The 60,948-nt window shown below is 46.1% G+C and overlaps 1 protein-coding gene across 2 annotated transcripts; it reads left to right on the top strand.

Annotated features, from left to right (window-relative positions):
• The first annotated feature begins 8,112 nt into the window (after positions 1-8,112).
• RAPGEFL1 (Rap guanine nucleotide exchange factor like 1) lies at positions 8,113-60,718 on the top strand. 2 transcript variants are annotated; one of them, XM_083582947.1, is made up of 16 exons: positions 8,201-8,236; positions 8,849-9,539; positions 30,537-30,615; positions 32,685-32,838; positions 33,068-33,165; positions 34,361-34,473; positions 35,019-35,186; positions 35,790-35,887; positions 37,129-37,251; positions 38,341-38,519; positions 43,166-43,256; positions 47,154-47,204; positions 48,935-49,022; positions 49,740-49,804; positions 55,318-55,372; positions 57,679-60,718. In XM_083582947.1, the coding sequence occupies exons 2-16, from the start codon at positions 9,122-9,124 to the stop codon at positions 57,801-57,803; spliced, it is 1,905 nt and encodes a 634-aa protein (XP_083439073.1). In that variant the 5' UTR covers positions 8,201-8,236; positions 8,849-9,121; the 3' UTR covers positions 57,804-60,718. The 2 variants fall into 2 exon arrangements, with proteins under 2 accessions (XP_083439072.1, XP_083439073.1); XM_083582946.1 differs by having other exon boundaries at positions 8,113-9,539.
• Positions 60,719-60,948: the final 230 nt, after the last annotated feature.

Genomic DNA, 60,948 nt, shown 5'->3' on the forward strand with positions numbered 1-60,948 from the left:
CTCAATAAATCTGACTCCGAAATACAGTACAAGTAAGATCATATTTGTGTGGGGCGAGCTGTTAGGGCAAACCAGCACATAATCCTCTAGAAAGTAATGACTCTCCAACCCATGTGGCTCTAAATTCCCCTGACAGCGGTTAATTTATGCAGGGAGTTGCAGGGGGTGCGATGTCTCAAGCATACCTCAAACTCCTACCCTGTGAACTGGAAACCTTACCCATAAATTCCCAATGAGGGTGGGGGAATGACCCTTAAAAGCTTATACCACCTGGAATGGGAGGGAAGGTGAATCAGGGTCAGCTGCTGTAAGCTCTTAAGGGCTCCAACCTCTTCAAACATAATAGTTCAGAGGGGAATTAATTTAGGACCAGAGGGAAAGACCCTAATGCCACCCGCCTCCTCCAAGATACTGTAGGTTATTAGAGGTTCAGTCAGGCACACTTGACTTTGCTTTTGTTTGTTTTCCTTTTAAACTGAGGCTCTTAACTTTTTTTTTTTTTTTACTGTCTACCATGAGACAGTGAGCATCCTCAGTCTCCATAAGGATGCTTTAGAGTTTTTATTTTCTTTTATTTAAATTATTCCACACCTGCATGTACTTGGGGAAACTCACAAGTAGGCTGACTAGGTGCAGGACTACCAAGCAGCTAGGGGACCAGCATCACAGGGCACCTGGCAAGGCCTACTATACGTTAAGACAATTTTGGTGTCCTACACGCTAGGGATTTTGCCCATCCAATCTGAAGAACGAGGCACTGCCATCAAGTTCACTATTGAATGTAATGAGAATAATAATGGTGAGATGATGACATCAACCAGGGATGGGGAACACCTAGCCTTCTGGACATTGTTGGATGCCAACTCCCATCAGGCCCAGCTACCCTGGCCAATGGGCGGGGAATGATGGGAGCTGTAGTCCAAATATATCTGGATGGTCACAGATACAGACTAGCAGAATCATCCTTACGTTGAACAGTGTGTGAGTTAAAATCAATGCTTTTTTTCTGGAAGAAGGTGGGGGAACTCAACATGAAGTTTGTTTATTGCAGGCCCAGTTGCAGTGCTTAATAAATCAAGCAGACAATGATCTGGATTCGAAATGGCCACAACTTTATTGATTACAGATATATGTGGATTTTTGGCTCAGGCATTGGGTGAATAGCTGTTCTAGTTGCCGCCTCCTGACAAAAAGAATTTAATTATTTTATTTTTAAAAGGTAAGGGAACTCAGTTCCCCCGCATTCCTGCTGAAAAACCCTGCTTAAGATGACTTGTATGTTTGCAAGTATTCTCGTGGGGAGGTGTGCCTCTCTGTAAGCTGCAGGATAGCAGTTGGAAGCTATCCTGTGGTGTGTAGGTTTTGCACTCCTTGCAGCATTCCTCCCAGGTTAGCCTCTATACGAATGAATGTGAGTGCTAAAATTCTTCCCTATGGCTGTTGACTGTAGCCAGTTTAGCTGCATAAACCCACCATGGGTGCTGTTTCTTGGTCATGCTTGCTGGAGTGTGACAGAACGCTGGAAAAGGGGCCTTGGATGGCAGGATGGATGGACAGGCAGGTGGATGGATAAGTTCTTTGCCCTAGACTATATATGCTCTGAAGCAACCTTCCTCAACTTGGTGGCTTCCAAATGCCAATAGGGGTTGGAGCCAGCATAGCCAATGGTCAGGGGTGATGGATGTTGTGTTGTTGTGAGCTGTGGATGGCATCAGGTTGCAGAAGGGTCTTTTAAAACAGTAGTTTCCACACTGTGGCACTGCTAGGAGATGCTACTGCAGTAAAAGATGTCTTAGTTAGGTGGTGGGGGAGAAGGTATGACACACAGGTGTGCATTGCACCCTGACTCTAGTTGTATCCTGTGGGTAAGACTGAGGAAGGTGCCATTCAAGGTGCTTTTCAGACTACCTAAGGTTTATCATGAATTTCAAAACTGGGCGTGTGCACCTTGTTCTCTTTACAGGTATGGGCAAGTTGTAAAAACATGTCCTTTGTTAACATGTTCAAAAATCAGGAAGGATTTTAGGGGTGGATAAGTACATTTCCCCATCCCCTGTCTGTGTGTGTTTCTGTCTGTCTGTAGTTTTGGTGTGATTCAGATTTTAGGTTTCCTTTTTTTTTAATGGATGCCATTTGGAAAATATTTAGCCTTACAGAAGCAAAAAGGGGAAAGCATCTCATGGTGTTGCTGACATTGCAAACAGTAATGGTCTTTTGTTGTATTAATGAACACTGTGATCATGTTACACTGAGGGCTGGCCACACACACAACCCACCCAGATGTTCTCTTGGGACAGCTACTTTGGAATACATAGGAGCTATGTGTTGCACAACCGTGCAGTAAATAATTTCAGCAAAGGTTGTGCAAGGATAACTTGCAGGAGGATTGCAGCACTGTATATTTTTAGGTGTATATATCTAAAACGTTTTAAGGGAAAGGCTAAAATTGCAACTTGTGAATGTGCTGAACAAGTGTGTGTGAACACATGCATTATACGATTGGAGGTAATTTTCCTGGCTGAGTGTACATTTCATGGCATTTCTGGTGCATTGGCCCAACCAGGGTGTGTTTTTCATCAACATTATTAGTTTTCATCTTATTAATTCTTAATCTTGGTTGATTATCTTGGTTGATTGTTGGATTGCACCACACTGACGGAGGGTGTTGCTTCACAGTTGCGATGCCTGCAACCTAGACAGGGCCACCCCAGTCTTTCCGTGAGTGAAAGTGTCTGGTGTAGGTTCAGTGGTCTGTCCATAATGGAACGCCCGATTCCTTGTGCAGAACAGACCTCCTGGTATCTGCAAGAGGCCCTCTCTCGCAGAGTACCGTGTTTGATTTGATATATAATGAACGAGATGGTATTTTTTAATTATTATTTTTAGGTATCTTTGTCCCAAGCTATATAGGGCTTTATACCCTAGAAGCAGCACCTTGAACAGCTCAGTAGCTAATTTGATGGTGTGTGCTCATGATGGCACTGGGGCAGTTATATGTGATCCTGCTTCCAATAATGTTTGTGCCTGCAGAAGTTCCTGCTTTGTTTCTGGTCAGTGTGTGTGTGTGTCTTGTAACTTCCTGCTGAAATCCTCAAACTTTTTATATACCACAAAAGTGCCCAACCCAAGATTGGTGGAGGTTTTTTTGCTTTTGGTTTTTGCAGGTGTGTTCTGCAACATGGCATTGACACAGCAATAGTACATTAGTGGTGGATTTATACTGGACCGACTCCACATCATACTGCTTTATTAGTTGGTCCATGATGCTACCTGCAATCTTACCACATTATTGCCACGGGGGGGGGGGGGGGGCGGGTGGAACTCTTGCATTACAGCACAACAAGCACTCCAGAACACAATCATGAGTATAAATAATCATGATTGCGTAATAAAAAGGACATGGGGGGCACACATTCCTGTTCATTTTTGGGCCCACTTTTGTTGCTTTCCAGGATGCATTCCAGACATTTGGCTGCCCTCATTCTGCCGTCTTAGAATACTGTAGTTCTTATCACCATTAGGGATGCCCTATCTCTCTTTAAATCACAATGCATTCGTGGTTTTCCCCACATCCTGTTGCAGGCAGTTCCTCAGGTTCATCTGGCTGGTTATTTTGCTGCCACTCCTTTTAATTGAGTGCACTTTTATACTGCAAGCAAGGAAGGACCTACTCCTCAGAGATCACCAGCTTCTAATGTTTGATTTCTCCCCATCCCCACACCTCTTCTTTTCCTTTCTTTTTCTTTGGGAACCTAACCCGTGGGAGCAGCATAATGCAAAGAAATAGCTCTAGGCTTCTCAGACTGGTCCATGGTGATGTCTGTGGCCATTTAAGTATTGCTTCATAGCAAAGGCAAACAGTAGAGAACTCACTGTACCCTTGGCTGTTGTTTGTCTGCTAGTGGCTCATGACCCACAACCAGGTCACGACCTCAGGACCATTTTTCTGAGCTTAGTGCAAAAATTGTACTCTCCTAACCTCTGAGGCCCTGGCTCTGTGTAAGCAACTGCTGTTGCTACGAGCTTTTGGAAGGAAAATGCAGCAAAAAGGAACTCAGAAAGCTGATTTATACAGTTCTGAGTTGGACCTACTGGTTCACCTAGTTCAGTACTTTCCACACTGGCTGGCAGCAATTCCGAAGTAATTGAATTCAATAGTGCTTCCTCCTAGGTAAGAAGGGTTAGGAATGCAGCATTATTCACATATTTGTTAAATGTGTTAAAACCAATTTAACAAATTTGATGTGCAGATTCCTCTGTGGCTCCTGCTGTATGAGGGCACAAACACTTTCCAGAAGGGAACAGGTTCTAATTAAAATGTTTTAATAGAATAATGATAAGCAGGGCTTTATCAAGGCTGCCCTAAGTAGGGCAGATAAAAATGTCAGGTATTATGCCTCCAATTGAAATACTAGTTTGAACATCTTAAGATTGTCAATGCACAGTTCCCCCCCCCCCAATAGCACTTATTCATCTTGCCCCTGAGTAGTCAGGTATGTTGAAAACAAGCACAGAAAATATCCAGTTAAAAATCAAACTATATTGGATAAAACAGATCAGTAACAGTATTAGCAATAAAAACAACAAGGAGTCTTGTGGCACCTTTAATACATTTATTAAGGCATAAACTCTCATAGACACTTTAATACATGTGAAAATACTCTTTGTTGCCTTTAGCTGCCACAGAGTCACAGCAACCCTTCTGGAAGCTGTTGTTCAGCCATGGCAGTGGGGAGCTGGGGACAGGACCGACCCATCCCTAGGAAGCAGCAGGTGAATTGGGTATGGATGCCAAAGGCACAGATCTCTTGCCAGTTTCATTTGTGAAGGTAACCTCACAATCGTTAAGGTGTAAAGGAAAATAAATACTCATACTACACACACACAAAAACATACTTTTTTTGCAATTTAAACTTGAATATATCTTGGTGAAAGCCTTTAGACTTTGATGAGTATCTCCCCTCCAAAAAAGCCCCACTCCACTGTGCCTTTCTGAAATGGTGCCCCTCCTTTGGTGGTGGTCCCACAGTTGTGGACTGTTCTGCCTTTCAAAGCCTTCCGTGCAACACCATCCTGAGCTTTAGAAGACTGCTGAAAACGTAGGCCTTCCATCGGGCTTTGAGGGATAATTACGCAACTTCTGTGCTCTGTGCACTTGGTGTTTGCCCATGTATGTGTATAACCATCGTATTTATGCCATTTAAGAGGAAGCTGCTGGTAGCTGCCATCCAGGGTTTTGGAGCGTAGTGTCATCAGCATGTGGATGACATTCAGCTTTATTAGTCTATTCCCTCTGAATCAGAAAAACCTGCCTGTGTTTCCAGTGATGGATTGAGGCAGACTCCTGATAAGATGATGGTGCTGTGGTGAGGCCTTTCTCATGCCCAGGAATTTAGAGAGACAACCTGTTCTGGATGGGGTTGCACTTCCCCTGAAGGAGCAGGTGTGTAGCTCAGGAGTGATCTAAAGCTCACCTGAGGCCCAGGTGGCTTCGCTGGAGTCCTGTGACGAGCTCTGGCTGGTTCATCAGCTATGGCCATTCGTGGACCGGGATAGCTTGGCTATGGTAGTCCATGCTCTAGTAACTGTAATATATTTTATATGGGGCTTCCCTTGAAGACTGTCCGGAAGCTGCAGCTGGTGCAGAATGGGTCTGTTAAGCAGGGCAGCAGGATGAAGCATGCCAGCAATCCTGAAAACACTGCACTTGTTGCCTGTGAGCTCCGGGCCCAATTCATGGTTCTGGTCCTGTTGTACAAAGGCCTGAGCAGCTCAGGGCCCCAGTACTTAAAGGAACACCTCCATCTAATATCTACTGGCCTGTGTTTTGAGATCTGTGGGATGGTGCTGATGAGTATGGCCCGTGGGGCAGCAACTAATGGCAGGGCTTTTCCCCATGGCTAGGCCTCTTTCATGGCACTCCCTCCCCAGGAGTGCATCCATCCCCAACACTGATGGCCTTCAGGTGCCAACTGAAGAAGACATATCTGTTTGCTTGGGCTTTTGAAGCATGAATATTGATTGGCATTTCAGCAGCTGGTGTTCTTTTTTTTTCTTTTCTTTTTTGCATACGTTTTGGTTTTAGAGGTGCGTTTTTCTATGTTGTAATTATTGTACAGCTTGCATTTCCTCCGTTGTTCACTGCCCTCGGCTCCCACAGGGAGAAGGGCAGTCTAGAACTGAAATAACATACAATAAATAAATAATATCCTACCTTTTGGTCCCGCAGGGTCCTTACATTATTTCAAAAATAATATGCAGTTAAAATTGTAACATTCAAATCGGGGGTGGAGAAAACCTTCCATAAAGCAACCTGCAATTATTACCAATTAAAACCTAAAAAAAAAAAGACACCAGAAACACTTTAACAGATTAGAACAGAATTAAACAGCATTGTTATTATTTTATATGTGGAGCTTATTATTGATGTAGTTTTCTTTATGCTTTGTGACAATATGACTTAACTTGTACTGCATGCTAAGCATTTGAAAGCAAATTACGTACTTTAGATGTATTCTGCCCCAAAAACCCATACAAGATAACATCTATTAACAAACAAACTCAGGAGTCCAGTGTTGACATTTGGTGGGAGCACCAGTCCATGTTAAGCATTTTTTAAAGAAAAGGAGGGCTCCTTGTTGAGTCCACCTGTTTAGATATTATCCAGTGGCTGATCACACATTTTGTGCACACGTTATCTCTGGTTCAGTTCTCAGCATCTTTCACTAAAAGGATTGCTGCTGGCAGCAGGGCTGCACAAGATCTGCACATGGTGCCTGACACCATGGAGAGATGATGTCAGTGCCAGAGAGTAGACAACACTGGGCTAGAATAGACAGACCAATGAGAAAGGGCACGTAGCTCAGTGCTAGAGCATCTGCTTTGCATGCAAAAGGTTCAATCCCCAGCATCTCCAGGGTAGAGCTACTGCCTGAAACCCTGGAGAGCCACTGCCAGCCAGTGTAGACAGCAGAGAGCTAGGTGGACCAGTGATGGGATTGCATGGCACCTTCCCGCGTTCCTTCCTATCAGGCAGCAGAGCTTCATATGTGTATTCATTTGTGTATTGATGAATTCAATTTATATCTTGCCCTGCCTCCCTGAAGGATGCCCTTTCTCTTACATATTCAGAAAGGAGCCCTATAAACATAGACATAAATAAATTGAATAGGGTGTGTGTGTATAGTAATGGGGGATGCCAGCTGTAGTGACATTCAGATGCGTATATACCCAAGTAGGAAAAAGGCAGACATTCAGGGTCACACACACTGTTGAATAAAGGTGATTTAGAACTCAAAAAGAAGAAGAAGAAACCACTGCTGTGAAATTATTTAGTGTAACCAATATTTATCCACCGGGGCAAAGAAAAGAGTCCGAATGTATCAGAAACAACCAAGAGACTTGTGAGCCCTTAAAGCAGGCATAGGCAAACTCCAGCTCTCCAGATGTTTAGGACTACAATTCCCATCATCCATGACCACTGGTCCTGTTAGCTAGGGATGATGGGAATTGTAGTCCCAAACATCTGGAGGACCGGTGTTTGCCTACGCCTGCCTTAAAGACTACAACATTTCTTGTGCCATGAGCCATTATGGTCGGCAAGAAGTGCCTGAAGTTTTCTTGAAGATATAAGATTTCCTTCTCCCACCATTTAAAAAGCATCCCGGAATTCAAAAGTTTATACTTTGTTGGTGTCTGTGCGTGCTGTTTCCACTTGAACCCATTAAACACACACACACAATCACTAAGTAATATGAAATTGAGTGTGCAATATAATAAAAATCTTTAATAATTCAGCCGGCGTCAACGACCCAAAATGAATCATCTGACTTTCACTCCAAGCAAGCTGAGGGCAATGTTTCGCATCAAGATGCAAATAAAGCCCCGATTAATCTTGCAACATTGCCCAACCAGCCTGATTTCTCACCACCATGCTTGTTGTTTTTAGTTGGGTTCCCCCCCCCCCGCCCAGTTATAGTCCAAGATTAAGGCGTGGATTTTTGGCTTCCTTGCCCCCGCGTAACAAGTGCAGGCAAAATTAGCGGGTGGGCGAGGAACCGGTGCAAAGGCGGGGGAGGGGCCGGAGGAGGCGGGGCGGGGCTCGGCTTGCTCCCCTCCGGAGGAGAGGCGGCGAGGGAAAGAGACTGGCTGGCTGCTGCTTTGCGAGAGAAGCCTGCCGACTGGCGACTCCGCCTGCTTCTTTCCAGGCCAGGAGGCACGAAGAAGGAGGAGGGGGGTTCCTGCAGGAGGGGGCGGGGGCGGTCAAGCAGAGAGCCTCCCCCATGCAAACTCCCCGGCAGGCAGGCAGGCATCAGCCCCCGCTCCTGCTGCCAGTAGCTGCCTCCCCCGCTGTCATGAGCATCCATAAAGGAGGATCCCCCTTGCAGCGGCAGCAGCAGCCTGGCGAATAGGGCGCGCGCGCGCGCAGGGCGCACGGAGTGGCAAAGGCGAAGGAGACGAGGCAGAGGCTGCGGGCTGGCGGAGGAACAGGAGAGATTCAGATTGCAAGCAAGCCGGGACGCTTCGTCGGCTTCGGGAAAGCCCTGCGGGGGCCGAGGGCACGCGCCTCGCTTTGCTGGGCGCAGAGGTGGGGAGGGAAGAATCTCCACCTCCCTCTCTCTCCAAAGGGGATTTACGCTCGCCACGTTTCTGGCGCCGCCGAAGAGAAGACTGGACTAGACGGCAATCCACCTGTCTGCCTCTCACCGCCTACCACTTCAGGAGGGCGTCAGGACGCGAAGCCACCGGAGGCGCCTCTGGTCACTCCCCCTGCAGGGAGAGTCAAGCAGGACCCCGCGCACCCCGCCCCCTAAAGCCTTTCCACGCTCGGTAAGGTTGGCCAGAGCAGCGCCCCCGCTCCCCGCCCCCCAGCAACGCCGGACGGGCTTCCCTTTTCCAAAGAGGCAGCTCCCTGCCACCTTCTTGGCCAGATCTTCGCCCGCCTCCAACATCTGGCATAGCCATGACTCTCTGATCGCACGTCTCTCCACCCCCGCCGCAGGCACGCAGAGTGCGCCGCCCCTCATCCCCAATTTTGGCCTAAGCTGAAAAGGGCACATTGGATCACCCCTCGTCCTGGGGCCCAGCTGAGCCCCTGGGTGCCCCCACCGCCGTCGGCGGGATGAAGCCTTTGGAGAAATTTCTGAAGAAGCAGGGGTCTCACTTGGCTGCCCGGGCTGGCCCCGGGGCTGGTGGGCAGCTGCCTCGCAGGCAAAGCGTCTCCAAGATCCTGCTGCCCGGATTTCTCAAGGAGCCCCCCGAGGAGCCCCCCGAAGGAGGCACGGACACTGCTGGCGATGGGCGATGGCTGGAGCTGCGGCCCCCCGATTCCTCTCTGCGCTCCCCAACGTCCTTCTCCTCCGAGGAGCTGTCCCCAGGCGGTGGCGGAGGAGGCGAAACCCAGCTCAGCCCTGAGTCTGTACCCACCTGCTGCTGGGCACCGCTGGCAGAACCCGAGAGCCCCGATCGACTGCTGGGGAGACTTCTGGAGAGGCTGGGAGGCGACCCGACAGCCCCCCATGGTCATGGCTGCGGTGCAGGTAGGGGACGAGTCTGGGACCCTGGAACGAGAGTGGAAGGTGCCAAGCTAAGGAAAGGAAAATTCACAGTTCTAATATCAGGGGCTGATAGTGCCATAGGGAAAGGCAGCAGCAGTAGCTGACATTTTTGCACAGAATACAGGTCGATGTAGGGACTGGCAAGGGTAGGATCAGATGGACATGCCTTTACTTGGGCCCTGGAATTTGGAACCAATTTATCTGGCCTGCATAGCTCAGTTGGTTAGAGTGTGGTGCTGATAACGCCAAGGTTGTAGGTTCGATCCCTGTATTGGGACTGCTGCATATTCCTGCATTGCAGGGGGTTGGACTAGATGATCCTCAGGGTCCCTTCCAACTCTAAAATTCTATGATATTGTGAATCAGTCCCAGAACATGTGGCATAATACTGAAGTGCGTCTCTGAGCATGTGCAAAGTGCCCTTTCCTCAGTAACTGAATCCTGTCTCCCTCCCGCTTCTCCAGAATCCAAACTGAGCACCAAGCTTCCAGGTGCGATTTCCAAGCAAGCATGTTACCCTGTGTTTGAGAGGGTCTGCAGGGCCTCATTTTTAGGGAACAGAATCAGGTAGCAGGATATGGTCTCGGAATGATCAGACTCTCTCACCTTTCCATCATAATCAGCTGGTATCATCTCTGTCTGGGATCTTTGATCTGGAGAAATAGGCCCAGCATGGAGGAAGAATTTTTATGGGGGGTGGGGCAGTGAAGGAGTGGGGAGGGCAGTAACAAAGTTAAGGGGGGGCCTTCCCTCTCCTTCAGCCTGGTGATTGCACCTGTTTAAGGGATGATGGCAAACATAGAAAGAGCAGACTGAGTGCTGAGTGCACTCTCTGCTCGCAGGAATGCTGCAGATGGAGCATTTGTGTTGGGGCAGGGGTGGAGAGCCTGTGGCCCTCAACATGTTGCTGGACCGCAACTCCCATCATCCCTGACCATGGACCGTGCCAGCTGGGGCTGATGGGAGGAGGAGTTCAACATTCCCTAAAGGGCTCCAGACTCCATATCCCTGGTGTAAGGGGTACTCGTGATTGGGGTTGGGTGGAATTATGATATTGAAGGCTTGCCTGCTCCTGGGGTTGCCTAGAGGAGTTCAGTGGAGACTATGTGGCAAGATCAAACTTTGGGGGGCTTAAAGGTGAAAATGGATGCAAAAGAGCTTCTGCCACATGGTGAAGTTTCCAGTGAAAGTTATAACAACAACAACAACAACTTTATTATTTATACGCTGTCCATCTGGCTGGGTTTCCCCAGCCACTTTGGACGGCTCACAGCTAGTTGTATGGTAGGGGTTTTGGGGAAGAAGGTCTGGGGTCAAAGAGAAAAGACATCTAGGAGTGGGTAAAGGAGGTGAGTGGCTTCTCCAGAGCTTAGTACTGGAGCTAGTGGGGTTTTAAGAGGGTGAACTGTCAGCTAGAAAGTGCCAGGTCTGTTCGATCCCGGAATCATTGACTCGCATCAAGCAACTCTTAGCTTCAGCCCCCACTTCTATGGGAATAGGGATAATAATCTCTGGTCTCCTTTGCTGTGTTGTTGTAAGGTTAGTGAATGAGGATACAGTATGTAGGGTTTCGAACACTTTGGCAAAAAGTGCTACATAATTGCTAAATATTTTGTAATGGTTAGCGTATTTTTTGCTCTATAAGACGCAACAGACCACAAGACGCACCTAGTTTTTGGAGGAGGAAAACAAGGGGAAAAAAATTCTGAATCTCAGAAGCCAGAACAGCAAGAGGGATCGCTGCACAGTGAAAGCAGCAATCCTTCTTGCTGTTCTGGCTTCTGGGATAGCTGCGCAGCCTGCATTCGCTCCATAAGACGCACACACATTTCCCCTTACTTTTTAGGAGGGAAAAGTGAGTCTTATAGAGCAAAAAATACGGTAATTTCTCTGTACAGTGGTACCTCGGGTTACATACGCTTCAGGTTACATACGCTTCAGGTTACAGACTCTGCTAACCCAGAAATAGTACCTCGGGTTAAGAACTTTGCTTCAGGATGAGAACAGAAATCGTGCTCTGGCAGCACGGCGGCAGCAGGAGGCCCCATTAGCTAAAGTGGTGCTTCAGGTTAAAAACAGTTTCAGGTTAAGAACGGACCTCCGGAACGAATTAAGTTCTTAACCCGAGGTACCACTGTAATTAGGTTTTTGTTTTTTTTAAGTACAAAATGTATTACAGTACAGCGATTATTCTCACATCTGTCCTGCCTCGTGAGAGAGGTTGACTTTTACTGCACGCTTGTAAATAACTGCTTGACAAGTCACCTGTGGTGAGTAAGAAACACTTCCAAGTGACCAGAAAGGAATGTGTTTGTAGGGATGAGAGAGAGAAGCCTCCCCCTCTTCAGACCACTGAATGACTAATAATAGAACTAATTTGAAATGTGGACTTGTAATCTTTGTGATGTGAGTTGCAAGGCTGTTTTATCCTTGTTTTGCACATGAAGAAACAAGGTTGAGAGAAGGAGTCAATTTCTGAGCATGCATTTGAACTCAGGCTTGTTCACACTTGCATGCACATCACCACTGGCAGCTGAACGTGTGAACTGGCTCCATTGCAAAGCGTTGTATGTGAGGTGATGCAAAGTAATATCCAAGTTCTTTCCATTGCATTAGATCCATGTTGGTTCATCCACACATGGACTGTAGTCATTGCTGGATGCTGCAGCCCTCAGGTGATGAATATTGGAGAGATAGATTTGAAGTGGCATTGGGACATTGGCACAGTTTGCACATAATTCTAAGGCAAACCATGGCCAAGCAAGCATGTGGGTACTCAGAGAAAAATCATGGCTACTTTGCTTCTTCCTCAGCCTTATTTCTGCTGCACTATGCAGAGCTAAGCCGTGGTTTGATTTAGCATTAAGTCTGAACATGGGTTCATGGTTTGTCTTCCCAGACTGGTGGAACGTTGTGCTAAACCATGGCTTAAGTCTAGGTAGCGTGGCAGCAGTCGGATTGAAGGAGAAGTAAAGCTGCCACATTTTTTACTTTGGGCGCCCGTACATTTGTTTGTTCACGTCAAGCCATAGCCAGATACACACCACAAAATTTGATGAGAATGCATTAAAAAAGAAATAGCTATCTGTGTGTGTAGGGCTTATCTTCAGTGTTTGGAAAATCAAACCTAGAATTATATTCACTGATGTGAAACTCTGGTGATGAAAATTAAAGAGAAACAGTTAAAAAAATTTTTTTTTATGTGTTCTGTGCAAAGCTCTTATATATGGTCTGTACATGAGCCATGCATTAAAATGCTACCATCTTCCTTACTTGTCTGTAAGGTAACAGAAAGTTAAGCATTGTCAGTACATGTTTGTTTGTGTGTGTGTGTGTGTGTGTTGTGTAACAATTTTGACATTCAGCTGCAGAGTAGGCATTCTTGGTATCCAGCCATTATTTGTGTTTGCTACTTGTGGTCCCTTTGCCCCAAAGTCTCTGGCACATGCACAGGACTTGGGAGATGGGAGGCCTCAATCTCCCACTTCATGCTTTTAGCATACTTAGCTTAAAGGCCCTTAGAAGTGTCGCCAAGGCAGTAGGCAATAAGGACTGCCTTTGGTAAACAGAAGTAGTTGGACTATAGCACACTACACCAGCTCCCTAATGAAAGTATCCTCCAGGATACTGGGAACAATTCTCCTTTTTTATTGAGGAGAGCTGGACTTTCTACTCACTATTTTAAAAAAATTAGGAGTGTATTAATTTTAGCAGTGAGATAATTTTTCTGGCTGGATTTTTCATGCCTAGTTACTTAAGCTCAGAACAGTTGTTGCAGGCAAGAAAAGAATAAATATACAAATTCTTTCTGGACATGTGCAAAGTGCTTTTGGGTTGTGTGATTGACTATACATCTGAGAATAGAAGGAAGAGCTTCTAGGTCAGAAGGCACAAAATTTCCAAGCAAGGGCGGAAATGTAAAAAGGTAAAAGTATACATTGGTACCTTGGTTCTCAAACTTAATCCGTTCCGGAAGTCCGTTCCAAAACTAAAGCATTCCAAAACCAAGGTGCGCTTTCCCATAGAAAGTAATGCAAAATGAATTGTAATTCGTTCCAGACTTTGAAAAGCAACCCCACTAAAACTGCAATATAACATGAATTTTACTATCTAACAAGACCATTGATCCATAAAATGAAAGCAATAATCAATGTATTGTGCTATAAAATAAATAAGACAGCATTGTAGATGATTAAAAAAAAAATTCTTACCTGCACTGATGATAGTCATTGTTTGGATGGGGGGCTTTTATCCATTTCTGCAGTCACGCAATCAATCAATCAGTAGCTGAACTGGGTTCCACACAGTCACAAAAACAAATTAACCAAAAAAGCCTCAAAAACAAAAATGCAAAATAAATAACAAAAACAAAAGAGCCAAATTTAATCCATTCTGGAAGTCCGTTTGACTTCCAAAATTTTCGAAAACCAAAACGCAGCTTCTGATAGGTGCAGGCGCCCCAGAAACAATAGCCGACAGCCGCATCGGATGTTTGGCTTTCGAAAAACGGAACACTTACTTCCGCGTTTTCGGCTTTTGAGAACCAAGGTGTTTGAGTACCAAGGCGTTTGAGAACCAAGGTACCACTGTATTGGGAAATGATCTATAACGAATTGGAAAAAAATGCTTAAAATCACTCCCAAGAGTCATTTTTATTGGGAATAACCTAGACAGAAATTGCTAGGTGTCAGAAAAGGTGATTTATGTATGCAGCAACTGCGGCCTGTGTTTTGTTAGCCCCAAAATTGAAGGTGAGCCATGTCCCAACTAAAGATGACTGGCAACTTAAGTTGACAGAATCTGCAGAACTTGCAGATTTAACACATAGAATAAGAGAGCAAGAAGAACATATATTTAAAGAAGAGTGGAAAACATTTATTGAATACATGGAAAATTACTGTATACAGCTGAAAACGCTGGCAGCGTTAAGATAAATTCAATGGCTTAAATAATATTCAATTGATGTAAAAGTGGAAAACTGATTTGAATGGTTATAGTAAAATCTGCAGGAATGTATGACATGTAAAATGAAGCATGGAAGGATAAGAAGGGAAGTCATTTGATATTTTAAAGTTTGTAAAATATTTATTTTGAAAGGTACAATTGAAAACTTAATAAAAAATATTATATATAAAAAACAAAATTTCCAGACAAGCTTGAGATCTCCTAGAGATTGGCCTCTGGGTGGTGAATATTTCAAATCTTAAGCAGAAATTTGCAGTCAGCTGCGGTTTAAAGGGACCAACGGGGCAGAGGAAATCAAAGTTGCCTGGAGTGGGTGGCTACATGCATACTTCCTTCAGTTACTATTTGGGCACAATAAAAGATCAGGTGGGCACAAACTGTATCAAGCCAGATGACTTGGAGTAGACTTTGGTTTCAAGTCTTGTGTCGTATGTAACACAGATATCATAGGCCCCAAGTCCCAGAACCTCTCTGTTAATCTTTAACACCACTCCAATGCTAAGGTTAGCTAGTATGAGAAGGAAAAGGCAGAAACGGCCTATGCTCTGTCTGGGAAAGGATGCTCATTAAACAGAGGCCCCTTTCAGGTGTTCATTTTCTACCTGTTGGTGGATTATTATTTTTTCAGGCTGCAGCAGCGCTTGGCTTATGTCCCTTCCCAGTGCTCATTGGAGAGCTTTGGAAGATGTATATTATTTCTTTCTTGAGTTATGTGGTATTTAAAGCAGAGGACTGCAGGAATCTTGATGGTACAAAGGTTAAAACAAGAAGGACACACTCAGGAAGTGAAAGCGAGAGCTGTATTGTGTACTTCAGACTCCTCCCACATATGGAATAATTCCTGCTGCAGACTTTGATTGTATTGCATTATCTTCTGGGTGGAGTTAGGCACATCAGGTGGAGTGGAACGATATGGAAATAGTTTCCTGTTCCCAACTTGTATCAGAGATGTGGGCCATTTCAGGAGAGCTTTTACATGGGGAGTTTCCTTGTGAGGTTACTAGAAAGAAGTTGAATGTGAGAGCAGGGAGCACCACTACATCCTACCCAACCACCTGCAAAAATCCAAGCTGCTGCTTTCTGCTTTGACTATATAGACCAGCTTTCTTTCTAGCTCTGTGCCAAAAAAGAAAAAGAAAAAAAGAAGGAACACTGTTCTCAGCTCATATACTCTTTTTACTTTCTGGTGGCCACCAGTCATCAAAAGTCTGTTAAAGATGCGTTGCTTCATGGCACATTGATGCTAGCTAAGCAAAAGCTACCTCAGTTTAAGGACAGGATTTGTACTGCAAACACACCCAGCCACCACACAGTTCCACAGTACCCAGTGACTCAGCTGAATGTGTGAAATGCATCCCTCGAAAAGTATTTCGTTTCAGTTTGTCTTGAATGCTATGAAAATTCTCTCTCTGGCCGTTAATCCGTGCTGGCTCCTTCACACATGTCTGTCTTGATGCTGCCATTGACAAATTCAAAATGTGTATGTCTGTGCAATATACACAAGAGAAATGCTTAGCAGGTGACAATGACCTTCCCCCTTTCTGGCCTTCTTTTGCTTATTCTCACTCCTTTCTGCCGCTTGCCTCGTTCCTCTTCCACCCAGACCTGGGATTGTCCTGTGAGCTAAAACCTCTACTCTGGCTTCCAACACCAGTAATAGTGCCTTTTATTGCTCAGGTTGATCCAGCAACTGCCCTGAGCTGTAGACGCAGCTCGGCCTTAGATGCTGCTCTCTCCTAGGTCGTTCGCAGCCCCAGCCTGACCTTGACATGGCACATTCACAGCTTGAGAGTGGGCAGGCAGCATTGGTTTTTAAAGCAGTGTCAGTTCCCCTCAAATTCAAACAGCAGCCCCTAAGCTAGCAATAAAAGTGTGTGTGTGTGTTTTGCTGGCTACATTCCACCTCCTGGCTTAGTGGAGACAGGTAGAAATTAAAGAGGACTGAAGCTTGGGGGCTGAGAGGACTCTTTGGTTTACTATGCATATATCCACCTCCTTTCAAAACTAACACATGGCTGCCCCTCGATTGTTCGTGTATGTAAAGCCAGGGATTAGAGTTCCACAAAAAGAGGCAGAATTATTTGAAGATGTTCTCTGAGCATTCAAGGGATAGAGCTTGTTTTTAAAACATTTGCTCAGCCACAATGAGAGCTAGAAACTTGCTTTTAAAAATAGCAATAATTACAACAAAATCTGAGATTCTGCAATACTGTGTGATGGAAAGGAGGGTGGGAAGATAGCTTTTTTTGCCTTGTGGGGAGGCTGTTAATTAACTAGAGCATTGATCTTCAGGACTGAATCCTGTGGAAAACAGCGCAAACCCTCCACCCTAGCCCAGGGCTCTCAAACTGTGGTAATTGTGGGTATAAAAAGCAACTTTATACATTGAATCAGACCAGTGGGTTGTCTAGCCCTGCAGTGGAACTGCTGGTAGCCTATCCAAAACCCAGTTTTGCAAGCCAATGGGCAGAATTTCTTTCCCAGTCCTAACCAGGGCCCTTTAACTAGAACTGCTGGGAGATGAAAATAGACTTCCAGTAAAGCAAACTTGGCTCCCATGAATAGCTGGATGAAAGGAATTGAGGTTTCCATGCTCAGTTTTAAAGACCTGCAAGGCAGAGTACAAAATGCATAAATTCACCCTAAAATAGTAGACTCCTAAGGACAGGAATCTGTACTGTTTGATATTCCTGCAAATCAGCAAGTTCTGACCAAAAACGTTCAGCACATGTTCAGAGAAAAAATGGCGTGGTGAACAAGGGAGAAATGGATACACCCGGCAGCAGTGATCATAATTGCAATGGGGGTGGGGAGCCGAATTTCTCTGAGCCTGTGCAGAGTTCTTTTCCAGTCTTTGCTGGCTAACCCCAGTCTGCTCCTCCTATGCATTTTGGATTAGGAGGAAGTGGGGGCTTCCAGGTCATGGTGGGTGGCTTTCAGAGAGGATTGTGCCCTAGAAGGGCTCCTTTCAAAAGCCTAATTGCATCCTTCCCCACCCCCACCCCGCCACCACAGAGATTCTCCCCTTTCTTCCCTTCCTTCCCCACCCATTGCTGTGGGCACCCCTTCTCCTCCTCTGGCAGAGGGTGTGGAGTGCAACCCAGAACTCTTGGCTCCAAGACCTCTTGTTGTTAATTTATTAGACTCCAGTCGTCCTTGCTCCCAGCTTCCCACTCCAACCACTGGAGACACAACCTCCTTTTATGTTGTTCCCCCTTAGGATATAATTATATGCCCTTTCTCTCTCCCTCTCAAAAAGAAAGGCAAGGCCTGTAGGCTTCTGAGGGCTGGCTGAAATGTTTGCACAGGCCTGCCGCGCCTGGGAAAAGAAAAAAAACAAAACACGAGGCTTGCTTTTTCCTTCCTTTATTGTTGCGCATCCTTGCTAATTGCAGGACCACCCCAGCCGCAGAGCATGGCTCCCCATTGTGCCAAGGATTTCCTTAATCCTCTCCTCACTGCACTGCCTCCGCCGCTGCCGTCACTTGTCCAAGATTCCCCCCCCGCAAAGCAGCCCAGAATCGCTTTGATCTGAGCTTGACATCCAGGCCTGTGCCTCTCTGCTGGAGCCAGGAGGATTTCCCATGCCTCACCACTTCTTTCCCTCCTGGTGGCTCACAACACACATCACCGGTGAAAGAAGAGCGGCAGCTTCACCCATCTGAGCCAGAGAAGGCAAGCGACAATCTTTTTGCTGGATCAGGCCAGGGATGCATCTGGTCCAACTGCACCCTGGTCAGCTAATGTCCTTGGGATGCTCAGAAGCAGGGCATGATGGAGATAGTTGATTCGCTGCCCTCCCCATGGTCTAATAGGAGACAATGGGCCTTGGGGCATCCATTCCTCACCACTTTCCATCTAAGACTGCCGTGGCTTCCTGCCCTCTCTTGCTGTCTCCCTTTCCCTCTGTGGCATAAGCATCCATTTCTCATTTCCCAAACTCTTCCCTCTCTGCCTCTTGCATGCACCTCTTCCTTCATCAGCATCAGAAACCACATAGCCTTGCCTGTTAAGCCTGCCCAAGTGACTTGGCCCTAAAAATCTAGATTAGTTTGCCTGTCCAAACATGCCTGTCTGTCTGTGGACAAAAGCCCAGCTTTGGTGAAGTTTCTGGAGGCAATTCTCAGTTGTTAGGGGCCGCCCGGCAGGATGACTGTTAACATGCCTGCCATATTCCCCTTCCAGCTCTCCTACGAACTCATCATCCACCTCCTCTCTTTGCCCCCTTTCCCCCCAGTCTGTCTGTTCATTATACCCAGGATAGCCTTTCCATTCACTGAGCTGTTTCCTTCTCGTCCTTTGGGGGTCTTTCCTTGAGATCCTTTTCTCCAGCAAAAGCTTTGCTGAACCACTTTATCCGCATCTTACCTACACAGTCACTTGACTCTCCCTGATCTCATGCTTGCTGCTTATTTGACCGTCTGTGACTGCTCCTCTCCCTACCCTGCAATCAGACTCGCATATAGGCTGTGCACACATTAATGGTTTAAACTGCAGTGAGGTTGTTTCTTCCCCCGTTGCTTTTCAAGTCACATTTGCATGTCGCTGTACACACCAGAGAGGGGGCAGGGAATGTCTTCACCCCATGTGCGTTATTTGTTTGGTTTCCCCACGCCTGCAACCTCCACCCCTGCGCTCTTATTCATGAAGGGGTCACCCGGGCATGAACTGTCATCTGCACACAAGCAGTGACTGTCTCAGATGTACACACCTCAGTTTAACAGCAAAGCGAACGTGGCTTGCATTTTCAAATCAGGTGGAAGCTGGTTTGAGGGGGAAATGCACCAAGCGGCAGTATTTCTCAAGAAACTACATGATAGGTATGGATTGTGGCTAATGTCATGTGTACATTCAAGCACCAGCAGTGGGAGCGCAGTGGAGTATAAGAGTAAACTGTAACGTGCACACAGCCATAGATTGCAAGCCCTCTGGCACTCTGTTGGGGCTATGCAACTATTCAGGAGTAACAAAAAAGGGGTGTGTGCATGTGATTGCTCTCTGACTGTTATCCAGTCTATGGATGGGGGAGAAATTAATTCAGTTTGCGTTTTAATGCGAAATTACCCAATTCACAGCTCTCAAACCAATGCACAAACTGAAATTTGCACCTCCCTGAATTTTGTGATGCAGTTCTCCAACCATCGCCAACACACACCCCTCCAGCAAAATGTATTAAAAAAAACAAGGATATATTAGGGGGAAATGTGCACCAAAATGTATCTGTTAATGAAAAAATGTGCAAAATGCAGAAAGGTGTATATTAGTTGAAGTACATACAGAAATGCATACAAATTTTCATGCAGACTTAAAAAAAAATGTTTGCAACCCGAGGCAGAAATGGGCCAAGCTGAATTTAAAACTGGGAAAATGCAGAAATGCAAGAGAAACTGAAACTGACAGGTTCACCTATCCCTAATCCAGCCACTGCTGTCTGTCTTCATCTTTTCCTACTCCTTCTTGGACCCTGCCTAATGCTCAGCATTCGTCTCTAGGCTTCTGTGCCCTGGAGGCAGCTGGCAGCATGCTGTTCCTTGCAGTGAAGGGGGTGACTCTGTGACACTTATTCTTGCCTGCTAATCCCTCCCCTGTAGAGCAGTCTCGAGAGCCTGTTGGCTTGCTCTCCAATCTCTGAGCAGTTTCTCTGCCAGAGTTGGCTGGCCATTTCGGTGTCCTTTTGCTTATTAATCACACGGGGCTGGCATTGCTGAGCTAAGAAAGCCAATATCCAGGGCTGTCGCCCCATTCTGTGATTTGCTGTCAGGCTTGCTGTTGCACTTGGCGAATCACTGTCCCAACCTCACGTCGCTCCTCCTGCTTCATCTGACTGGCCATCCTTCTTGCCTGGGATTTTACGCATAAACCATCCCAGACTGTCAGATTCTGCTGACCTGGAACCCTGAATTCTGTCACGGGGATAAATAATTCCGAAATGCGGTAAAACATGGGGAAACAGCTGGATTGCGCTGCTTTGTACAACCCATGTGACACAGTAGCTAAGAGACTGAACTGTAAGTTAGGTATACAGTGGTACCTCGGATTAAGAACTTAATTCGTTCTGGAGGTCTGTTCCTAACCTGAAACTGTTCTTAACCTGAAGCACCACTTTAGCTAATGGGGCCTCCTACTGCCACTGTGCCACCGACGTGCGTTTTCTGTTCTCATCCTGAAGCAAAGTTCTTAACCCGAGGTAGTATTTCTGGGTTAGCGGAGTGCAACCTCAAGCGTATGTAACCTGAAGCGTATGTAACCCGAGGTACCACTGTACCTTCCTTCTCTTGGCAGATCACTTCCTCAGGCTCATCCCATCCATCTGCTCCCTAAGGATAATAATACTGGCCTGCTCTACAGGGCTGACCACTTTAAAGCACTTTTTAAAATGCTAAGTGTTATTAACAGTACTCCTTTGTCATATTGTGCTCATTTGCACAGACCGTTCCAGCAACAGGGTGTATGGTGGTATCTCTTGTTTTGCTCTGGTGGTTAAAATTTAAAGCTCCCAGCTGTGTCACAGGCTGAAGCCCAAAGGACCTCTGGACTTAGTCGCCAGTGGGGCCCGATCTATAAAACATTTGGGCTGCAGATTGCAGGAGCATTTACACTAACATTCCCATAATTATTTTGGGTGGGTGGTGGGAATTGTGCTTGAATGTATTTAGCTAGAGTCGCCCAGTGAACCCCAAGACTAAATGGGGATTTGAAATTGGTTGTCTCCTCTTCTCATCCAGTATTTAACAACCATACCACATTGGTTCTCGTGTTCAGAGCCCAGATTCCTCTGACGAACATATACTGGAGGCAAACACAGACAATGGCTGTCTCCCACCATGCTGTCATGCTTGTGAAGGTCCTCAGATGATCTGGGTATGCATTGATTGCTAGACTTAGATGGCTCTTTCAGTCTGATTTACGGAATCAGATCAAATCACATGTCCTTGGGCGCAATATGAAAATGAAATGAAGACGCTGGGCGAACCTTTCGGGCGATAATTTCCTCCATCATTTCACAGATGGAAATCAGGACAAGTCTGCTTGCGTCATTCCTGACTCTCACACCGTGGCTCACTGTGTGAGTCTGCAGTCCTCATGCCTCACACTCCCCCTCACCTCACTTGCTTTGTTAATTTACAATAGCCTGTCCTGTGCTGGTTTTAACGCAAAAAGGAAAGGGTTTCTTCTGGTTAAAGATATATTAGCAAAGCAAAAACAATATGCAGGCTATCAAATGTATTTAAATAAATGTGCAGAGTGGGCCTGCAGGAGTGAGAATGTTACACCCCTCCCCCCGTCCTCACCATTTTGGTCTCCCTCCAGTTCATGGAAGGCGAATGTTATGAGTTTGTGGGTGCCAGACTCCCCTAAATTTCTGGGTCCAATAGTTGATAGAATTTAATCAAGACTTGGGGGGTTGAACTGGATGCCAGACTCCTAATACCTGGACCCAGCTTCTTGTGTTCAGGAGATCATCTGGGAGATGGGCCATTAAGACAACCAAGGAAAGGTAATGTGCCATTAAGAAAGCAAAGGCTCTGGGCCAAGTGGGTAGAGCCCCTCCATCATTTCAGAGTGAGTTAGGAAAAGAAAGCCAGGGTTGAGAGTTGGCTGTTATGTCACCTAGGAGACTAAAGGTTGCAGGCTGGAAAAGGCTGCGGGCAGAGCATGGTCATAGAATTAAAAAAGCATAGAATTTGATGTCTGCTTGAATCCAAGGCTGCAACTGTGGGAGAAACAAGACCCATTTGAGGTGCTGATGCTGAAAATCCCTCCATCGTAGGTTCAGGTTGTATACATGTGCAAATAAACTATATATCCTAAATACACCACAGTCTCGGCTGTGCCTCATTTCCAAGTGGAAACACAAACCCTGGGTAAGTGCCTGGAACCTTGCACCTGGAATCTAGCACCACTCGGAGACTGGGGTGGCATTCAACAGCAGCCTTTTGAAGCAGGAAGCCTTCCGTATCCGCCAAGGCTCCTCACACGTTTTGGAACCTTGATTTTTCAGAATTCCTGAATGCATGGGGAGCTTTCAGGAGTGCAGAATGCTCCACACTTCAGAAGGTCACCTTCCACGGCTCCTTCCAGATGGCAATAATGTGGTAACATTGGGGAAGCCTCACAGAACAACCAATTAACCAAAGGATGTGTGGTGGAATACACCCTAAAAACCAACCCCAGTCTGGAGGGCCCTAAAATCTTGTGAGGCCAAAAACAGCACAGGGGGAGGTATCAGTTTTATGGCTGCTCAGACCACCCTTTTGGAAAACCTTGACCTGCTTCCTGGTGCTGCCCTGTTGTTGCATCAGATAAGATTCCCTGTTTAAGATCTCCTCCTGTAGTATAAAACCCTTTCATTCTTTCCATTATTCTGCATGCAGCAAATACCGTATTGGCCTGAATATAAGCCACACTCCCCCCCCCCCCAATTCTGACCGTGAAAAGTTAAAGTGTGGCTTATATTCGCGACCTTACAAAAATTATCCAGTATGCAGCCAGGAGCGTGGGGCAAGGAGTGCCAGGCACGTGACAAAGTGGTGCTTGCCCCGCGCGTAGTCCCCTGTCCTCTCCCCCAAGGCCGAGAAGGGAGAAAGCAAGGAAGGGAGCAGCTTATATTTGGTTATTGTCTTTCCCCCCCCCTCTCCCCTCCCCCCATGACTTTTAAATGTGCAGCTTATATTCGGGTGTGGCTTATATTCGGGCCAATACGGTAGTGGGAAAGTGACAACTGGTAACCGCTAGAAAGATCCCATCTGGGTATGTTCATAAAGGGGAAAGTGCATGTCCATCTGAGAGCACTGGCTGCCTCTTTCCAAAAGCATATTCCTAACGTTAGGTCAATTATTCCCAAACACTGTGCTGCAAGATAACAGTTACTGTATCATGAAAAAAGCAAGAAAAATGAAAGGTTTGGTGTGTGTGTGTGTGTGTGTGTGTGTGTGTGTGTGTGTGTGTCTCACCCTCACCCACACCTGCTGCTGTATCACTGCATGATTTGCTGCTCTGGTCTCAATTACGGTATTTCCAACCAACCTCTGCTGTAAGTTGCTCATATTCTGCCCCATCTCTGCATCATGTATGGGGCCGGCTGTGCTGTTGGCCAGATTGAGACAACTTGTTTTGAGTGTCATGAAAGGACAGCATTGTACTATACCAATAATAATGTCTTATTATTTTATTTTTACTGCCAATGAGAGCAAGAGGTCCTTGTGGACTTTTCTGCCTCAGTTTCCAAAATAACTTGGCTGGCCTTCAGTATTATGTACCCTAACATGGAGGTGGGGACACAAACAGCATTTGCTCCCCCCTCCCCACCCTCAAACAGCAAGATTCTTGGGCCTATCAGGTATGGTCAGATCATTCAACCAACTCACACCGAAGACTTTTCTAAGGGCTGCTTATTCTTACTACTTTTTCACCACCTGAAAGTAAGCTCATGAGGGTACAGTAGAGAAGGGTGCCTCCAATTATAATTCAGAAATGAATTAAGCATTGGTTTTCAGTTTGGGAGATGGTACACTTGGCTATCTGCGAGTCTGACTTCTTCCTTCCCAGCAACTAGTAAGAATGAGCAAATGTGACAATATCGGTTTCTAATTTTTTCAAGTCAAGTTCAGTTCTCCTCATTTCCACATCACTATGCAATATTTTTTTAAGTCCTTGTGAAATTTCATTAGCAGTGTGAATTTCTCCTGACATACTAATTTTTGTATGCAATTTGGCCTTACATGCATGTTTTTGCAAAGCAGTTTTCCCAAATGCAATCTATGCTTATTTTCACTAATGCGTGCATCGTTGTGCGTGCGTTACCTTTCTGGAGAAACGCCCTGCAAAATTTGGAGAAGCAAGATTTTCAAAGAACCGCTGTGTTTTGGTTTGTGTATAGTTTTGGAAAGAGCAAGCCGGGTGGATTCGCCTTTAAACGCAAAAACTGAATCAAATTCCTCTCCCAGCAACAAGTCAGTTTGGCTGCTACATTGGTGCTTAGCTGGAGCTGACTAGGCTGAAGTGGGCATCAGCGATGGGGCATTCCCTTCTCTGTTGCTAATCTGCACCCTGGCCAGTTTGGCCTGGATTCTTGCCTCGCTCAGGCTTTTATCATCCTTTCTGGGATACTGTCTGGTGCAGTGGAGGCAGGGATCTCTTTCCCAGCGTCACTCTCCATGGACTGTTTCTCCCTTTCCAATTAATTAAGGCTTAGCTCAGTAGCAGGCAGTGAGCCAGCTTGGCAAGCCCACTGGATTGCAGAGTTTGTGATCAGCTCTGCTGAATGAATGGTGTTTAGCCGTGGCCAGCGCTTGCCTGAGACCTTCTGCCCTTCTTGGGGAAGATGCTGTACCCCTCTCCGCACTGGTGAGCAAAACTGAAAACACCTTTTAGTGGTGTGATGACTATGTCTCCAGCCAAAAGGCCCTTGTGTGCACTGTAGCAGTGGGGTGCTGGTTCACAATATCTCCTTTTTATTAAACTGCGGTAACTATGCATTGCCCCCCACCCCACCATGTATCTCTATCCTTATGATCACTTACAGAATCAACTCTTTAGAAGATGTCCTCAAGCTCTCTTGGCAGGAGTTAATTAGCGGCAGCATGGGTGACATAATTGCCATAATTCGTTTTTGTAGTGTTTCTCAGCCTACTGAAAGTGTTATTTAATGTATTCTATTTCTTAACGTGTGTGTGTGTGTGTGTGTGTGTGTGTGCGTGCGCATGTAACCTCTGACAACCTCTGCTGCAGAAGGAATATTAATAGCGGAAATCTAAATTATTAAGAACACCTTTTGTTATCTCCTGAGTTGCACACCAGCTGATTGCCACACACACAGTATAAACACATATCAATGGCCAGTTCAGAAAGCAATTATCTTGTGGCCAGGTGGACATAGACTTCTGTGTGTGCTAACAATGTGCATAGCTGCAGTGCTTGCAAAATCTTCCCTGAGCTAACTGGGTGCTGCATTTGATGCGCCCAATATTGTGTGTGTGTGTGTGCACGACATCATGCACATTGCGTGTGCGCATGATGACAGTTGCATCGGCCAACCAGGCCTCCTCCCTATGCAACGTTCACATGCCAGGCTGTGCTGGTTGGCCTGGGACAACATCCCACCAGGCCTCCTCTGTCCTCTTCAAGATTGGGGTAGGTGGGCTAGCCCCATCCCAGTGGACATGCGGGGATTTAGAGGCCTCAGTCCCATAGAGTTGGTATGCCTGCTTCTAAATACCAGTTACTGGAAATCACAGAAGGGCAGAGTACTCTCCTGCTCGATTCCTGCTTGTGGGCATCCCATAGCCATCTGGTTGGCCACTGTGACAACAGGATGCTGAACTAGGTGGACCACTGGCCTGATCCAGCAGGCCCTCACGTTCTCATGACTTTTCCCCACTGGAAATGCACTGGAAATGCACACGCGCTAGAACAGTACAATATTTTTCACTAGTAGAAAATTAAGGAGCTGCTACTCATTGAAGAAGGGACATGGGTGGCGCTGTGGGTTAAACCACAGAGCCTAGGGCTTGCCGATCAGAAGGTCGGCGTTCGAATGGGGTGAGCTCCCGTTGCTCGGTTCCTGCTCCTGCCAACCTAGCAGTTCGAAAGCACAAAGTAGATAAATAGGTACTGCTCTGGCGGGAAGGTAAATGGTGTTTCTGTGCGCTGCTCTGGTTCGCCAGAAGCAGCTTAGTCATGCTGGCCACATGACCCGGAAACTGTATGCTGGCTCTCTCAGCCAATAAAGTGAGATGAGCGCCGCAACCCCAGAGTCGGCCACAACTGGACCTAATGGTCAGGGGTCCTTTTACCTTTACCTTTACTTGTTGAAGAGGAGCTGTCAGTGAAATTCTGGATGTCTGGACATTTTGAAGAGCCCCAAACGGGGCCAAAAGGTGAGTCAACTCTGTAGATAGATAGACCACAGTATGGCGGGGAAGAAGGCTAGCACCCTGTTTTCTGCCTTTGGGTGCATTCAGGCAGAATTTTGTTTCTGAAGTTTCCTTACCTGATGATGTCTGGAAATCTAGCGGAATCTAGTGGAGGTTTAACACTTTATTTCTTTGTTAATCACTTCCAGAAAAAAACAAAAACAAAATCCATGTCAAACCCTGTTAGCCTGGAAAATCCATAGGGATTTTCCGCTATGATTTTCCCACCATTTACATGGATCACAAAATTCGGACGATAAAATTCGGGGCGGTATCCTGGTGTACAGTTCTTTCCTGACATGGGTGAATCCTGGGGGAACAGAAGCACTCATGTGCATGAAGGGTGGTGAAATGCCCAGCGACGCCTGCTGCTATGTCATGCCCGGTTTGAGTGAAATTTAGTGTGACGTGGCAGTAGATAGATATATAAAAAGGCACAGTTCCATAATGCAACTGGTACCGCAGTGTAAATGCAGCGTTAGAAACTGTGACAGATTAGAACCAGGCATGCTAGCACAATAACCTCCTAGTCTGAATACATCCTTACTTAGCACAGTGATTAATCCAGCCCACCCTGAGGCATTCTGCTCCTGATATAGAAGCTTGTGTATGTTTTAACGGTTTATTTAGGGGGTGTCAGCCTCGGATTAGAACCCTGTCGCTAGCAAAGGCACAGCACAAAGGTGGCTAATTAACTTCCTCTTCTTCTTCCTCTCCCTCTCCCTCTCTCCTAGTCAGACAGTTTTGATTGTCTGGGAGCCTAGCTCTGAAGATCCCGCTGTCTTTTGATGTCTGGCTGATGCAAGGGATTAACATGCTGGCCTCCTTTCTCTGTCTCTTCCCTGCCCCCAATATACTGAAGTGAATCCAATAGGATTTTCTTGCTCACGAGGGCTATGCTAAATTTGCCAGGAAGCAATAAGTTCACACTACTCCCTTTCCCGTTTTGTGTGTGTGTGTGTGTGTGGTGCTGTGCAGAGGAGGTAGAGATACGGACAAATTAAAACACATGCTTTAGCCCAAGCAGTAGCCATAATCAGGTGGTGTTGTCGGGAGAAAGATGCACAAGAGCAAACATCCCAGGTGTCTCTGACTGGAACCTCTTATTTCTATTTGCGTAATTTCTTTAACAACCCATAGTTTAATGGTAGGGAATATGTTTTGCATATAACTTGACACCGCATGTACACACACACACACAAAATCTCCAGTAGGAGAGCTGAGAAACAACTTGGAGGACAAAACAGAAGGGATAGAAAGGTTATACACTGTTGTCTATTCCTCTTCTCTTCCCTGGGAATATATAGGGCAGTGGTGGGGAAACATTTTCAACTTGAGGGCCTCATTCCCTCATGGGTAACCCTCCACATGTGGCCTTGGCCAGAGGCAAAAAATGGGTGGAGCAACAGATGTAACTCTTGCCTGTGTATTCCAGCAGCCAGGCACAAGCCAGAGATGTCTGCACACCTACACCAGTCTCTCCATCCAGACAAGCAAGAGATAATATCATAGTGTGAAGTCACATTCCAGCCAGGCAGAAGCACTTAAGGGTGCAAAGCTGTGCCGGTGAGGATGTGTGTCCTGAGGATCGGATAGAGAGGCTTAGAGGCTGCATTTGGTCCCTGGGCCTGAGGTTCTCCACCCCTGGTGTAGAGAAACAAAAGCATACCCTCCAACATTTCTCCAATGAAAACCAGGACGTCTTATTCCATCGTCATCATAATTTTATTACTTATACCCCGCCCATCTGATTGGGTTGCCCCAGCCACTCTGGGCGGCTTCCAACATATATAAAAACATAATAAAACATAAATCATTACAAAAATCTTCCCTATACAGGGCTACCTTCAGATGTCTTCTAAACGTTGTACAGTGGTACCTCAGATTACATACGCTTCAGGTTACATACGCTTCAGATTACAGACTCCACTAACCCTGAAAGAGTGCTTCAGGTTAAGAACTTTGCTTCAGGATGAGAACAGAAATTGTGCTCTGGCGACGTGGCAGCAGCAGGAGGCCCCATTAGCTAAAGTGGTGCTTCAGGTTAAGAACAGTTTCAGGTTAAGAACGGACCTCCAGAATGAATTAAGTACTTAACCCGAGGTACCACTGTATAGTCACTTATCTCCTTGGCTTGTCCATCGCATAACACCATACCCTTCAACATTTCTCTGATGAAAATAGGGACGTCCTAAGGAAAAGAGGGACATTCCGGGATCAAATCAGAAACAAGGATGGCTTCTATAAATCTGGGACTGTCCCTGGAAAATAGGTACACTTTGGGGCGGGGGGTCTGCAAAAGGTGTGATGTGACCTAAACCTCATCTAGGCTTTAGGAACTTTGTTCTCCGAGGTAACATTCTCTCCAGCCCCTGATAAAACTATGTTTTCAGTTTTTAAACCTAAAAAGGACCTCATTTGAATGTCTGTTACCTCCTACACTCCATCTTCAGTCTCTTACTAGATGCAAACATGGATGGTTTGAACACAAGCCAAAAAAACCCTACCTTCTCACTTTCAGCTTCATCATGCATCTAGCTAGATGAAGAATTCTGGAGAGCTCACAAGCTTGCATACGGTTTTCTAACGTTTTGGTTGGCCATTATACGGACAGTGAGAGAAGACTCAGGACGGTTTCTGATAGAGGGGAGAGAAACAGACTGAGGAAAACATGAGGAATCAGACTCTTTTCAGGCTCAACGGCTAGATGCTTTGGTTCTGATTAGCATCTTGCTGATACATTAGCCAAGCTGTAAGATAATAGCTTTCAAAATTAGTGGAGCAAATGTTCTGGGAAGAAGCTGAACAATTGTTAAGAGAACTCTGCTGCTTAATTGTTATCAGATCTTTCCCCCTCAGGCATTTTAAGGAAGAGGCAGCTTAGGAGGCCTTATTACTTTTCTGTTTTACAACAAAAATCAGTTGGTTTTAGGTGGAGGTGAGGGGTAGTTATTATATACCGTATTTTTCGCCCTATAGGACACACTTTTCCCCCTCCAAAAATGAAGGGGAAATGTGTGTGCGTCCTATGAGGCGAATGCAGGCTTTCGCTGAAGCCTGGAGAGCGAGAGGGGTCAGTGCGCACTGACCCCTCTCCCTCTCCAGGCTTCACGCAGCTCTCCGCAAGCTGTGGGAGCCCGCGCCGGGCTCCCACGGCTTGCGGAGAGTTGCCTGCATGCTGAAGCCTGGGCGCACTGAGCCCCGCGCCTGGGGGGGAAATAATTTTTTTCCCCTTTATTTCCCCCCCAAAAAACTAGGTGCGCCTTATGGGACGGTGCGTCCTATAGGGCGAAAAATACGGTAGGTGGAGGAGCTTTGATTTGTAGTCTCCTTGTGGGAGGGATATGTAGACTTAATATTAACAGAAGAATTTTAGGAATGGATGGTTAGGGAGGTCTTCTGGTCTTTGGCGGATTGATTTGCAGACTTGTTCCTTGTCAAAGGTCCCTGGTTCACTTATTCCCTGGCATCTCTGGGTAGGGTTGGGAGAGACCCCTGTCAGAAACCCTGGGAAGCCACTGCAAGGCAGTGTGGACATTACTAATCTTCATCAACACCTGGAGCCAAAAGGTTCCCCACACCTGCCCTAAAAGTTGCGCTCTTTGATACCCTCACGTGAAATACACAGGAGCTGATTCTGGTTCATTCCATGCTGCCTTACATAGACACAATTTTGCCACATGTTCAGAGACAACCTGTTGCAGATGTGAGACGGGACATTAGGAATAGTTTCCGGGTCTGGGTCACACCACAGCGCACCACTTTTCTGACGGCGTGAAGAAAGAGCTAACAGGAAAGCGGGAAGAGATTCCATTTCCCTCCTCCGTATTTGAGATGAAGGTTTTGCAACGCTGCCTTACCCTGAAAGCCTTCTCTGTCCCCAGTGCTGGGATACAGGAGGCGGGTCCTTTATAACCAGTTGGATTGGGCCTTGTTATAAACTCCTTGTGACCATGCTTATCTGCCTACGTGCCCTATCCCGTTACATCACTGAAAAGGAAGGGTGGACGGAATTCTTTGTCAGTGCTGTCGCCTTGCACTCTCAGGGCGGGACAGCAGTATAATCCCTCTCTTTTCTTCCTTCCTTGTCTTTTCTCAGACCTGCTGCTAGACGACATCGTCCTCACCCACTCGCTGTTCCTGCCCACAGAGCAGTTCCTGCACCAGCTGCACCAGCAATATCCTTTCTGCATGATGTTTTGGAACGTCCCATAATGGTCGAAGGGTTGGGGGAAGAAGTGGGGGTGGGGGAGGAATGCATGCCATTCTGACACATTTTCCTGCAGGAGAAACTCTGTTCGGGTCACCTCATATTTCTCGTTCTTGTTGCATAGAACCCTGTGGCTTCTGCAGTTCCACAGGTTTTATTTATTAGTTTTCTTATTTAAGAAAGGTTCATACCTCTCATTTCACTGTCTGTCTCAAAGCAGCTTGCAGAAGAAGAAACAAAACGTGCAAAATGTACAGCACAGATTTTTACATCAAAAAAATAGAAAACAGAGCAATGTTATATAGCGCAAAGGCCTTCTGAAATGAAACCATCTGCAATGTAACAGTGATGGTGCCTGCCAGTTTTCTAATGGGAGGGAGTGGGCAGAATGTGCTAATGCAGAAATTTGGCTTTGGAGAACAAATTTAACCTCTTGAGAGTGTGAATTCTTGTTGTTGTTGTGCAAAATCACCCTTTCGGTTCCAAGCAGCACGTTATAGCAAGACGTGTGGGGGAACCGCTGATCCACGTGTTTTCCAGTGTGTTCTTGGTAATATGTAGTAGAAAGAAAATATATGATGTCACAGCATCTCTTCACTTCCTGCTTCACTTTATTGGCCGCTGCTTGAAGGAAGCAAGGAAATACTAGCATAATGACATCACATGGGGAGATGTGCGTTGATGATGCCCACCAGTCCCCACTCACCTGTGCTTTGGGTCTTGCCCTAAGCAGTCTTAACAGTATTGCTATGAGGATAACATTAGATGATCCAGTCCTAGTTTATTTTCCCATGTATGTGTCCTTGAACTTTTTGGAGTTTTGGTGGTCATGGTGATGGGAACCATACACCTAATAATAACCTTATGAAGAAATCTGTTCAATCCCACATCATTTGCCAGGCAGATTAAATCTCAGCCTCTAGTGTGTTGCATTTTGGGGTCTGCCGATCAATCTTCCGCATGTTTACTCAGAACTAAGTTCCTCTTCCTCAGGGTGTATAGGATTGCAGCCTTAATCTCTCTCCTTTAGCCTCATCTGTCAACTTCTCTTGTCACACAGGGCTCTCGAGAGAATAAGATAACATTACACAGCTCTGAAAAAATAAACAACCTGGGTGGACTTTGTTAATTTCAGCCAACAGGTAGCAATTAAGCTGCTCCTCCCTGTTAACAGCTCCCACCACCATCACAAATTCTGGTATTGATAGACTGAAGGGGGTGTGGATGTGGGTGTGCGGAATGTGACCTTCTCTGGTTCTGTGAGTTTCTGGTGATGACATACACACAAACATATAACAGTGCATTAAAAAATCAGCCCTGGTTTTTTGCATTTCCTTAGGAGCGAATTGTACATAACATTTTGTCTACTCTTATCAGCCATCTCAGTTACCCCTATTTGTTTGTTTCCCATCTCATCTCTGCATCTCATCTCTCGAAACTTGCTTTCTTTTCCCCCCTCGTGGAGACAGTTGAACTTAAATAAACTGGGATTTTCAGGCTACGTAGCTTGCAGGGACAGCCATTGTTGCTTTCATTTGCATTTCTCTCTCTTTCTTCCAAAGAGCTCGGATAGTTTACATGGCGCTAGTTCCCATTTTTGTCTTTCCTCACAACAACCCTCTGAGGTAGGTTAGGCTAATGGAAAGTGACTGGGCCCAGGGTCAGGTGGTGAGCTGGATGTCTTGGGTGGGGATCTGAACGCAGGTCTCCTGGTTCACGTTTGAAATGTGAACCACCACACCACTGACATAAATCGAGATTCTCCATATTCTGAATTCTGCACCAAAAGATACCAAAGTCCACAGCCTCCTGGATGGCTGAGGGATATGCAAACTATATCCATTAATGGAGAATGGGGTTGTTGGCCCGTTAGTGATCTTTGCAGTTTCTGTGATCTGTACTTGCCATCTTGCTATCTGGACCCAGAATCAACCCACCCCATTCCAAACCTCATCACTTCGGCTGTTCTCCTTTCTTCCAACCACTCCCTTCTGTGGCCGCAGCCCCGATATTTTCCCTTGACTTCTATGTGGTCACCTTCATGACAGCGTCGACAATCCCATCACCGCCATGTTGGAAGGAAGGCGAAGCCATGCACCGAAAGCGAGCAGTTTTGGTTATTTTGCTTCACTTCCTTGAGACGTACAAGGGGATCTTGCAGGAGGAGGAGAAAGCAGGCAAAGTTATCAAGGTACACCATGACACCCCTAACCCTACTCTCATTAGAACGAGAAACTTGTTAAGAAAAGAAGAATAGCAACAGATTGCAAAGTATTAGTCCAGCCACAGTCTCCCGCCCCAATGTCCTTTTGCCTTACTTGGTGGCAAATAGTCATAGATCCAGGGGGGCCAAAATAGAAGGTACCCCCTCCTTTTATATCCGAGCATGATGGCTCAGGCCACTTTCTCTTTTCTCTTAGGACCTGTATCTGCTCATTATGAAGGACTCCTCCCTCTATCACAAACTGGAAGATGAAATTTTAAAGCTTCATCAGCTTGTGGAGACAGTTGAACTCAAGTAAGGAGAGAGCGGGGAGTTGGAATATGGAATGCAGAATTTCTCCTGCATGGGGAAACCTCTCAGGCTGCTTTTCCTAAGTGCATTATGTTGCCGGTACTGCATTCACAAGAACGGGTTTCATATAACCTCCTCCACATCTTGGCAAAACAATTGTTGTGGAGGTTCGCCTGCACAAACTTTGCCGCTTTCCACAGTTGCCATGTTCCTCTGTCACTGCATCTTCCTGGGCAGACCACTGTTTTTCATTTGTGCATTTGCTGGGCAAAGTTTCAACAAGATAGCTCAGGTTAAATAAGCCCCAGGACTCCAGGAATTCAAACTTCTGTGTCAGTAGTTGTTCTCCTCATGCAATCACAATCCCTCTCCATATGGAGGAGCTACATGCATACAGTGGCACCCAAGTAGAACGTTTGAACATGGTGTTTGGTGGTGTGCAGGGCCAGATCCCTCCTGTGCAGTCCTGCGATACACACACCTACACACTTTCTTTCTTTGCTTAGAGGGGATGATATGAACTTCCTCAAAGGTTGCAAACTAAGAGGTCATCTCCTTGGAACTAGAAATCAAGGAACTAGAAAGTAAATGCTCTTAACCACTATGCTATACCTAGTTCTGAATAGTGGAAGCTTTCATAAAGCTGAGGTCACCGCAATCCTTGTTACTTTGCAACCCAAACAACTTACTTATACCTTACATGGTACTGATGTATATAAGAACATAGAAAGCTTAGGGTTTTTCCATATTTACCTTTCGCCCTGTGCTTTCCAGGTCCAGGAGACAACTCTTGGGGTAAATGTTTAGACTCTTCTAATAGTGGCCAGCTGTCTAATGGTGGGTTGTTACAAGCAGCAGCCTACTCTCACAACAATCTCCCTGGCCAAACTGCCTCTGAAATCCCTAAATCATGATTGGGGAACCTGTGGCCCTTCAGATGTTGTGGGACTCCCAATTCCTATCAGCCTTAGCCAGCATGGCCCAGTGGTTGGGGATGATGGGAGTCAAGCCACATCTGCAGGACCCCCGGCTCCCTGCCTCTGCCCTGAATGCTCCTTAGAAACTGCATTCAGAAATTCAGACTCCTTAACCCCTCACAGAATGGCACGGATGCCCTGCTACTCTGAAAATTTCCCACATTGTGGCCCATGTTGCTTGCCCCTTTTCTAGCTTCTAAATCTTGCCTTCTTGGCCGCAGGGTGACTGAAGAAAGCCATCCCCCCAGCAAGCAAGTCAAACCCCTTTTCAGGCATTTCCGGCGCATAGATTCCTGCCTCCAGACACGGGTCGCTTTCCGTGGCTCAGATGAAAGTGAGTATTAAAGGAGACGAGGGCGTTGGTGACGGTCGTGTTGGGGTTCCCGCTTGGATTGTTTTTAAAAGGGCTGATGAGTGCAGCTGCAGACATGGTTCTGCAATTCCACCCATAAATCCTCCTCATCAAATTACAACCATAGGAAGCTTTGGCAGCACACAAATAATAGAACAAAATCCCTTCAAAAGCTTGAGTGAAAAGGTAAACCTTTACCTGGTGCTTAAAGCACCAGGTGGACCTCACTGGGGAGAGCCTTCCACAGACTAGGAGCCGCAGCTGGGAATGCTCCCCCCTGATATCACCCTCCAAGTGTCCCTCAGAGGAGGGGGCTGGAGAAGAGCCTCTGGGAAGCCCCTCAAGGTTGTGAAGATGAGTCAACAGAGGGGATAGAATCCCACAGCGACAGTAGGCCAAATCCCTTCCTTATTGCAGGATGATTGTTATTTTTAGTTTTTCCCAGACTGAGTGTATATGTTCACCATGGCTGTCCTTTGCTGGCTACGGATTCCAACCCCCAACCTCTCGGCTCTGTTTCTTTCTAGTCTTCTGCCGTGTTTACATGCCAGACCACTCATATGTCACCATCCGCAGCCGCCTCTCGGCCTCCGTGCAGGACATCCTCGCCTCGGTGACTGAGAAGCTCCAGTACTCGGATGAGCAGCCCACCCGGGAGGAGGCTCTCATCCTGGTGGCAGTAGCGTCCTCAGGAGGTAACTCCCGAGAGCTGGGGTGGGGGACAAGGCAAGAATGGCAGAGTGACAATTCCCAGAGGGTTTTAACAATCAGTCCCTCTTCCCAGGGAACTCTGGGAATTGTAGCTCTGGGAAGGGAATACGGGTCTCCTGACAACCCTCCGCATTCTTAACAACCTATAGCTTCCCAAATTTTTTAGGAGGAGCTATGGTTGTTTAAAACGGTATCATAATGCTTTTAAATGTATGTGTGAATGTGGCTATAGTCCAACAATATCTGAAGGGGCCATGGGTTTCTGACCCTCTGCCCTAATAGAATCCTGGCCACATTGCACTGTGAGCAAATGCCCTATTTCCATATGCCTCAAAGAAGTGATCTACATGCCAGAGCAGAAGGGGTGTTTTGGGGTGTGGGGGAGCAAGAATCCCTGTCCAGTTTGAACTTGAGGAAAAACCCTACCAGACCCTGAACATACATATATATATATATATATATATATATATATATATATATATATATAACATTTCCACAATATAAATGATAATACGCGTCTGTTTTGAGATATGTTCCTGCTGTTGCTCCAGATTGTTCAGGAACTTTCTTTCCTTGCTTTTTGCCAGAGAAATCTGTGCTACAGCCCAATGAAGAGTGTGTTTTCACTACCCTGGGGATAAACAGCCATCTCTTTGCCTGCACTAAGGAGAGTTTCCCATCGCTGGTGAGTGAGCTCCTTTCTTCCCCTCTGCTCTGCTCCTCCCTCGGCTGGCAGGGACTTTTTGTCATGCGGGTGCTGTGTTTCTTGGTGTAAGCAGTAGTGCAGAGGTAAATTTTGATGTGCAGGAAGCTCTTCATGACAGCTCCTATAGCAGTATATTGTGTAATACCCAATTTATCAGGCTCAGCTGACAGTCATAGAGCATGTTAGGGATGCACTTTGGTCAAAGCCACTGAGTCTCTTGGGCTTGCCGATCAGAAGGTCGGTGGTTCGAATCCTCGCGACGGGGTGAGCTCTGTTGCTCTGTCCCAGCTCCTACCAACCTAGTAGTTCGAAAGCACATCAGTGCAAGTAGATAAATAGGTACCGCTTCATGGGAAGGTGAACGGTGTTTCCATGCACTCTGGTTTCTGTCACAGTGTTCCATTTCACCAGAAGCGGTTTAGTCATGCTGGCAACATGACCCGGAAAGCTGTCTGTGGACAAATGCCGGCTCCCTTGGCCTGAAAGCGAGATGAGCACCGCAACCCCATAGTTGCCTTTGACTGGACTTAACCGTCCAGGGGTCTTGTTAGCTAGCAAAGGGTGGTGTATTGATAGTATGTTGGACTTTGGCTGAGGAGACCTGGGTTGACATCCCTGATCAGCCAGTTGGCATGACTACGGTCCTATGCATAATTACCCTGAGAGTAAGCGCCATTGAACTCAGGGCCGTGTACTTCTAATTGCATAGATTCAGCTTGTAGAACACATTGAGCTTTAATGAAAGGCCTTCAGCCAGCTGAAATGCAGCCTTTAGATTCTAATTAGCAGTGCAAACAACCCTGCAAAGAAGTGTTACCATTAAATTGCCAGTGTGAAGTAGGAGCCCTATCAAGGAAAAGGGGGGAAAGTGTTCAATCTCTGCTTGATTATTTATCTGCACTTCCTCTGTCCTAAACCATCACTAGTAAAACCTGAAAGCCTTGTTATCAACTCATTCACTTTCCAGAACAAGGAGGTCCCCTCAATCACCCTGGTGGGATCTGGTAGGCGACATTGCCTCTCTTGCACTGAAAAAGGTTCCCAGCCCCTGCCCCACTGTGAGCTTCTGTGCCTCTGTGGGATCAGGGAGCTGCAGTTGCCAGAAAGACTCCCCCACCCCCACCCCTTGTGCTCTAAAAACACCCAGGTTTTCTTCTTGGTTCTAACACATACATTGGAATCTCTCTCCCTGCTCTCCACAAACTCGGCCTTTCCCCCAGGTCCCTCTCCCTGAGGAAATCCAGGTGTCGCCAGGTGACACGGAGATCCATCGAGTTGAAGCTGAGGACGTGGCGAATCACCTCACAGCCTTCCATTGGGAATTGTTCCGCTGTGTCCATGAGGTAACAAAAATGAATTTGCCCCATAGCTGGTGAGCACGGAGGAAACTGGGTGAGGGAGTTGGATTGGGAATCTGAAAATGTTGCAACTTAAGAAGGATGTGCATGGCCTTCAGAAGTGATTGGCAGCTAGGTTAGGGGCCAATATTACAGGCTGGATGCCCTAATTCAGGGGGTGAAGAGTTTGTTTCAGCGTGAGGGCCACATTCCTTCATGGGCAACCTTTGAGCGGCAGTCACATGACAATGGTGGGCAGGGCAGAGGCCAAAATGGGTGGAGCAACAGTTGTGAGCCTTACCTTGGTTCAGCAAAAGAGCCGCGCGCAAGGCAAAGGCACTTGAGGAAAGTGCAGAGCAGGGCTGGTGATGGGTGTGGCTTGGGGAAGAGTCCTAAGGGCCAGATAGAGAGGCCTTCAGCCCCTGGGTTCACTATCCCTGCCCTAATAGGGTGGTGCCTTCACATTCAGAGCAGCCGCAGATGAAGGATCAAACTGCACGGGATATTAATCGCATGGTTTGCCCTCAAGTTCACAATTCATGAGACAATTAGCATGTCAGGGAAAGGCATAGATGTCTCCTTGGCAACTAGCTTTCTGTGTGGAGGGAATTCCACCATTGCCCCATCCCAAGGAGCATTCAGTCATGGGAGCCCCTGACCCCTCTGAAGTGGTGAAGCCCAGAGACATGGTTTGATCATCTCAATATGAACTAGGTCCTCAGTTCTATTATTCTTATGTTCCCTCTGTGTAATCACTCCTCTGCCCCTTCTCCATCCTTGATATATATAAAGAGGACTGAAGGATGAAGCCACTCCTTTTAACCGGATAGCTGGTGTTGTGGCTGTAAGGCAGGGACACTCAATGTGTCCCCTGCCCAGTGGTGCTGAACTACAATTCCTGTCACCTTTGACTACTGGCAGTGCTGGCTGAAACTGATGCGAATTGTAGCCCGGTAATATATATATATATATTGGGGGTAACCACATTGGCTACCCCTGCTGTATAGAGTGAGGCATCCTTTCCCTTCACTACAGGCCAGGGGAGGGCTACAGGCACGCAGGTATTAACTTCTGCTCTGGCATCTTTGTTTGTAGCTGGAATTCGTGGACTACGTGTTCCATGGGGAACGTGGTCGGCGGGAGACAGCCAACCTAGAGCTGCTATTGCAGCGCTGCAGTGAAGTTCAGCACTGGGTGGCCACGGAGGTGCTGCTGTGCGAGTCGCTGGGGAAGCGGGCCCACCTGCTCAAGAAGTTCATCAAGGTGGCAGCCGTGTGAGTGCCGCATCTTAACCCTTTTCTGTCTGGGGCCAGGGTAGAGACATGCAAAGATCAAGCCTTTGGCGACTGTTTGAAGACTTTGCACAACCTGAACAGCTTCTCTTCTTTCCCACAATGCATTCTGAAATCTCCCCACCCCCCCGTTTCCCCAATTAACGGCGGTGTCACTAAGTTACGGAGTTGCGTAAGAAGCTCTGCATGTTAGAAATGTTGCTCAGGTGCACCTTTGGCTTTCTGAGATTTGAGCAGGAGCTGTCCACACATTTTCCAGCATCACAAGGGCTAGGAACTTTACTAAATCTGAAAGCTGAGGTTCTGCACCTGCTGCGCCTTTTCTGCACTCCTACAGAATCACATCACACACCCAGCCTCAAGTTTACAAAGTAGTCGCCTCTGTCGAACAGAGTTCCTGCAGCTACTCCAATATCTGAGAAAACAGGGTTGCAGTGGTTTTGGTAAAATTTGCTTTGTTGCCACTTGGACATGTAACTGGCTCTCCATGCGGTAAGAGACACAATTTGAGAAGTCTCTTAAGTGGCCGCTACATAGCATGCATTAATTTGAATCCCCTCTCTGAGATTGTGTGCCTTACTTGCATGGGGTGCCAGTTTCAGTTCTGCCCAAGGTGGAGGCTGTTCTGATAGGGCAAAAGGGGCACTGTGTCATCAACCTCAGTCTGCTTTAAACCAATCCCTGCCTTCCCTACCTTCTTTCTTAGAACCTGTCCAGTGGGTGACACTGCTTGGCCGCTTCTTCCTTAGTCCCAGTGTTGCCCTTGTAGAACTCAGCAGGGAGGAGGGTGGGGACAACGCTAGAATTAGTTGGCTCTGCCTACTGTCAGTCTGCCTACTGTCTTCCTCCTCACCAATCCCAATGGCCGCCACTGCCTGTGCAGTAATTTGGGCTAAATGTAGTTGGGTTTACCGGCTTAAATCTTTCCCCTGAGAATGGACGATCATGTTTTATTGAGCAAAAGTACCCCACACACCAGTAGAATAAGTTACCTTCAAAGAAGCCTTCAAATTCTGTTTGCCACCCCTTTTTCTATCTGAGGCTGCTGTATCCTTAAGGGCTGCATGATAGGCAGAGAGCCATCACAGGGGGCATTTCCAGGCACAGAGAGGCAACAGTGGGGGGAAATCCACTTGCTGAATTCCTGCCTATTCCACTGCTGCTCAAAGCATTGGAACCCTACCAAGAAAAAGGTGTCAAATCCCACTCAGAAGAATTGGAGCTATCTGAACCCACAGTCATCTACCCACTGCTTCCAAGTCATCACCGTAGTTTTGGTAGTGGCAGCGGCATCAAATGACTGAGGTGGTTTTGGCAGCAGCAGTGAATAAGCAAGCGGCCAACATTGAGAGCAGGTTGGAGTGCTCTGGGAATGCGGAGAGGCACTCCAATCTCCTCCGATGTTTCCCAAGGGCTGCTGAAACACTGGAGAGGATCAGAGTGGACCTTCCTTCTTTCAGGGTGTTCCCACCAGCCAGCCATGGTGGTGGCTTTTCTCAGCTTTGCTACAGAACTTGCCACCCAACCCACCATAATTGCAGTAGTGGCGGCTTGCTCAGGGCACTGTGTCTGTGTGGTGAGTGTGGATGTGTCTATATGGGGAGGATGTGTTATGTATGTTTGGCATTTGTAGTGCATGTGTCTGTATGTGTGGTAGCCATGCCCCCACCACTTGGACATGGCCCTCAGAAAGTTAGGGAGCTGTCAGTGCAATCCTTGGGTTGAAAAGGTTAGCCACCCCTGCTTTGATTAGCACCTGGACGCAATAGCTTCCTTTGCCTCACTACTTCCTGCTTAGCACACTGGTGAATTGCCCCTTCATTTCCCCAGTGTCAGTCCTGTTCCTCGTGTGGGTGGGTTAATTCCTGAGTTTCTCTTACCTTTTGTAACAAAGCAAATGATGGCCATGAAAATATGACTGTAACTAACCTATTTATCAGCAGATATGCATAGGAACGGATTGATTAAGGGGAATTAATCAGTAATAGCTTGGCTGCACTCAAGAGAAAGCAAACTGGAAGCAGAAACTGCACAAAGGAAGCTTCTAATTAAAGCTGTAGGGTGTTTTTGCTGAACAGGATTTAACTTCTGAGTAAATCAAATCTGAGTAGATCAAATATATTGATCTGGGGGTCTGGCTTTGTCCTGTTATATTAAGCAGCCTATTGAACCTCCATTTTCATTCTGTTTCCAGGCGATTGCAGAAAAGTAATGCCTCAGCATTACTCAAGTCCCTTGTCTGTCAAACTGCTTATAACTAGGGCTGGGCAAAAATTGTGTTTGGAATTGATAATGAAGCATAAAGTTCATTTGCATGGGCTTGGTTTGCAAAGTTGTAATCTGAAACCTTTGAGGAAAATAAATCCATGGAGAAGGAAATGTTTTATTAAGATGTGCAATTGTTTGCAAAGAGGCTATAAGGAGCTTCCTTATTCTGAGTCAGACTACCAAAGTGCAGTGCCAGAAATCTGTGGGAGACAGGGCTGAACAAGAATTTCACTGGATGAAGACTGGGGTGGGGCTTCAGTGCCCTGCAAAATAGAGGGGAATTGCAGAATAAGTTGTGCAAATGTACTTAATTTATGTAATTTTTACATGTTGTAGAATTCAGAATTTTACTTTTTGTTTGTTTGCTCCACACAAAGTGCACATGGCCCCAGCTATGCTAAAAGTGTACCGTAGCTCCTCAGGGTAAAGGTAAAGGTAAAGGGACCACTGACCATTAAGTCCAGTTGCGGACGACTCTGGGGTTGCGGCGCTCATCTCGCTTTACTGGCCAAGGGAGCCAGCATTTGTCTGCAGACAGCTTCCGGGTCATGTGGCCAGCATGACTAAGCCGCTTCTGGAAAACCAGAGCAGCGCAGGGAAACGCTGTTTACCTTCCCGCCGGAGTGGTACCTATTTATCTACTTGCACTTTGATGTGCTTTCAAACTGCTAGGTTGGCAGGAGCAGGGACCGAACAATGGGAGCTCACCCCGTCACGGGGATTCAAACCACCAACCTTCTGATCGGCAAGCCCTAGGCTCTGTAGTTTAGACCACAGTGCCAGCCGCGTCCCAAAGTGCACCCGCACCTCCTCCGGGTGGTGCCTGTCAAAACAGAGATCTGAGCATGGTGGCATTTGGCGATTAATAAATAAATAAATCTCAAGACTCTTCTTCTAACTGTATTCCAGTGCAGGATTATTGCTCTGTCCCAGCTGTTTTGAATACACATTGGCTGCACTAGCACAGAACACTAATCTATGGTTTGCTTCCCCATGACTTGTTCAACAAACCACAGATTTCACAGATAAGCAAACAAGCCATGCCTTGCTTCTCTAAAGCTTGGCTTGCTTCCCAGTTGCTTTTGCCTTGTGCCTCTGTAGCTTGGTGAGTGTATTAGGTGTGGAGTGGGGGTGGGGAAGTAGCCAAACAAACCATAGTTAAGCATAGTTTGTTAGGGGTCAGACATGCCAAACCATGGTAATGACATCATGGTTTGTAAGCCAACCACAAACCATGGCTTCACATTATGGCTTGTAGCCAGAAATACAAGCCATGGTTAGGCTGCTGGATTGATTTAAAACATTCGGACAAGCCATACTTCAGCTAAGCACACTGTGGCTTTGTGTTATGTATGAACCTTTATGTGTTATGTATGAACCTAGCCGTTTCCTAGTCACTCTTTCCCACCGAAAGGAAGGAAAGAAAGACGAAAGAGAGAGGGAAACTGAAAGATGTTGGGGAAAGGGGGTGGGTTAAGAGTTTAGTATGGGGGAGAAACCATGAGGCAGTGAAGCCAATGGTCTGCAGATGCAGGGAAGAGATAGTGTGGGGCTTCGTGAGTGGAGACTACAGGCGACCACCTTCCCGTGTTCCATGTAGTCAGCTTTTGGTCATCTTCCAATTCTGTGAATTCACCCTGAAATATTCATGTCTGCAGATGCCCAAAGTCTGTGTCTTTACACTACAAAATTGCTGCTGCTTTCCCCTGCCTTCCCATGTTTGCTCTGGTCTTGTTGTGTTCAGCTGCTGCTGGGAATCCCTGTCTGCCTTTCCCCCGCATGCTCAGGCTGCCTCCCGCCTCCCTGGGCGCTAGTGGCTGGTGAAGTCACAACCTTGACACCATCACCCAGAGTGACTCTAACAACCCACGACAGCTGTATTATTGCTTCGGCTTCCTTCTCAGCTTGCTTTCTGCATTGAGGAGTGGGGAAAGGAGGCCAGAAAGGCTGGAGGCTGGAGTGAGGAGCTGAGCAGAGCCATGTACTTGGAAGCGGGTTTGGTTAGGCTTTCTGGTCTTGAATACTATGAATCAGAAGTGCTTGGGTTATAGAGAGGGCCTGTGGCCTCCTGGTTTTTATTTTTTTGCAATGGCCCCCGTTTGCTACAGGTGGTGGGAGCTACGGGTTGGGGCTTGTGGGTTTCCTTAAGGGGAACCACTCTGGCACCCTCCATAATTCAGTTACTATTGATTTGCATTTGCTTTCTGTCCAGAGGATGCTAGGTGATGGATGCTGAATGTAGGAGCAAAGTGGATGCTGTTCTAGAGAGTTTACAATGGTTATCCCAGCAGAGGCTTTTGCAAGCTTGAGCTGTATCAGTGTCTGATTTCTTACCTGCCCCCTTTTCCCCCTCCCCACAGGTGTAAACAGAACCAGGACATGTTGACGTTCTATGCCGTGGTTATAGGGCTCAACAACGCACCTGTCAGCCGTTTGCGTCTCACCTGGGAGGTAAGAAGAAGCAGGGAGCCTGATTTGTTCACATATGTATGTGGGGGTGGGTGGGTGGCCTGGCTATGTGTAATCCCGCCAAAACCCATCCAGATTCTGCAACTAAGCAGTTCCTCTTCTACAGTCAAAACCCCAAACTCTACAAACATTGGTTTGTTGGCTATTTAAAACAGCAGCAGCTGGTTTGGTGGGGCGGAGCTGTCCTCTTGACACGGCTGTCATTGTAGCTTACCTAGGCAGAGTTGGGGTGAGGCCAGGCCCTGGTAAGGTCAGGGCAGTACCCACTCTGCCCTCAACCTCATCACCGTCCTGCCCCACCCCAGCGTCGTTTGCCCTCTGCCCACTGGCCGCTTCTGGGGCGGGGTGGTTGTAGCCTTTATCCTACGAGTTCAGCCAAGAGTAGGCCCTTGTGGCAATGAACAAACGTAAAACACGTGTAATATAATAAGCAGCTTAGAAACAATGCAGAAACGCTGGAGAACCAAAAGCACTTCCGCAGAACCCGGGAACTCGAGATGAACCAGCAAGAAAAGCAAGGCCTTCAGAGACACTAAAAGGATCTAATTGTGGAAGCAGCTATGCTTTTATGTATACTTTAGAAAAAATAATTAAAAGCGAATAAATGCAACACTTTATGTTAACACCCAAAATAAGAACAGATTCTCAGAAGCCAAGGTGGAGGATCATAACAAGGCAACACTCACAGCTCTCAGGTTGGTATGTGTGGGTTGGATTCAGTTTTCCAGAACCCCTTCTCTCTCTCTCTCTCTCTCTCTCTCTCTCTCTCTCTCTCTCTCTCTCTCACACACACACACACACACACACACACACTCTTTCTCTTTAATATCCACCCACACTCCTTCCTCCTCTCTGTTATTTCCAGCCCTTTTGCAATTGCAGTCTTTCCTGTTTGCCAGGAGTTGTAGGTGCACGTACTTTTATGAAAGGGTTTCCCCCCTCCTTTTCTTTCTTGTGCTCCTCCCTAAGAATTCACACATAATCTTTGCCATCAAACTGGGTCATCATCCCTGAGGAGGGAGATAAACAAGGAGCCGTCAGGCTTCTGGAAGCAACAGGATCCTCCCCTGTGGGAAATGGCCCTGATCCTGGCTAAACATAGCTGGGCATTCAAGAAGCATTGCTGCCTCCAGCTGTGGAGACAGGTCATAGCCTTCAAGGCTAGTAGCCATTGATAGTGTTGTCTTCCATGAATTTGTTTAATCCTCTTTCAAAGCTATCCAAATTGGTGGCCACCGCTGCCTCTCTGAGGCAAGTGTTATATTGCCTCAAATGTGGAAAAGCCCGTGGAAGTAAGATTCAGCGGCCGCTCCAATCAACTTCTGTGTATGGAATGGGGAAGGGACAATTTTCTCCTTCACCTCAGGCAGGATAATGTGTTGGATTGGCCCCGTCACCATATTATATGCTTTCTAAGCTTGGGTGTCAAGTGAATATATTCTTGTTTGGCTAGGTCTTTAGCTGTTGCACCGCCAAAGTCAGTGCTTAAGATGGCTTGTAGGATAATATCTGTATTTATCGTGCCACTTTGAGGGCGCAACCCCAGCCAAATCTAAGAACATTTTAAGTCTCGTTGATTTCTGTCGGAGAGAGTTAGGCAACTGCTTTCTGATGAAAATCAATGAGACTCAAAAGAGCTTAAGCGTTCACTCGGAGGCTGATAGCTGTGACAAATGAATGTCACACGAGCTCCGTGTATAGGGGCAGAATGCTTTTGAATACTAGGTGATTTTGGAATGTTGTTTGCAGAGCTTGGTTGGGGGCTCCAAGAGGCATCAGGCTAGCAGGCTGCTGTTAGAAGCACAACACTGGACTCAGTGGGAGAGGGTGGATTACCATATTTTAGCATAATAAGTTGAGGTATGAATGAGCTTTTGGCTCAGGGCCGGCCCTGTCATTAGGCAGAGTGAGCTGGCTGCATCTGGTGGCAATTGCTGGGGGTAGAGGGTAGGCAGGAGCAGTGAGGTGTGCCACACAGCCTGCCTTGTGCCCTGTAAAAGTGAGCCTTCTGCCCTGTGCTGGAGGACTCTGCCTCGTCACCAGTGTTGCAATATAATCCAGCTATCAGTCTGGTTGGCGTCTGCGCACAGAACTGGGGCAGGATGTTATTTTCTCCCTTCAGGCAAGTGCTTTTGCCTATACATGCATCCCCTTTTGCTCTCTTCCCTTTTACACGAGCCAGCAAACAAATCAATAATTTCCCCACTGATTTTAGCTTCCCGTTTGTGAGCCCACCCAGTGAACTTCCATTAACAGGTGAAACATAAATACTGCAAATAAACAAATAACAGCAACAGCAGCTTTGGAGGATCCTAAACCATGGTTTGAAGTAGCTTTAATATCCTGGATTGTTCCAAAGCTGTTTGCAGGCTTCAGTGAAATGTGAAACTGTAGTAAATGGAAGAGTTTGTGGTGTCTTTGCTCACTTGCAGGGAGGGAGGCGCAAAGGGGCTATATAGGCGAAAGACCCATTCATAAAGGCTCTGTCATATATTGGCATATTAAGCCAAGGTATCATCAAACGTCATCAAAACCATCCGATTCACAAAGGCAGTTCTTAGGTTTTTCTGGATTATGTTCATGTTTGCTTATTGCTTACTTAATCATATTTATTTATAAAAGCATTTCCGTACCTCAGTATCATAAAGTATTATCATTATATACAACGCTAAAACATAAGGAACTATTCAAAACAATACAGATAATCATTAAAGTGACTGGCTAATAAGAAGAAAGAGAAGTTAGCTGCAAAGGCCTGTTGACATAAGAAAAGTCTACAAGAGATGCTTGGAAGTCAAAAGCGAGAGTGCCTGTCGCATCTCTGCTGGAAGTGTGTTCCATAACATGGGACCAGTGACACTAAATGTCTGGCTTCTGGCTGAGGTCTCTATAACGGGGGACAGTGCCCCTACAGATGATTATGTTGCTTAAAAATGTATGTATGTATACCCTTGGATGGCTTTTTAAAGTGGAAATACAGTATGGAAAATGTTAAAAGATTTGGGGGGGAAATATTTCACAATAGTTCAAAACATGTTTTGGTGCTGGGGAGTCTTGGGTTTCCTTTCTCCTAAACTGAGCCTGCCACACCCTTGAGGGCTGAGGGCAGTGCCTGCTGTCGGGCAAGTCGCTGCACATTGCATGTGCACATTGCATGTGCGCTCCCAGACATGCTGCCCATCGGAGTTAGTTCAGCACCAACACCTAGGCTGACTCATTGCATGAGACAAATCATGTTTGGCACATTTCCCTGGGTTGGTTCATCCACTCTCCAAAATATGCAACGAGGTTACCGTGAGACAAACGGGAGACCGGTCTTCCATAAGAACCTAAGATGAGCCTTGCAGGATCAGACCAAAAGCCTATCTAGTCTTGCATCCTGCTTTCACAGTGGCCAGTGAGGTGTGAATTAGCCCTCTGCTGCTAGTGTGCCTTGACTAATACTGAAGGCAGTATATAGCCACAATGACTACAGTGGGCATTGATAGCTGTACCCTCCGTGTAAATCCATCAAATACACGTCTGACTGCTCTTAATACCACGCCTATTCATATAGCCTTGGAGGTATGCATTATAACTGTGCACCATTGAGGCCATAGACTTGTTATTTACCCCAAATCCAAATCCATGGAATGCAGGTTTTCCAGTCCCATTCTGGAACTGGATTTTTGGACCTGAGCCCAGACCCAGAGTTGAAGCCTGCGCTGCAGCTAGCCCAGCTCAGGACCTTCATACAGCCTGCCCCGATGTTGCACTCCCCTGTTAGCTCCTTGGAGGAAAATATAGTATGATCAATGTAATAAATAAAAAAGAAATAAATAAACAAGACCTATCGAGTCACTGTTTTGAACTGAGTTTTTTCATTTGCTTTTTTTCCAGAAGCTTCCAGGGAAATTTAAAAACCTGTTCCGGAAATTTGAGAACTTAACGGTGAGCCTTTTGCACTTCCTCTGTTTAGAGCTGGAGTAAAGTAGAGGCCCGCACTATAAATATTCTCTGCTTTAACTGTCTAGCTTTAAGCAAACCCTTATCTCTCCTCTTATGGTGCCTCCTGACTGTCACTGTTTTGTGGGAAGGAGTCATGCGTGGACCAGAACGTTACGTTTGTGCAGTTGAAGTGGATTAACGTTCTCTGTTCCAGAAGCTCCACAAATCCAATTTTTAAAAAATAACAGACTTTTGCTGTTAGGAAAGTGATGTAGAAATGCATTGAAAAGTGTGAGATGAACCAATAATTAGCGGGGAGACCTATAAATATCCCACAACCAAGTGAGGATGGATTCAGGATGAATGATCACTGTCATATAACTTAGGGTTTCCATATTTCAAAAAGTGAAAATCCAGACACAAAAGTTGTGTCAAATTGAAGTTTTGGGCTATTTTTATGGAAATCCACCAGAACACACACTTCCGACATGGGTTGCCACATGTCCAGATTTTCCCGGACACTGTTTCTGGTGGCTGAATCCCGGCTATGTCCAGGAAATTCCAGACGTAGGGCAACCCTATTTAACACCCTGTAAACAAATCAGAAAGAATGTTAAATCAAGATTAGACATAGTCTAACCACCTTGTAAGCTTTGTGCAAGCAAATGCTAAATAAAGATGCCTTATTTTATATAATATTTAAATTTCAGGGTTGTGATAACGATCACTGAGATATCTCTAGTATTTTTGATCCAGTTAGGAAATATACTATGTAAATACAAAGTTGTATAGCTATTCCATCCCCAACAATCAGGATATGGCATGGGTCTTTTGCCCTTCGATGATCTCAGACCTGTGGTGTGAAATATCCTACCAACCTACTGCTGTCCTCTAGCAGAAAATAACTTTTCTACTTCCTTAATGCAGCAGTTTCCAGACTGTGCTGCAGAGAACCCTGGGGCTCTTTGGAAGCTCATTGGAACTCCTTATAGAGAAGTTTGGGGACAGTAGAGAGATTCCCTGAAATATAGGCCCACTACTTCTGATCTTCTCCTACACAACATGCAGCTGTGGAAGATTTCTAGGTTTTGTTCTAGGTTACACTCTCAGTACAGATGCAACAAGAGCAGGGAACCTGTGGCTCTTCAGATGTTGTTGAACTAAAACTCCCATCAGCTTCAGCCATCATGGCCAGTGGAGAGTTGCCTAGTGCGAGTCCAGCTTCCTCATCTCTGAGGTAGGGCAGAGAGTGAAGCCCAAGAGGCCTAGTGCAACTGAGTGAGTGTCCCCCAAGCATGACCTTGCATGCTCTGCAACCATGTATTGGCTCCACAGCATGCAAGTTAGTGTGAAAAGAGTTCTCTGCTGGTAGGGAGATTTGAAATCACTACCTTGATAAATTAATTAGTCAAGGAGATGGGTTTTCATCGTCAGGAGGTCACAGATAAAAGAAAGGTTGTGACCATTCCCTTCTCTTTTCCCCCTCAGTTTCCTTTTCTCACCTTCCTTTTTTTTAAAGCCCTGTGTTTCTAGTCCAGACTTTCTTCATATTTTAAAAATAATATTTTAAGAAGTCCCATCTCTAGATGCACCTGCGTGCTCAGCTATCTGCACTTAACAGTGCTAACTTTTTGGTATTATGGCCCCAGCTGTACTTTGGCAGCAGTTGTTTTTCTGTATCTTCCTCCAGCCCAGAAACAACAGCGTCTTTTTCTCTCTTTTTCGCCTTGCAGGACCCCTGCAGGAATCATAAAAGCTACAGAGAAGTCCTCTCGAGAATGAAGCCCCCCATTATCCCCTTTGTGCCCCTCATCCTAAAAGGTGAGTCACACCCCCTGGAGCGGGGGTTGCTGTTTTTGAACTGGGGTGTGTAGAAAGCTTTGTCTTGGCTATCCTGGTCGGGGCTTAATTTGAACTAGGGGCACTTGAAAAAATAATGTACCTCTGTAGGAAAAGCTCGCTTGCAGTGTTCTGTCACACTGAAGTGTGACCAAGAAAGAGACCCCTGAACCAGAAAGGGCGGGGCTATGCAAAATAGGGCCAGGCTTGATTCCCAATGAAAGGGGTGACCATGTCTGACTCACACGCCAGATATGACCGTGAGTGCATGCTGTCTTTCCTCCCTATACATGAATGTTTTCTGTTCACTCCTATGGGAAAGATAGATTTGGGGTCTGTGTTTTGATGAGTTTTTAACCAGCCATCACTGGATGGGATCGTGAGTGTGTGCAAGAGCACACACAGTGTGTTTCAAACACTTCACCTCCCCTGTCACCTGAGTCCTTGCAGTTTGTAAGCCCTCCCTACACTGTATACAGCCGCTGTCATCGTAAGAGCATGTGCAAAGTTCCCTTTTCTCTCATCATTTAATTGCCACAAACCATCCTGGGCGCCTGGGCTTGGAGGGAAGCGCTTCCAGGCCATAGTTACAACCAGGCACCTTTAAAAAACATAGAATTTAACTGTTGCCAGGCTACCACTCCTCTTCTCTCCTCTCATAAACTTTTCCTCTTCTTTTTTTCCCCTTCTAACACTCAGATCTGACATTTTTGCATGAGGCTAGCAAAACCTTGGTGGACGGACTAGTCAATGTAGAGAAGCTGGTAAGAACATCCCTCCCCTCCAAGTCTTTTGCCCCTGCATGTTCTTCTGTCTTCAGTGCCGAGCACAATTACTTAATCTCTACAATGGGGATAATAACCAGAGAACCAGGAGGAATCCAAAAGCCATCTATTCCAACCCGTTGCATGAGACAAATCTGTACCCCAAAGTGGAAGGCTGTGAAGTTAAATAGGAAAGCAGTTAAACCGTGTGATAAAGGATCGGGCAGTTTTTAAAAGCGCTGCAACGATTGCAGAAATTTTGGACGGGGAATAAGCAGGAACAGGGCTGACCACCTGTTGCAGAAATGAGACAGAGACACTCCTGAGGGCAGCTGCAGATGTTTATTTTCAGATATGGGGGGGGGGGATACAGAAACTGAAGGCAATCGAAGATAGGAGGTGCTGTAAAGAATTGTCTGTCTGTCTTGCAGAGACCCTTTCATCTGCCTGGTGATAGTGTAGAACAATACTGCCAATAATACTGCCTGGGCCTCAGGCTCAGGGGTCAGATTTGACCCCCCACCTAGCCTTTTTTACCTTACCTCTGGGGTTTTCCCCTAGCCTCCCTCCTCTCCCCCAAGGCCACACCCCTCCCTTTTCCTGTCCCATGCCCCCCTGACATGAGTCCTTGAGCTGTGATAATTTTGTTGGCTTGGCAAGACGAAGGGGTGTGTGTGTGTCTGCGTAGAAACCAGAAACCTCTGGCTTTTGCACAGCTGGAATGTTGTCAACTCTACAAAGCTCCACCCCCTTTAGCCCTGGAGCCCCACCCACCACGACTAGCATGGTTGCCCATGGAGGAATGTGGCCTTTAGACTGGAAAGCTTTCCCCACCCTTGTTTTAATGGTAGCAGGGAAAGATGGCCTCTCTGTAGCAGAATACCTTGCCTTGCATACAGAGGTTCCAGGTTCAATACCCAGCAAATACAGGAAGGGCTGGGAGATAACCCTACCTGAGATTCTGAAGGGCCGCTGACAGTCAGTGCAGATGGACCAATATAAGTCATCTTCCTAGGTTCTAGCAAGTTGCATTTATATGCTACCTCCTTTGGTTTTGAGTTGGTGCCAGATTTCCTGCTGGGCTCTGGCATATGTGTTTGGCTCTGCTTTTGCCATGCTTATAGTGCAGAAGCGCCCCTCCGTGTGATGGCATTGGAGAAGCAACGCAGAGCTGCTCGTGAAATGGAGCAATTTGCAGACAGCCCAGAACGAATGCACCCCTCATGCACTGTACTTGCACCAATGACATGTTGCAGAAATTTTAAAAAGAAACCCCAAATCAATCTGGAGGAGACTTTTGTGTTTTAGCTGTGTGTCCGGAGGCCTTCCTCTCCCTCCCCATCCTTCAGGGGAGACTGATGTGATTTGTAGGAGACTGTGGCCCTCCTTCTCCTCCTGTTGCCCCTTTTGCCCATTCGCCTCCCCTTTCCTTCTCAAACTGCTCTCCCAGAGTGGCTTTAGAGAGAGAGGCTGCAAAGGATCTTTGGCATGAATTTTGTCCCTGCTGTGTATCTGGGAAAGAGGCGAGATGGCCTGGCAGGCTTGAGCATTGAGCTCTGCTCAGCAAATGCAGCATGACCTTGCAAGGATCTACGAGCGCTCAGGTGGTCTCTCTCACCCCACCCCCACTGCCATCTCCCTCCCCCCACGGTGGTGGTGGTGGGGATTAACTAGCGGTTGGTTGGTCCTCTGTATGGTTTCTAGCCCAGTGGGACAGTCGGGTTGCCATGGCGATGGCTTCACAGAAGCTCCTCCAGCTCTCCTTGTCAAGAGACGAGTGTGCGTCTGTGCGTGTGTGTGCGGTATGTGAGATCAATGCTGGAGTTGGCCCAGATTTTCCTGGCCTCTAGGGAGGAGGGGATGGGGAGGGGGGGAGAGGGATGAAGCTACGTCACTGTCAGCTGAGCTCTAATTTCCTTCCCAACCCCACACTGTGCAGAACACAGAATTATTCCTGTGCTGAACATTCATATCCTCCAATTAAAAAAAAAAAGTCATATAATTATTAATGTATTCCAAACAAAGGTATTTCTACAAAAGTGCTTATTTTACAAAATGTAACAATTTGTCTACTTCTTCTTTGAACCTGTTTTTTTTCATGTGTGTTTTTAAATAGGTGGGGTTTCTCTGGTAGGGGGAAAAAACTGGATAGTGAATACGGGAGAAGCAGCAAGGAATTATTTAGGAAGAAGGAGCGGAGAGGATATGTGGGAGGATAAGGGATTAAAAAAAAAGAAATAAGGGAGTCATGCAAGGCAATGGCTCTCCATCCTTAGAGTGCTAGAGGCGCTTTGCTGATAGCTTGAGCAATGAGAACTAGAAACCTGATGTGTAAATCATAAAACTGTAGGTCCTCAGTAGTTCAAAATATGTGTTGGAGAGCTTCCAGGAATCCTTTTTGCTGGGGAATCGTTAAGAACATAATTACTTTGGCTGTGGCACCCCAGTAATTCCCCTAAGCACAGCATTCTGTCTTCAAACAACTAACTGAGCCAAACTTGTGCCTTTAGACTGTTAACAGACTGTATCTACTCCCGGTTAATCCCCAGCATTTGATAGCCAGAAGTGGGGCTTCATTTAAATCGGGGTTTCACTGGAGTTTAGTTGGGAACCTGATTTTCTGTACCAAGGCTCAACCTGTAAAATATGTGATGCAGATATATAGAGGGCTGACTTTGTGCGTATGCAAACCCCTTATTCTCTTTCAGTACTGGAGGGATCACAGCCAAACCTACCCTCCTCAGTATATCTTAGCAGCTGAAACATGGAAGCATGGCCAGTTAATCCCAGCAATATATATGTGTGTGCACTGAGAAAGGCATCTCTCAGGAGAAAAACAATATTTTACCAGCCATAAATAGTCTTATTTGTTGCAGGGGAAATGCAGTCCTCTTTTCCCTCTCCTAACTTCTCTTACAGTTGTGTGTACTGCATGAATATAATACGGAATATAAGTAGATATGCATCATTAATGATGCTTTCCAGCAGTTTTCCTGGAGCGGACGTTAGGCTGGCAGGCCTGTAATTTCCCAGATTGCTGCTCAATGTGTTTTTCAAAAGGATTGGCCGGTTTTCCAGTCCCTGTGTAGCGAGGCTGATCTTTGGGACGAGTTACATATTTCTATAAGGAGATCAGCTATGACAACATTAGCTGTCCTCTGTGAATAATGCTCTCAGCTGCCGGGAGCAGAAACTTGCTGGTTGCAAAGTTCTACAGAAAGCAGCCATTTGTAGAGGTCAGAAGCAGCGCACAACAGCACTGTCTTTTTACAGCAAGCCAGGTGCTGCCTCTCACCTGGCAGGAGAAGCAGCAGAGGGAGAAAAGGCCGGGATCAGGTGGGGTTTAGACGATGCCTGTTTACATAGGCATTTTCTTGATCTCTTTACCTGAGCCTCCTGCTTTAATTAATGTGTTGTTTTAATGGGATTGTTTTATTGTGTGTTTTAATTATGCACGTCTAACTGGTTTTTGTACTTCATAAATAGCTTAGAAGCCCATTTTGGCATTAATTGGTTTTCTTTATTTGGTGGTGAGGCATCTCCACGCACGCCTCCCTCAAGAACTCTGAGAGCACCATCCAATTCTCTTCTGCACATTGTAGGGATTGCTTGGGGTAGGTGAGTGAGACAGTCTTTCAGCGAAGCTTGCCCACTGATCTCCCCATTGAGGAAGCCCCTGACCAGCTTCTGAGGACCCCGTTGCAAGAGAGGTTTTTTAAAAATATAAACCACTGCTTTAACCACTGGGTGTTGTAGAAAATCACGGCAACTAAGTGAATCGGCTTCAGAATACAAAAGTAAAATGTGGTTCATGCCCCCCCCCATTTAAAATGTTTTTGGTTTTCTTCACACACACTGGACCCAGGGTGGGGAACCTGTGGCCCTGCAGATGTTGTTGAACTACAACTCCCATCAGCCCCAGATAGCATGGCCAGTAGTCATGGGTGTTGTAGTCTGGAAACACCTGGAGGGCTACATCTTCTGTACCCCTGAAGTGGTGCAATGAGTGAGGCCTAAGAGCGTGTCTTGGTTTTTCTCACCTTCCCCCACCTTTTAAAATGTTTGAAAGGTTTCTTCCTGTCTTCCCCCACTCTTAACAACAAGTTAAGAGTGTCTTCTTTTTTAAAAAGCATAAAAGTCAGACTTATTAAATTTACTCCTTGGAATCTGATGGCAAAGGGAGCAATATATCCAGCAGGCACAATTTCAAATAGCTTGATGGAAAATAATATCAGCATAAAACCTCTGCCAGTGGAGAGTGTGGTGTTAGGCTCCCTCTACTGGTACAGAACTATAAAGACATTTTATTTAGTCTGCTGAAAAGCCTTCGTCTCTCAAGGCCCTTATGCATATAACAATAACTGTGCAGAGATCCAAGTTTTCTGTTCAGCAACTAATTTTACAACAGCTGTGCTTTGTGGAAAGGATAGTCCATCCTCAAAAGTAGACTGCCAACAGGTTCTTTTTTCCAGAACCACCTCTTTCTCCCGTCTTTGCTTCTGGGTTGGCAGCAGTTCTGCTGCTACTATTCAGGGGGGCAGATCTGCCCTTCGGGCCTCTAATTGCTGACCTCTAGCACAGTATAATTTTGAGGCAGTTAACGATATTAATAATAAAGTGTGATTTATTTCATTCACTGAAATCCCTGTCCTATTCACACTGGAAACTACAGGCCAATTAATGCAAACGAATAATTGAAATTATATATCCTTCAGTATATTTTTAAAAAGCAATTTCCTTATTATATTAACTCTCCCCTACTGAGAGTTAATCCTCCGTACTCCATTAATATTATGTTTTACATTTCACCCGGGAAAGCGAAACTCTGTGACCTGTATAAATTCTGCAAATCAGAGCAAAAGATGTGCATTTTCTTAATTTGCAGAATCTATTCAGCTTTCCCACCTTTATTATTCTGCATAACTCTGGTTTTGCTAGCCTTGCAAAGTGGCCCAGAGCTATCCAGTCCCCTAAATCCCAACTTTCGACAAGTAGAAGTTTTAATCAGCCTCCTCAGCAGGCTCTTCTTACATTTTTATAACAGACCATTTGGACGCATCCATTTTTGTCTCCTGTCCAACTTACGTACTAGGTGGTTCTGTGGCTGTGAAATCTAGCATTTTCTCTGTGGTGTTACGGAACCGTTGGTAAATATTGATGGAAGATGTAAAGCAGTGCCAGATCATTTGTTCATTTATGACATTTATGTTTAGCTCAAGGTGGTGTGTGAACATGGTTCTTCCCCTTCCCCTTTAATCCTCACCACCCTGCGAGGTAGGTTAGGCTGAGATAAAATGACTGGCCCAAGGTCACCCAGTGAGCGGGGGAACTGAACTCTGGTCTCCCAGCTCCTAGTCCAACACTCTAGCCACTGCACAACACTGCTGCTCTCTGTTTTAGATCTTAGCTACAGTAACACCAAGGTTCTTGCAGAAAGCGATTCCCAGCTGCAGATTTGAAGGTCTGGTGCTCTGGGACAATGAAGCATCTCTCTCTCCTCCTCTCTTATGCAGCACTCAGTAGCAGAGAAAGTTCGGACAATCAGGAAGTGCCGGAGCCGGCCCCTCTGTGAGTATCTATGCCCCCACCAAGGATGCAAAGGGAAGCCAATGCAATTACTTCACTGCTACTCTTTTTTGACAGGTGCTCAGTACCAGCAGCATGCTAGGTGCTGCAGAGCGGTGCTTGCCTGCCTTTTTGGTATGGCAAACCACAAGACCAAATTCACTTGGTATGGTGACCCCATTGTATTATTGTCACATGAACAGGTCTCCAACAGCTGTCAGTTTTCTGCATCATAACTGCGAGTTTGCCTGTTTCATAACCCTTACTTGAGGCATCTAAGCAAAAAAATTAATCAATGTGGAAACTGTTGAAATATGTGCAGTACTTAAAAAGTTATTCTCAGTTATGTTTATGGGAATAAGAACACCAGCCATCAGATTGCAGGATCATGCTTTGTAAGCTATAAAAATTTATTCTAAAAACATACAGTTGCACGAGCCGTGTTAGATATAACCAACTATGGATATTTGTGATAGTTTTCTTCATGATAAAACCCATTTTAGCAACTGTTGTGGGGGTGGGGTGCTGAGCTTGCCTTTTGCCACTAAGTGGTTCTGTTAGTTCTCAGACATCTTCCCAGATCATTATGGACACATAGGGCAAAGGTGTTATAGTCGTACCTTGGACGTCGAATGGAATCCGTTCCGGAAGTCCGTTCGACTTCCAAAATGTTCGGAAACCAAAGCACAGCTTCTGATTGGCTGCAGGAACCTCCTGCAGCCAATTGGAAGCCGCGGAAGCCCCATCAGACGTTTGGCTTCTAAAAATTGTTTGCAAACTGGGACAGTCACTTCTGGGTTTGCGGCGTTCGGGAGCCAAAACGTTCAAGAAGTAAGCTGTTCGAAAACCAAGGTACGACTGTATTTCTTATTTTTGCTAACCAAATCTCAAATCACACTTGGCTTGACTATTAACTAACCTTGGCAGCAGATCTGTGAATAGCTCACCATAAAGTCCCCATAGAGGGAGTTGCTTTGAGTAGTTATTATTACTCAAATGGCATCAAAGGTGAGTTGTAATAGTCACTCAAAACAGCTCCCTGTAAACTGTCATTGGCTCTGCCACCAGCTTCCAGTGAGGAGTTCCCAAGTGTTAAGGTGTAAAATTTAAGCCTTTCTGATGTTCAGTTACAAGCGTCAATGCAGTATTGTAATAAGCCAACGAAACAAAAAATTGCACAAGGTATTCATCATACCTGTTAAAAAATCAAAAACAATAATTACTTAGGGTTTACTTATGAAGCTCCCACTCACACAGGCTTTGTGACCCATTTGCGGGTCACAAGCCACAAGTTGGAAAATGCTGCTGTAGAGAACATAGAAGAAGCATGGTCTTTTCTCCAGAGAGCTTACAGTCTACATAAAGCAGAATTGTGGAATGAATCACAGAATTGTAGAGTTGGAAGGGACCCATGAGGATCATCTAGTCCAACCCCCTGAAGTGCAGGAATCTTTTAGCCCAATTTGGGACTCGAACCCACAACCCTGAGATTAAGACTCTCATGTTCTACCAACTGAACTATCCCAGCAACAGAGATGAGGAGATTTTTGGGGTTGGCCAAGCTGTCACCAGATTTCATTCGGCATCGATGCCCATATATCACATTTTAAGTCTATCTTTGCAACTTTGAAGAAACTTGCTTTCACTTTAAATATGAGTTGCAGATTTCCTTAAGATTCTGCACCTCACACTCATTTCCATACTTGAGCGATGCTGTAGATTTGCAAAATACACACCACCCTGGGTTTGTCTGGCCATCCGTGTTTGAGTGTCAAAATCCTCAGGATACGAGCGTCAAACAAATGAGCAGAAGTCCATACCTGAGGTATCTATTGTTGGGTGGTACCGTTTCATTCTTCAGGCATGGGAATTGTGTGCAAATGCTCCCACCCATCATATTCTCATTTCATTTTACAAAACTATCATGTCAGAGAGAGTCAGACATGAGTCTTCGGATCCACAGGTCTTGGGTGTGGAGGGGAATTTTACGTGGGGCACACATTCATTCCCCTGCCTTCAATATGAAACAATTCGGGACAGCAAGATCTTATCAGGTGGGGCTAATCCTGGACTCCTTAAGGAACAGATGGGGAATCTGTGGCCCTCTGTATACTGGACTGCAGCTGTTAAGGTCCCTGGCTGTTGACCATATTGTGTGAGCATGATGGGAAATTGAATGCAATAATATCTGGCGGACTACCAGTTCCCCATTCCTGCTTTAGAGTATCTCTTATGCTAGGCATGATTGTTGTGTTTAGCTTTAGAATGGTGTCTCTTCCCAAATGACTGTCTTCTCCTTCTTCCCCCAGGCCTGGAAATGGAGTCATCTCCCCAACAGCTGCAGACGAAAGCTTACGTCCGGCAGTTCCAAGTTATTGACAATCAGAACCTGCTCTTTGAGCTCTCTCACAAGCTGGAGTCAAACAGCCAATGAGGCAGATGCCCACAGGGCAGGCGTCACTAGCAAAGAATGTTTACTCTGCGCAATACTCGAGCACTTTTTGGATGTACAGGGGTTCCTCCTTAGGGTCTGACCCTGTTGGGAGAGGAGAGCACGGAGTCGCCAAATGGCAGGGATGGCCAAGCTTGGTCCAAGAAATCCTGGTGACTGAGGTGCAAAATCAAAACAGCACCTCGCCTTCCTACGGTTTGAGCTTGGGACACAATTCGCCACAGAGGTTTCCTGCCAGGGCTGGCCCCGAGATAATTTTGATGCCAGAGATTGAAAATCTAACTAGCACCTTCCTCGTCCCTCCCCCAGCAGTAAAAAAGCAAACAACTATTTAAGTAAGCGAAAAATGTGCTGCTCTTTTAACTGTGCCCCCAATTCTATTGCCTTTGCCCATTGGCAGAGCTCTCTTGGTCTCCTGTGTGAGCTTCATTTAAGGGAAGGGAGACTCCGCCAGAGCATCCCGTGAGTGGGACTTGCGCAGAAGGATCTCCCAGGGAGTATTGGGGCCCTTTATCCTCCATCTGTCGGTTTCCCTCTCCGCCACCTGGAACGGCGCTCCAAATCGGTTGCCTGAGGTGACTATCTCACTTTGCTTCACAGCAGAGTGTAGAGCAGTTTGGAGGACTGAACCCAAAATGGCCCGAGCAGATGGAACAGTGTTTTGTGGAGGAGATCAAGACAAAGCAGGACATCTTGACTTGCTTGTGGGACAACTCACACTAGCTGCCAATGCCCTTTCTGGCAGTTTCCCTCCCCACTATAACCGTAATCGAACAAGTCCTTGAAAACGAACGGTTTGTGAATCAGAAAAATAAGCTTCCGGTCTCATGAGTCGGACATAGTACAGTTGCCAGAGGCAGTGTGTGCAGAAACGTCAAGAAATGTCAGTTTTCTACCTTTCATTTCTCCTATTACACTACTCTTTATCAGTGGGCATTTTTATTTCTGTATTAGAAAGGTTTGATGTGGAAACATTATTATTATTAAGAATAATTCACAGGAGACTCTCAAAAGTATTTTTTTGGTTCTGTTCTCACAGAACGTTGCTTTGTTTTTAAAAAGCTGGTCCAGGTAAACTGAAGTGGGAAAATATTTTTCCCTGGTCTTCTTAAAATTCAGTTTTGATTGGCTGTGACGGATAAGACAGTATTCAACGATTTCCATTCTTTGGGACCTAAGCTACAGGAACTTTAAACAGGCACCAAAATTACCGGTATAAGGCTGTCATAGTTCCTTATTGAGGCAGAGCCAGTGCGGTATAATGGTTAGAGTGTGGGAGGCCAGGGTTTGAATTCCCACTCAGGCTTACTCAGTGACTTTGGGTCAGTTACTGTCTCTCAGCCTAACCTACCTCACAGGGCTGTTTGTTGTGAGGATAAAATGGGCTACAAACTTAACTGGCCTAAAAGTCATTTCAGGCCCCCACAGTACTGCTGTTCTCTGACGGGGACTTAGGGCTAAAGACTTGCCTTAACAAAGAATCCTCGTCATTTTCACCAAACCACAATTCCCAGGATTCTTTGTGGGAAGCCATGACAGTTTTAATTGTAGTCTAGATATACACAGTTTCTGGTTTTGGCTGCTGTCCGAATGCTTTTTACATCTCTTTGTGTTGAATAAATTTATTTTTAGGTGGGTTATTTTTTTGGGGGGGGGGGTTGGCAAGAAACCAATTGTCTCTTCCTCTTGAACTGGGCTCTAGATATAGGTCACACTTGAGTCCTGGGATGTGTCCTTCAGCAACTTCGAAGAGCCTTGGAGGGGCAGGGAGATTTCCATCTCAGGATAGGATAGTGGGGTTTCCCCTCTCTATAATATCACAGGGATGTTCACAATAACACTTAACTATATTGTCCCTTGTTATTCACACAGTTTTGATGGTTACACAGTGATAAAACAATTTTTGTTCTCACTTCTCCAAAGTGCCTTTAAAGGATGCAATGTGTTGATTTCAATCTATCTTCACGTTAATCTGGAATAAACTATTGAGATTAATACAAGACTGGGGAAGATTTCCATAAACTTTTATGGATACAGCATGTTGGAAGAGGGATGATCTTTTTCTGTACTTCCCCTCCAATTGTGTGAACAAAAAGTTGATTTGAAGTGTACTGTACGAATAAGGTCAAGTGACCTCAAAGAAAGACTTCAGTTCTCAAAAGTGTTCAATTTAATCCATGCTGGTAATTGTGAGATCAGAACCAGAGATACTATTTATTTTGGATTATTTAATCTGGGACAACTGGATAGAATTTAGTGGACCCTCCCAATAGGTTTTAACCAACTTTCTGTGACACAGATTGCCAAACACATATATAGGCCAGCCCTTTCCCCCATAGAGAATTTATAATCCACCCTACAGTTGATTATGAGGGTCAGCAGTGGGTTGCACCGGGATAGTCCTGTTAACTTGCAAAAGTACTGAACCTCCTAGCATCTTTCAAGAAACACAGGTGAATTATTTATTTTCGTTATACTTGGAGAGATCTAAAAAGTTGCTTTGAGCTTAGGGAACCCCTGTGATACCAAGTAAAAACTCTTGGTCTTGCCCTATAACTTCTGCATGGAAGAATCATATCTCAGGGCTACGTCCCAAAAGCTGTGTGTTCCCCCTGGAATTTGTTTCCAGTGCCATGATCTAATCCTGGAAATGTGAAGTAATAATAAGAATGCCTCTGAGCCAGTCCAGAGTGCATTGTCCACACTACTGAATAACCACAGCCCATTCCCACACATTTCTTGATTAGGGGGCAGGGATTTCAGGTCAAGAGAGAAAGGTGCCTGCTTCTCTTTTTAGAAATGAACTGCTTTCCCTACCATGTTTCTAACAGCTTTAATATTAGGTCAAAAATTGATATCAAAGAGCAGGTGTTGTAAAGAATTTATCTCATTTTTTTTTTTAAATGGCTTTTCTCTTTGCTGACCTCCTCCCTTCTCTTTGATAAGGGTTGTTTTTATTTGTGTGTCTTGGGGGGGGGGGTTTGCCTCTTTTGCAGGGATGAGGAACCTGTGGCAATCTGGATGTTTCTGAACTTCCATCTCCTATATATCATTGTTGCTGGCCATGTTGGCTGGGGCTGATGGGGTTCCAGCAACATCAGGAAGGCCCCAGGTTCCCCATACCTGA

The sequence above is a fragment of the Podarcis filfolensis genome (genome assembly GCF_964270895.1).
Source record: "Podarcis filfolensis genome assembly, chromosome: 13".
Classification (NCBI taxonomy): Eukaryota; Metazoa; Chordata; class Lepidosauria; order Squamata; family Lacertidae; genus Podarcis; species Podarcis filfolensis.

What these genes read in the sequence shown, in the direction of transcription:
- RAPGEFL1 (XM_083582946.1), top strand. Translation starts at nt 9,122, where the DNA reads ATGAAGCCTTTGGAGAAATTTCTGAAGAAGCAGGGGTCTCACTTGGCT. An exon ending in TGTTCCGCTGTGTCCATGAG is followed by an intron (nt 37,252 to 38,340) that starts GTAACAAAAATG and finishes CTTTGTTTGTAG; the next exon opens with CTGGAATTCGTGGACTACGT. An exon ending in TTCATCAAGGTGGCAGCCGT is followed by an intron (nt 38,520 to 43,165) that starts GTGAGTGCCGCA and finishes CCCTCCCCACAG; the next exon opens with GTGTAAACAGAACCAGGACA.